The following is a 71,857-nucleotide window of genomic DNA, read 5'->3' as shown; positions in this document are numbered from 1 at the left end:
AAGAGGAACGGGGGGCTACGTCCAATTTTTAGATTTCGCGGGCTGTTCCGCTATCTAAAATAAATAAATACAGCTTCAAAATGTTGACTGTCAAAGTAATTGCTTTCAAATCCTACCAAGCGATTGATTTGGGACACTTACTTTATATAGAAATACTTTATATAGAAATATTGCCACAACACAGGAGGTTCCTAAGGTCGCTTTCGGGGGCGAAGCTTACCAGTATCGGGTCCTTCCATTTGGTCTAGCTCTCTCACCCGCACATATATGAAATGCATGGATGTAGTTCTGGCGCTTACGACTCCAGGGCATCCGTATTTGAATTACATAGACAACTGGCTGGCCCAGTCTCAGTAGCTATCGCTTTCACGTCAGCATGTCATCCTAGCTCATCTTTGTTTCTTAGGATTGAGACCCAATGCCACGAGAAGCGTGCTCTTTCCTGTTCAGAGGAACATATTGGGTGTCTTATGGGATTCAATCGTAAGTTGTGGCTAAGAACCAGGAGATTTCACTCTAGGGCCAATCCCCAATAAAGGTTACGAGCCAGGTGCTTCGTACCCTTCCTATGTGGTTCAGACCCCGGTTTCTGACTTTGGGTCCCACTCTAAGTTTGTCTTGTCGTCGCAGATGCTAACGACAGACGCTTCCCTCATGGGCTGGGGTGCGGTCTTAGATGACCGTCCAGCCCAAGCCCTGGAGAGGCCATCTTCTCGTGCGGCACATCAATTGCTTCGAAATGATGGCTCTATTTCTGGCCCTAAAGCACTTTCTCCAGCAGTTGAGAGGCTACCATGTCCTAGTGCGGGTGGACAACACTATGGCAGTCTCATATATTAATCGCCAGGGCGGACTGTGCTCGCGCCGCTAAATAGCTAGCGCACCAAGTTTCTGTCTCTCAGGGCGATTTACATTCCAGGGCATATGAATGTGGGAGCAGTTGTTCTGTCCAGTCAATCTCTGACACACGAGGACTGGAAACCCCACCCCAAAATAGTCAGTCAATCTGGGAGAGATTTCAGGTAGAAGAGGTGAACCTCTTTGCCTCGCAAGATCAGCAAATGTCCCCTTTACTACTCTCTGACGCTTCCAGCTACCCCAGGTCTGGATGCCGTGGCTCGTACATGGCCCTGTTTACGCCTTTATGCGCTTTTCCTGATGGCTCTGCTTCCGGGAGTCTTGGCGAGAGTCCATCAACAGTGTTTGCGCCTCTTATTGATAGCGCCCTATGGCCGACCAGAATGTGGTTCTCTGATCTAGTATCCCTCTTCAACGGCTCACCATGGGTGATTCCAATGAGGTGGGATCTTCTGTCTCAGGCGCAGGGGACGATATTTCATCCCCGGCCCGAGTTTTGGAACCTTCACGTTTAGTCCCTGAATGGGACCAACTAAGTCAAGCTGGTCTTTTAGCCAGCGTAATTAAGACTATTCTAAGTGCTAGGGCTCCCTCCCCTAGAAGAGCTTATGCCCTCAAATGGAATGTATTTGAAAGTTGGTGCATGACGAAGCAGGTAGACCCAGTCCACTGCCGAAATGTTTCAGTGCTGGAGTCTCTGCAGGAAAAGTTGTCCTCGGGCTTGTGCCCTAGTACCCTCAGGACGTACATAACTGCTATTTCAGCCTGCCACGTCCTGATTGGTGGGGTTACTGTGACACGGTCCCTTTTGTGGGTTTTATCTATCGTGCTCGAAGAGCCAATTGACACCCTTTTTTTGAACCACTAGAGTCAGTGCCTCAGGTTTCTGACCTTTAAGATGGTTTTTCCAAGGGCTGTTACCTCTCTGAGAGGATTGGAGATCTGTCAGTCTCCCCATCCTGCCTAGACTTTGCCCCTGGGCTAGTCAGGGCCATTTTGCATCCTCACTGAACTATCTTCCGAAAGTTCCATTCTCAACATGCACCCTATTGTTTTTAAAGCCTTCTGTCCTCCGCCTTTTACAGCTTCGGAGCAGGAGAGACTTACTGTGTCCAGTAGGTGCTCTTCAGATTTACGTCTACCGCATCAGCCAGTGGCATAAGTCAGAGCAGCTTTTACATGTTTTGGGGCCGCAACCAGGGGGGCGGCCGCAACTACACTGGATGAGAGATGCTATTACCCTCTCCTATGTGGCGCGTGGGCCTCTATGTCCACTTCGCCTCTAGGAACATGGGCTCATTTAACCAGGGGGATCGCCTCATCTACTATACTAGCAGGAGGTATTCCCCTGCAGCAAGTGTGTGACGCGGCGGCGCAGTCCTTTCCGCACACCTTTGTTAGATTTTATATTTTGGATGTTCATGCCACTCCGGGCTCACAGGTCCTTGAGTCAGCTTCCCAGATATAGTTCTGAGACCTTCTCGGCCTTGTGCGCACATGCTACACAACCTTGGGGTCCAGACACTTGCAGTGCGGCGGCGTTGGTATTCTCATTCCCATAGCGTTTTTACGCAGCATCGAGTGTAGCCTTTGAAAGGGAACGTCTCGGGTTACTTTGCTGTAACCCTGTTCCCTGAAAAGGCGGGAACGAGATGCTGCGTCTCAATGCTGCACTGCTTACGTGACCGGACGTCCGTTCAGACAAATCAATCTGAGGAATGTTTTCCGGTTCACTCCTATTTATAACCTGCAGGTGCATCTCATCAGTTGACGTCACCCGACCAAGGTTATATAAGCCAAAATTTGGCGTGTTTGATACACACATGCTTCACAACCGGCAACATGACAAGATGTTTCCCATAGTGTTTTCACGCAGCATCGAGTGTAGCCTTTGAAAGGGAACTAAGGTATGACTTACCGCCAGTCAGATGGTTTGTAATATCCTGGAGATGTTGTCTGAAAGGACCGATGCTCCAGCTCTGCTAGGGTGCAGGCCATCTGTGTGGTAGAGCCTAGGACGCTCCCAAAAAACATTCCAGTTATCAACAAAGGGTAATCTCTGTTGTTGACACCAAAATTGTAACCATTCATTAAAGGCAAATAATCTACTGAACCTCTCGATTCCTCGCTGAAATGTGCGAAGTGGTCCAGATACGACAATCTTTGTCATGGGTGATGTGCTGCGGACCTTCTCAACCAGGCTCCTGAAGTCCTTCTTTAGGATCTCCGTCTGCCTCAGCCTGGTGTCGTTCGTACCAGCATAAAAAACCACAGCTTGAATGTTCTTCTTCAGGGCCGCAGGCACCTGTGCAGCAACATGCACCAGGTAAACAGCAAGTGTACACCTTACCTTTAGCCGTGGTAGCACGCACGTGCCGGACGATAGAGTCTCCGATGACCAGCGGGTCGTGTGCCGTATAGCGGAGAGGAGCAAAGCGGTTTCGGGTCGAGATCTTGAAGACGGGTAGTGGCGGAGGAGGAGAGGTCCTTGCCCGGGAGTTGACGCGCGTCTTCTGCTGCTGCAGTATCCAGGCCTCTTGGTATCCCGGCGCCGGGGTGCAGGAAACCTGGGCGTGCTGCGTCCTCGGTGTGTTGGACCTGGGCAGAGAAACACGCGGGGTAGAAGTTGTAGGAGAATTATCATGCCGAAAATTTACCTGGGACAGGTGAGCGTCAGTCCGCAACGATTCCAGCATGGCTTTCCGCTGCTGTAGCCGGGCCAGCTTCACCTGTAGGTTGCGGATAAGCTTCTCCATGGCCTCCAGCTCCGAGACACAACCGACATGGTGTATAGAAACGGAGATAACCGGTGTGAAAGAGCGTAAACAAACTTGTGGTAGCCGGGCTCTAATAAATAGAAGCAATAATTAATGACCACTGTTACGGATGATCCCACAGATCTGGACCCCTTGACACCCAGACACCTGCTGTTGATGAAAAGACAGCCAAACCTGCCTCCTGGACTTTTTAAAAAAATAGGACATTTATGCACGTCACAAGTGGAAGCAAATTCAGTACCTTGCTGACTTATTCTGGAAGCGATGGGTGCGTGAATATTTGCCCTTGCTTCAGGAGCGTCAAAAATGGTTTCAAGTGAGAAAAAACCTTGGAGACGTAGTTCTAATAATTGATGAGTTTTCTCCAAGATATTCATGGGTCGTCGGACGAATCACGAAAGTGTTTCCTGATAAAAAAGGACTTGTGAGATGTGTGCTGTTTAAAACTAAGACCAATACACTGGAAAGACCCATTGACAAGTTGTGCCTCATATGTGAAATTGACTGTTAATTATGTCATAATTATTTATGACTTTTTCTTTGGTACGCAAAGATATGAACACTCTACATTGATTAATGTGAATGGTAAAACTACATGGCTCTATCGTTAAAAAAAAGTAATTGTCAGTCTCCCTGCCTGTCAATTAGGGGCTGGAAATGTAAGAGCCATATTTCATTCTTAGGATTCTGTTGTTGTGTTTATTTAAAGTTTATTAGTTAAGCATTCATTAATGTTAATCGTAAGTTCTTCTGTGACGTCATTCCATAATTGCATAGTTGCATGTCTATTACGCATTGGAAGTTGTTAGGATATGGAAATTGTGGAGAACACAAGCTTTTGACCGTAATTAAGAAAACCGTAATCAAAAATATGTAATAAAATACAGCAAATTAGTTGTTGCAACCATAGTGGATTCATGCAAGAAAACTGTAAGAAGTGTTGAACGTTTGATGTTAAAAAATAAACGAAGAAACAAAGAATTCATGGACGTCTGAATCATGAGTTATTCAGTTCAATAAAAAAGATACATGTCAGAACTTACGGAATAACATGCCCGTACAGTGGTAATTAGTTCAGACTTCAATGGACATGTCGGGGAAGGGAACAGAGGTGATGAAAATGTGATGGGCAGGTTTGGGCTTAAGACAGGAATGTAGAAGGACAGATGGTGGTGGACTTTGCAAAGAGGATGGAAATGGCAGTAGTAAATACTTTCTTCCAGAAAAGGTAGGAACATAGGGTGACATACAGATCTGGCCATTAAAAACACACATTTTGAGAAAAGGCTGTGAAAATGCCCTTCATTACCTGTAGGGGGCAGTCGTGTTTCAGTCTGAAGTATTGTGTGTCTACTGAAGCCGAAAATGTGTTCTTTCTCTTAGGCGCATATTGACATCGAGCAACGGAGCTCATAAACCTGTCGACTGATGTACATAAACTGTAAATACTGATGTATTTATTCCTTCTCTCCTTCTATGATGATACTTAACTTTCTCCATTCAATATTATTATTATTATTAGTAGTAGTAGTAGTAGTGGTACTAGTAGTGCTTCGAATTTATTATTATTGTTATTATTCTTATTATTATTGTAACGCACCCACACATGTGCAAAAAGCCTAAAACAATATTGTTTTAATGTGTTTATGTGCTTTAAATATACACTGAACAATAAACACTGCCTTTTGCAAAGTGAAAATGAGTTGCACGTGCGGCTTTTTGATCAAAAGGCGGATAAATATGTGCACATATATGAGCAGATTTATCGATGAAGTAGTAGTAGACTCAAAAAATTCTGGGTTTCTGTAAACACATCGTTGGGTTGTTTATGCTGGGTCAAAATTCTGTGTTATTTTGGGTACTTTGATTACACTGTTGGGTTGCTTTTGCTATGAATACTAAAAGTGCTGCATAATTAAACTCAAAAAATTGTGTTTATGCAGTAAACCCATGGGTCAACATGATTCTTTAAGACACGAATTATATAAGTGCCATTTTTAATCATATCCAACATTTTAATGGTTAGTAATTTGGGCATGAGCGTTCTGTAATGTAACTCGGACGTTCTGTAATATTCCACTGTCATTCATATTGTTGTTGTTTTAGAGCTCTTTACTAAAGCATTCTCTAGTTAGTAAGTGAGTAAGTAAGCCTTATATAGCTTTAAATAATACTACAGCGTAGCCTAGCATGAGTTTATATATAATGAAAATATTATGTATAAGGAAATCTAATTTATATATTTGTGTTATTATAAGTGTTATTATAAAAAATTATTATTAGAATTAAATTCTTAACATTTTAATGGTTAGTGATTGTTGCAGACATTTACACTATTTTTGTGGAAGAGCTTAGTTTTTACAAGCTACTTTCCACTGATCAACAGTTGACGCACCGCCGTAACCAGCAGATCAAAGGAGCAGTTATCGACTTTGACACGTAGGCACACCGCGCGCAAAAATTGCGGCATCTCGCGGGAAAACACACGCATTCTTAATGGCCACATCTGTATAAGAGTGGAGGCAGAAGCTCCTTAGAAACTCAGGTGGACTACATCTTGTGTCAATGTTGTAATATGAAAGAGATCAGTGACTGCAAAGTGTTGGTAGGGGAGAGTGTAGCCAGACAACGCAGAATGGTGGTGTAAAATAACCCTGGTGGTGAGGAAGGTGAAGAGAACAAAGGCAGAGCAGAGGACAAAGTGGTGAAAGCTGAGAAAGGAAGAATGTTGTGTAGTCTTTATGGAGGAGTTGAGACAAGCTATGGGTGGTCAGGAGGTGCTTTCAGCTGACTGGACAACTACAGCCAATGTGATCAGGGAGACAGGTAGGAGGGTACTTTTGTGAAGCTGCTTTAAAACAATGACCATTGTTAAAAGCGCTATATAAATAAAATTGAATTGAATTGAATTGATTACTTGGTGTATCAACAGGTAAGGGAAAAGTGGACAAGGAGACTTGGTGGTGGAACGAGAAAGTCCAGGAGTGTATACAGGGAAAGAGGTAGCTAAGAAGAAGTGGGACTAAAGAGAGTAGACAGGATTACAGGGAGATACAGCGTAAGGTGAAGGTAGAGGTGGCAAAGGGCAAATAAAAAGCATATGAGGACTTGTTTGCTAGATTGGATAGTACGGAGGGAGAGGTGGATCTGTACAGGTTGGTGAGGCGGGAGATAGAGATGGGAAGGATGTGCAGCAGGTTAGAGTGATTAAAGATAGAGATGGAAATGTACTGACAGATGCCAGGAGGGTAACAGGAAGATGGAAGGAGTACTTTGAAAAGTTGATGAATAAGGAAAATGAAAGAGAATAAAGAGTAGAAGACGTGACTGTTGTGGAGCAGGAAGTAGCAAATATTAGTTAGTCCTGATGACATACCTGTGAAGGTATGGAAGTGCTTGGGAGAGGTGGCAGTAGAGTTTCTGACTAGTTTGTTTAACAAGATCATGGAGAGTGAGAGGATTCCAGAGGAATGGAGGAGAAGTTTATTGGTGCAGATTTTTACGAACAAGGGAGAGGCAATTACAGAGACATAAAGCTAATGAGCCATACGATGAAGCTGTGGGAAAGAGTAGTGGAAGCTTGATTAAGGGCAGAGGTGAGCATTTCTGAGCAGCAATATGGTTTCATGCCTAGAAAGAGTACATCAGATGTAGTATTTGCTTTAAGGATGCTAATTGAGAAGTACAGAGAAGATAATAAATAGTTGATTTTGTTTGCTTTGGTGATGGACAGGTTTACAGATGAGGGTAGACAGGAGTCTCCATGGACATGTTTGCAGATGACATTGTGCTTTGTAGCAAGAGCAGGGAACAGGTCGAGGAAAATTTGGCGAGGTGTAGGTACTGTACGCTCTGTAAAGCAGTGGAATGAAGGTTAGCTGCAGCAAGACGGAATACATGTGTGTGAATGAGAGAAACCCAAGAGGAACAGTGAGGCTTCAGGGAGCAGAGGTAAAGAAGGTGCAGGACTTAGGGTTAATGGTCCAGAGCAATGGAGAGTGTGGAAAGGAGGGGAAGAGGTAGGTACAGGCAGGTTGTAATGGGTGGAGAAAAGTGTCAGGTGTGTTGTGCGATAAAAGAGTATCAGCGAGAATGAAAGGAAAGGTGTACAGGACAGTGGTGAGACCAGCAATGCTCTACGGCTTAGAGACAGTGCCACTGAAGAAAAGACAGGAGGCAGAGTTGAAGATAGCAGAGCTGAAGATGTTAAGGTTCTCCTTGGGAGTAACAAGGATGGATAGGATCAAGAATGAGTTCATCAGAGGTACAACCAAACGTTACATGTTTTGGAGACAAACTCAGAGAGGCTAAATTGAGGTTGTTTGGACATGTTCAGAGGAGAGATAGTGAATATATATTGGTAGAAGATGCTGGGGTTGGAACTGCCAGGCAGGAGGTCTAGAGGAAGACCAAAGAGGAGATTTATGGATGCAGTGAGAGAGGACATGAAGTTAGTTAGTGTAAAAGAAGAGGATGCAGAGGATAGGGTTAGATGGAGGCAGATGATTCGCTGTGGCGACCCCTGAGAGGGAGCAGCCGAAAGACAAAAAAGATTTTTAAGTGACTCTAAAAAAGTGACTATATTTTTATATTTACTTCAGCAGTATGTTTATGTTGTGTAAAATGTTTTCTACATATTTAATCCACATGAAATGATGACAAACATGGGGTTTATTTAGGTGCTTGCTGTTTAATAATGTAAGTAGATAATCAATGTGATTACATTAAAATATGTAATTTTCAGTACATACAAGATATTTATCACAATGTGCCATTACTACATCAAAGGTGATAACAATAACTATGTAAAAGAACTTTGCTAGATTTTTCCCAGTAAAAAAATACAAACTTGTACATTAAAACATATACAGATTGTGTGGCATCAATGCTTTAATTCTCGCTGATCCATAAGTACTGCAACAGGTTAACCCACTTTGTTAGAACCTGGCAAGACACAAGAACACATTTTAACAAAGATTTAGTGACTCACTATCAGTCAATGACTCAGGTCGTGAGAATATTTTGATTATATTTTTATATATCATGAGTAAATAATGTCTTACATGACAAATCCAGGTGTATTTTGTATGATGATGGTAGAAATCCAGGATTGGTACTGGGACACCAGGGTGTACACACCAGGTTTGTAGGGCAGAGCACAGTCTATACCCCAGCTGGTGATACCGGTCTGAATCCAGGCTACACCTTGCTTAATCACCAAGGGACCTCCAGAATCGCCCTTCACAATTAAAAAAATCATTTGTTTTATTTTTGTTAATAATACAACTAAGTTGTGTTATTTAGAAACTTATTCATATTTATCTGTGTTACCTGGCAGGTGTCCGTGCCTCCTTTTTGTAAATAACCAGCACAGACCATGTTTGGGGTAATGGATCCAAATCCCAGTAGCAAATTACAAACATTTGTGTCCACAGTGGGCACCATAGCCTCCTGCAGCACACCAGGAGATGACAGTTGCACTACACACACAAAACACACATAAATACTAACATTTTTAAAAGGTGTTTATTAAAACACCATTTATACCCTCATTTCAGACAGATCTCAAACATGCAGCTGCAAGGATAGTTACATAATAGACCACAGATATGTATTTACAATTATATATACATATATGATAGATATGATTCATAGAATGAAATGAAAAGCAATCATACACAGCCATTCACAAGCCTTTATCTCTGCCTAGTGCCTAGCTTTGTGAGTCAGAAGATAAAGGAATGCTTGGCAGTATGTCCTAAAATAGCTGTAATTACTTTACACTAATTGCTGTCTTTTGACAGCATCTTTACTTCTCCTGGAACATGTATATGATGATGCAAATACAGTAAAACACCTCTGTGGTAGAAATTTGCCTAATAAATATGAGTATATTCAGTTGTGTGATCCACAGACACCCCTGTGTGTGTGTGTGTGTGTGTGTGTGTGTGTGTGTGTGTGTGTGTGTGTGTGTGTGTGTGTATTTTACCTCCACTTGCAGTGTTTCCCCAGCCTGTTATCCAGCAGTTGGTGCCAGCTGAAAATGTGCTGCCTTGCCCGGCCAGACACACTGGAGTGATGTAGCTGTTGAAGGGTACTGAGGAGTTCAGAAGGAGAAGCGCAATGTCGTTGTTAAGGGTTGCACTGTTGTAGTCAGGGTGAATGACCACTTTTGTAACACCTCTTACAATTTGATTGGGATTAGAGCCGGACAGAGTCTGTTTCCCCAAATGCACAGTCAGGCCAGACATGGAAATGCTGAAAGGATAAAGAACAAAAGACACATGTTTATACTGTATATATATTATTTTTTCCCCTCTGGAAAGCTTTCAAACAAACTGACCTGTTAACACAATGTGCTGCTGTCAGAATATACTTGTCGTTTATGAGGGATCCACCACAGAAATGACCGCCGTAAGCGGGACTCTGTAAACTAACTTGCCATGGCCAGGCCCCAACTGTGGCATTCTGTCCACCCACAATACGGCTGTTAAAAGGTGCCTGACCACAAACTGAGGAAAAAGAAAGATAAAAATCAAAGATTTAAACGCCATTGTTAACTATCATCTCAATCTAGCTGAGCGGAACAAAGAAAATTTTGTGCCTGGTAGTAATTAAGTTTGAGAGAAGTACCTACCATTGAGCTGTGAAAAGGAACCTGAAATGAGAAAAAGAACATGTTTAACAAAATACAATATTCAGACTTTACACCGAAGATATGCAATTATTGATCAGTGTGCAATATTCTAAAATGAAATACAACAATATGTAACAATAAGTAAAAGGACAAACTGGATCAAGTGTTATTTTATATACTGCTGAATACTCAAATACCTTACCTTCCAAGTACAAGACCAGAACCACAATCACACACTGAAATTTCAGCATATTTGCTTTCAGGCCTGTCTTTACCGTATCTGTGAAAGTAAACAGGTGTAGTTGTCCTCTCCCAACGCTTTCTCTCTCTCTTATATCTACCCAGCACTGGTGCAACTACCAATGGTATTAGTCAAACCTGTTGCGTGACTGGAATGCTCTCGGGAAATAACCATATTACTGAACCAATTATATAATCCTGTCAAATTACATTCCAGGTCAAAAAGAAAAAAAAAGCATGAAATGCATTTTATTTTTCCAATAGTAAAGTAGTAATCAAAAGCTTGGTATGGAAAAAAACTATTTGGTCCTCAGTGAATAGCCTATCTCTGTGGTCCTAATGCCCAAAGCAGATAGTCTAGTTCAGGATGTACGTACTTCTGTAGAACTAAACAAAATTAGAACACAAACAAGTTCAGGTTTCGCTCTTCCATCACGGTTGTGTGATCAGCAAACTTGCTGATATGATTGGAACTGTGTGTCATTACACAGTTATGAGTCAGCAGTGTGAACAGCAGGGGACTGAGCACACACCCCTGCGGGCACCAGTGCTCATTGTGGTGGTGCTGGAGGTGCAGTTCCCGATCCACACTGACTGGGGCCTTTTGGTCAAAAAGTCCAGGCGACAGTTACAGAGGGAGGTGTACAGGCCCAACAGGCCATCATGTTCACGTGTGTGTTCCTCTCCCAGTTGGCTCACACACATAAGCAAATCGGAGATGAGTAAATATATCAAGTGATCCTTCCCTCAGATTTCAAACTTAAAATTTACGTTAAATGTTTCAAGATTTTAAGGCTTTTGAAATGTAGTTTAAAAATACTAGCAGTGTTGTAGTACTACACCGTACTACACCCAACATTACAGTAAGAGATTTCCTGTTAGAATGCAGGAAGTTAATTATTTTGAATATCGTAGCATTGTTTCCTGAATGATTTCTTTTGTGATGGAAGTGGAATTATAACTATAATGACATATCATATCTAGACTGTACATTCTATAATTGTTTCAATGGAACAAAGGTGAGTCCTGGGTACAGCATTCCATTCCAGTGAAGCTGTCAATTATAATAGTGATGGAAATTCCAACTCTTTTTAGAGAGTCAGTTCTTTTGGTTCATCTCAATAAAAAGAGCTGTCTCTCTTTTTCAGTGGCTCTTTACATTTTTTAGTTGCTTAAATTAGTTTATCATTAAAATAATGTAAAATGTAAATGTAAAATTATTTGTAAAATTAATTATGAATATTAAAAAAAACATACATTGTATACAATTTTTATAATTTGAATGACTTAGTATACTTAACATGAAGCAGAATGCTCTAAAAAGTAAGTTACAAAGTGCAAAAACAAAGCCATTTTTAGTTGGATCTTTGGTTTTGTACAAAAAGGTCCAAACTCTGATTGTATGTATTTTATTTATAAACTTTATAAACTATTTACAATGAAATGCATTCACATTTTACTGTGTTTCCTGCTATAACTCATTTTGGATCTTTACCAGTGTCTCGTCTGTGTCTCGTCTGTACTGTCATCACCCTCCCTCTTGTTTCTCGATCTCTGTGTTTGTAACCCCGCCCCTCCTCTCCCTCTCACTGCATACACACAAACACCACCACCACAAATCATGACATGCCAATCGTGTGTGGCTTGAAGAGAAAAAACAAAAGCAGCTCACAGGCAGGAGCTGGCTCTGGTGGTTTTCTTCAAAGAGCCATCTCTGGCATATTTTCTTTTTGATTGACACATCACTAGATTATAAAACTAAATTGTGTGATTTCCCCTCTGCTTTAGGCACCTTGCAGAGTGTTGGCCACATGGGTTTAGAATGCTGATATAAATCATATCAGTGTACTGTATGCAAATACCGATGCAAAAGTGTGCGGCCAGCTGTAAAGTTCTCAGGAACTTGACAAACACTAAAGACGTACATTCAATCTCAGGTATTGCGTTTCTACTAAATAATATGTTAATCTTTCTTAGGCGCCTATTGACAGCAAGGGACAGAGCTCAAAAGCGCGTCAAGCTCCAACTGTAAATACAATATGTATTTATTCTTAATTTTACTCTCTCTTCTTCTTTTGTATCCATAATGATTCTTCTTTGAGTTCAGTTTCTCCATTTATTATTACTATTGTTTTATTATTATTATTATTATTATTATTATTATCATCAGTAGTAATAGTATTACCTTTGCTTTTGCTATGGGCTACATGAGTAAACTCAATGTAAGTATGTTAATGTCACTGTAAATACGGACAATGTCAGGGTTAACCCCTAGAGGGCGCCTTGTGCCCTAAGACTCTTTTGTGTTTTTTTTTGTTTTAAACTTTGTTTCCCAGAATGCCTTTCAGTCAGTTGTTGAGGACACTCACCTGAACCGAGGTGACTGACTAAGTCAAGTCAAGTAGGCTTTAATGTCATTTCAACCATATACAGTTAGTACACAGTGAAACGAAACAAAACTAACTAGCTAACTACGAAGCCGAATTACTTGGCTAGCTGAGACAAGACAGATTGAAATGACAACATAAATTAACGACATACATTAACAAAAAACTAATTAGCTACCTTAGAGACCCAATTATCTGGCTATCTTGGGACTGTCTATGTTTTTATACAGAAGAGACAACATAAAGGGCACGTGCAAATGTGCAAACAAGATCGACAAAGTGACGATGCAACAAACATGATATTACAATAATCTGTGGTAATGACGTGATAAATTAATGTAGTGGGAGGAAAAACAGTAAACATTTCATTAGTAGAAGCAAGGATTGAAGTAGTTCATGCAAAATTATAAAATAATAAATATTGTGTGAAAGAGCATTTACAGGTCGGTGTGTAAAATGGTTTGGTAGTGTAGTCAGTGTCTTTGTACAGTACATGTGTTGATGAATCAGTGAAGTCTCAATGTTTTGAGGTAGTTGAGTTAATCTGAGCACGGTGGTGTAGTGGTTAGCACTGTTTCCTTGCACCTTCAGGGGGTCAGGGTTCGATTCCACGGCAGGCTTGATTCCCATCTCTACGTGCATGGAGTTTGCATGTTCTCCCTGTGCTTGGTGGGTTTTATCCGGGTACTCTGGTTTCCTCCCGCAGTCCAAAGATATGCAGGTTATGCTAATTGGTGTCCCCAAATTGTTCGTAGTGTGTGATGTGTGTGTGCCCTGCGATGGATTGGCACCTGTCCAAGGTGTACAGTACGTAGTCTAGGGGGATGTCTATAATGAGATGTGCTCTCTGTTATAGCCGAAATAATAAATTGCAATTCAAAGTAATTTGTGCAATTACACCAGGTGGCGCAAAGGGATATTTTAATTCGATACAGTTTTCAGCTTAAGGTCATAAAAAAGTCATATGTTGCATCAAATAAATAATAGTAATGTTAATTTTCACCTTCGAGTATTTTATACAAAAAACATGAAAAATCAGAACCAGAGCTATTGAGATTTACTGACCAGTAATGAACTTTAAAAATTGGTTCAATGTTGATTAGACAGACGATCAAGTTCATTAGCTAACAATTTTATTTGTACAAAGTACAAATTGTATCGGTTTATTGTTATTATTTTTATTTTTAAAATGTTACATTTAAAGACATTAAACTTTAAATGTAAAAATAACTGGAAAACAGACTTTCAGGATAGAACATTAGAATAACTCAAAAAATACACTGTAAAAATGCTGGCTTGTTTCTGTAAACACCTGGATGGATTATTTTCACCCAACAACTGGTTTATTCTTCATTCTCTGGTTTCTGGAATTGTTTAGGCATCAATGCATGTGTGTACAACTCAAAACCTCAATAAGTTATTAAAGATAGCGTCTATTTAAAAAAATTTCCCCAACAATTTCAAACATTTGAGCTCCAGGCAATGCCCATGTACATCCCTAATGTCGCCTTGAGTTGACATGAGTCCTCATCTGTTGAATTTTTGAGGACAACAGTTTTTTCAGCCCACATTTAATCAATAATATATAAAAATTTAGATTGTTTTTGTTCTAAAATTTATTTTAAAGTAAATTAAATAATAATAATAATTTAAATAGTAAAATAAATAGTTTAATGGTTTAAATAGTTAAAATAAATAGTTTTACTAACATCCTTATTTCTGTTGGTATACAATGTACTCACAATTCGACATTTTTAACTCCGAATCCAAGTTGTTTTAGTTGTGCTTTTAACAATTGACATTCTCACAAAGCAGCTTTACACAATCAAAATAATTATTTAAGTTTGTATGAAATGTAAATTTGTATAAATCAAAATGATAAGATTGCCCCAGGTGAGCAAGCCGAGAATGGCAGTGACAGTGGCAGGGAAAAACTCCCTGAGATGGCAGTAGGAACCAGACTCAACAGGGAACCCATCCTCATTTGGGTGATAACAGATAACAGGGATTGATCTGCAGTCATACTGTGTGTTATTCAATTTCATTCACGATTTTGTCATTAAAAAAGTTTTATGAAGTTAAATAAAATTGTTAGTTTCTAAGAGCTTTTTTTAAACATAGATTAGGGTGCCCTGCTTCCATGCTGTCTGATTAAGTTCTGTGGGGTCAGATGGTGATTCAATCAAAGTTAATAACTCTGGAAGATTACTGATAAATTCCTGTGTGGTAATTGATGTAAAGATACGTTTAATGCAGTAGAGCAATGCATTAAATTTGTGTCCATGTTTTCATACGATAGTCAGATTATCATTGTAAATAACTGCGACCCCTCCACCTCTACCAGTTAGCCAAGCCTGGTTTATGTAGTCTTTCAAAATTTTTGTTTGCTTGGGAAACAGACAGTCTCAATATGGTGAACCCTAAGTGATGTCTCAGGACAGAGGATGTGCAGCTAGCAGACGGTTGAATTAGCTTGTTTGTCTGCTCTCTGGCCTGGGCTCTGGGTAGTCACTTATTATCTAGGCCTGTTCTAAGACTATGAGCTATACTATAAGAAATGAGAGCAGCACCCTTCTGAGTGGAATAATTATCCCACCCTAACTGGCCATCTTTGCCTTCAAAGCTACTCCAGTTGTCTATGAAGCCCACATTAGTCGGTTTAGCGACCATAACCTAGGGTTCAGCGACCATAATTTGCTGTAGGCTATGTCATCATGTCGCATTGGGCTGGGTCCAAAGCATACTACTTTATCGGACATCACCTTTGACAATTAAAACACCTTTGTAAAGTTTTTGCTAACCTGTAAAGGCGTATATCATTAGCATGTATCATTAACTTAGAGAACCTATGCTGTCCTAAAGCCCTAAAATTACCCACTATGTCTTGTGCCCTGGCTCCCAGAATACACCTGAAGTCTGTCGCTGATGGCCATAAAGTCCTGGCTAATTTGACGTGACTCAGTATAGAGTCTCCTATATCCAGAGCTCTTTCAGGTTCTCAGAAGGTGCATCACTTAGGAGAGCAAACTTGCTGGGCATGTGAAGTGCAGAGAAGGTGTACTCCAATGGCCTAGTCTTAGCCTAAGCTTTGGCTGAACAAGTATGCCGCCTAGTTGTCACCCACTCCCCCACTGTGAGGGCTCTAATGCTAGAGTTGGGGGCTTGCTATCTCTGCCTGCGGAGCAATTTTCCGCTTTGCGAATAATCCTACTCACGCTTTTGACCATCTCTAAAGTCTGGATGTGCTCGTCTAACGCTAATATATTTTCCTTCAGAGAGCTAACTAATACACACCTATCACAAATAAAGTTATCACTAAGGATGGAGGAAAATTGTCTAAACATCCTGCTCTCCACACACTGAATGAGCTGAATATTCGCCATGATAACGTACCTGAGTCAGAGTTCTGTTGTTTAGAGATGGATTCCGCTTGTTGTCCTTAGACAAAGCACAAAAATTAGGCAAAAAAGGCCAATAGTATTAAAACATAAAAATCAGTTTCTATTATTATTATTATTATTATTATTATGAACGGAATTTAGTATAATTAAACGCTGATACAGTGTGTTTAAAAATATTCATCACAGTGCAGTGTTGTGACCAGAATTTTTGCTCAGTAACAAATGATAAACGTTTTACGTCTTAATCAATAAAATAACCATCACCATGATCTATTTTACTAACATTTAATTAAGGCACATAAATTGTTTCAATGTGCCTAGTACAAATAAAGGATTGTAAAAGGATCGCCGTCTGACTTCACACCTTTACGGAAAGAAAATATATTTCTTTATATATTATTAACTGTCAATATATTGAATGATTTAGTGTTCTGATCTAATTATATTTACAATATACGGAATAATATATTGTATTAATTTATTACAATATATAGAAAAAATACATAAGGCATTGCCGCTTTTAATATATTGAGGAATATGTTTAAATATATATCATAATGTATGTAATTTTATATTTAACAATATACTTTATAATATATTAAATTTGATTAAATATATCTACTTCTTTATAATATCATTATGCAATATGCTTATGGCTCATTTGCTTATGCATAAATTTCTTCAGAGAGACATGAGAATCATTATAGTTTTATTGAACATATAAAAAATTCTCAATTAACAGCATACAGTGATGAGCCACAACAAACACCACCTGAAACTAGTCAATGTCCATACTGACCTCTGTCCACGACAACATTAAAACCAGCAGGTTAACAATATTAAAAATGTTACAGTTTACTATTACCAGTCATTTGTAAATCGAGGCCATGCATAAAAATAAATACAGAAATGCAATAAACCTTAAACGATTACTATTTAATATGTTTCGATAATTTATGATAGTAACTATGTTTTAATAATAATAAAAGTGACTTTTAAATGTAATTATATTTTTAAATATAAACATAAAAAGATCTACAAATCATATAATTTGATCAGATTTATAATGTTTTTAATATTCCAAACCTACAGTATGACACCATTTATCTGCAAGGTGCCTAAAGCAAAGGGAAATGCACATAATTTGGTTTATATTCCATAACATCACTGAATTGGAATGCCCAACCCAGGTCTCACCTTTGTGTTACTGAAACAATTATAGCATTTATGGTCAATATACTTAATATGTAATTATAGTCATAACTCCACTCACATAACAAAAGAACACAACCAGGAATCAATGCTAAGATTTTAAAATACTTCCTGAGTTATATAAAAAAAAAAAACTTTTGCACATAATGTTGTGTTTGGTATAGTTTAGTACTCCAACCCTGCTGGTTTTTAGAAATGTAATTTTAAAAACAAACCTTGAAACATCTGCTCAGTGTTACATTTAAAATAGGGGAGGATCACTTGATGTGTCCATCCAGCTTCAACCTTGATGTGTCCACTTCAATCTCACCTTCTCTGTATTGATTTTGTTTGATTATACACCAGAACCAAACAAATGGGGGTTTTGTACTGTACTGTTCTATAACACTGTAAAATAAGTTTTAAATGGAAGAATTTTAAGACTTTTTATGAAAATGAGACCTTTGTTTTTATCTGTGTGTAAGCTCCCACCAATACCCCAGAGAAAATGGTTTTCTTGAATAGCCCCACAAATGAATCCCGAACCGGACCATCTGCTTTTGGGCACGAGGATAACAGAGCTGGGCCATTCACTGAGGGAGAATAAATAAAGGGGGGGGGTAAAGGCATTTTCCTTAGTTGCATCTTACAACGAAAGTCATCGTCCATAGAGAGCTTCTAAGATATCACAGAAATCTCATTGTTAAAAGGTATCAGTCAAAAGAAGGCTACAAAAAATTTTACAGAATTTAATTTAATGATCAGGGAGGCTGCCAAGAGGCCTACAGCAACAATAAATGAACTGCGGGAATTTCTGGTAAGTACTGGCTTTATATGACCTTATGGACTTATTGTCTGGCCACTTTTTGGCCAGAATTCCAAAAGGTATATTTGGCGCTAAACCGAGACTGCACATCCTCAGAAGATCACCATACCCACAGTGAGGTATTGTAGTTGCAGCATGATGCGTTTAGGTCTGTTTTTCTTTAACTGAAACTTGAGCCTTGGTCAAAATAGAGAGAATTATGAATAGTTACAAATACCAGCCAATGTTGGTACTAAACCTTCAGGCTTCTGCTAGAAAGCTGAAGATGAAGAGGAACTTCATCTTCTAGTATGACAATGACCCAAAGCATGCATCCAAATAAACAAAAAATGTTGGCCTAAGCAGAAAAAGATTTAAGTTTTGGAATGGCCCAGCCAGAGCCCAGACCTGAATCTGATTAAAATCTGAATCTGTGGAGTGATCTGAAGAGAGTGGTGCACAGGAGATGCCATTGCAAACGGACAGATTTGGAGAGTTTTTGCAAAAAAGAGTTGGCAAAAATTGGCAAAGTCATTGCCATGCTTTTAGACTACCCTACCAAATAAAGACTGATTACTATAATAAATAATTAACAAAATATTCGTTTAAGTGTTTGCATTTTTTAAAATGAATATAAAGCAAAGTGAGGTAATATATATATATATATATATATATATAACCTCACTAATATATATATACTGTATATTAACCCTAACCTAACCCTGCATCCACAGATGTTATTTTCTCTGAGAAATAGGGGATAAGCTAAAATGAAAAATGTATCCCATTTTCTAGAAGCGTTGTATACAAAGCATTCCTTATCTTTCTCATTTAAATGATGCAATGATATAAGACCATTAGTTGTGAATGGCTTCAGATAAGCTGATGTTGACATGTAAATGTTTCATGAATAATTTGCATGTTTGGAATTTGGGAATTTAGCTAATGAACATAGTCAAAAACAATTTGTTATAAGTTTATAACATCTAATAGATAATAAACAGATATGGTTAGGGCACACACTGTATGGTGTTGTCACTTTTTTTCTTGGAAAGTTCAGTAAGAGGTCTATCTCTTGCCACTGTCCCTAGAATTGGACCTGGAATAGTTCTGAAACATGACATCATCATACTAAGACCAGCAGTTCATAGTATGTTCAGACTATGAATGGACATAGATGCACACTAGAAGTGAATGTTTTCTCCAATAGTCTGTGCAGCTTGGTGTCAATTCTGTAATGATGTTTTCTTTTTCACAACAATAGTTTGGCAAAAAGTCCATATAAATCCATCCAATGCCGTGCAGCTCACTTAGAGATATTCACCATTCAGATGTTTCACACTCCTGTCATTCTCAGCATGACAGGTACTGCCAGCCTCTACAAAAGGTTTACTTTATCCATGATTTAAATATGATATTCCCAGAGGAAACCCATACAGGTATATTGGGACAAATCACACCTTGACCGTGATAGAGAATTACACTGTGAATCTGCAAGACCTGGCACAGGACACATATGACCTGGTTACTGCCTTAGTGATTTTCCAGTAATTTGTGATCTTTTAAACCTGGAATGTCATTTGACAGGATATATAATTGGTTCAGTAATAAGGTTATTTCCTAAAAGCATTCAAGTCACATAACAGGTTAGACCAACACCTTGAGTATTGTAGTTGCAGCAGTACTGGGTAGATATAAGGGAGACAAAGCTGAGAGGGGACAAACACCTGTTGACTACTACAGACAAAGACTGACTGAAAGCAAAAATGCTGAGATTTCAGTGTGTGTTTTTTGTTCTTGTCTTGTACTTGAAAGGTAAGGAAATTGCATTAAACAGTATAAGTGTATTTTTTTAGTATGTTATATTTAAAATAACACCTGGTGTAGTAGATTCTATGTTACATCTTGTATTTTATTATAATATATTGCACTCTGCTCAATAACAGCATATCTCTTGTGTCTGCATATTGTATTTTGTGACCTATGTTTTTTTTTTCTCTAATTTCAGGTTCCTTTTCTCAACTCAATGGTAGGTACTTCTCTCAAACTTAATCACTACAAGGCATTGAACTTCCCTTATTTCTACTCAGTAAGATTAAGATGATGGTTAACAATAAAGTATTAAATTTTTATCTCTCTTCTTTCAGTTTGTGGTCAGGCACCTTTTAACAGCCGTATTGTGGGTGGACAGAATGCCACAGCTGGGGCCTGGCCATGGCAGGTTAGTTTACAGAGCCCCGCTTACGGCGGTCATTTCTGTGGTGGATCCCTCATCAACGACAAGTATATTCTGACAGCAGCACATTGTGTTAACAGGTCAGTTAAATTTCATACCTACTTCTGGGCAACTTCACAACTTATACAAAATATACATATTAAAACATATATAAATATAAAATATTTTTTCCACCCCTTTAGCATTTCCATGTCTGGCCTGACTGTGTATTTGGGGAAACAGACACTGTCCGGCTCTAATCCCAATCAAATTGTAAGAGATGTGACAAAGGTGGTCATTCACCCTCAATTCAACAGTGCAACCCTTAACAACGACATTGCGCTTCTCCTTCTGAACTCCTCAGTACCCTTCAACAGCTACATCACTCCAGTGTGTCTGGCCGGGCAAGGCAGCACATTTTCAGCTGGCATCAACTGCTGGATCACAGGCTGGGGAAACACTGCAAGTGGAGGTAAAATACACACACACACACACACACACACACACACACACACACACACACACACACACACAGGTCTCTGTGTATCATGGAATTAACTATACCAACCATAATATATTTAGGCAAAAATATCAGGCAAATTTCAACCAAAGAGGTGTTTTATTTGCAACATCATATACATGTTTCAGGAAAAGTGGAGGTGCTCAAGGTTTGGTTTCTAATCACAGAAACAAAAGACAGCAATTAGTGTGAGGTAACTACAGCTATTTTAAAACAGCTGCCAGGCATCACTTTATCTGTTCACACACAAAGCTCTTCACTAGGCAAGACTGAAAGCTTATGTATGATTGCTCTGCAGGAACCTTTACTGTGGGTATAAACAGAGTTCTAATTTATGGTTATTTTAAAAGATGCTTGTATTTCTTTGTGTTGTAGTGCAACTGCCAGCTCCGGGTGTGCTTCAGGAGGCCATGGTGCCCATTGTCGACAAAAGTCTGTGTGATTTTCAACTGGGACCTGGATCTATTACCCCATACATGATCTGTGCTGGTAATCTACAAGGAGGCAAGGATACCTGCCAGGTACACACAGATAAAATATGAATAAATGTCTAAATAATACAATCTACTGTAGATGCATTATAAACAACTATAATGATATTTGTTTCATTGTAAAGGGCGATTCTGGAGGTCCCTTGGTGGCTAAGCTGGGTGCAGCCTGGATTCAGGCTGGTATCACCAGTTGGGGTGAGGGCTGTGCCAGCAAACCTGGTGTGTACACCCTGGTGTCCCAGTACCAGTCTTGGATATCTAGCATCATCACACAAAATCTACCTGGCTTTGTCAAGTAAGACATTATTTTCTCATGATTCATAAATAAAAATACAATCAAAATATTCTGAAGACAGAAATCATTAATTTACAGTAAAACACTAAATCTTGGTTACAATTCTTTTGCATCTTTCCAGGTACTAAAACAGGGGTGTGACGTGTGGCAGCACTGATGGATCAAGAGGAATTACATTCTTTTATTTAATTAATATTATTGATGTTACATGATCTGTATATGTTTTAATATACATGTCTGTATTTATGTTTCTTATTGAGACGAATCGAATTATTTTTACATAGCTATTGTAATTTATCTCTCTCACTCACTCATCTTCTATTCCGCTTTATCCTGTATTCAGGGTTGCGGCGACCTGAAGCCTACCTGGGGTCCAGGAGGCTTAGGGCACAAGGCAGGGTATCCTGAACAGGGTGCCAGTCCTTTACAGGGCATTATAATTTATGTTTAATATAATAATGGCTTTTTGTGATAAATAACTTGTATGTACCAAAGGTTACATATTTTAATGTAATAAATTTAATTAACTGCTTACATTTAAGCAGCAATAGCAAAATACAGCTCTTGTTTGGCAAGTCATCATTTTATGTGGATTAAATGTAGAAAACATTTTTAGATTATTACTTAATTTCATTAAAATAGTTTTTCAATTATTCTGTCTCATAAATTTTATTTATTGTTAAGTTTAAAATAAGAAGATTTATTGTTTGCTGTGTCTGCCACACCTCGATACACTTACAGTGGTGTTCAAAATAATAGCAGTGTGTTGAAAATGTGAGTAAAGCTCCATATCCATATAATAACTTTTAATTTAAATTACATAAATGCATTGAACACCCTGCACATTCTATTCTGAATCACAACATGAAGAAAAATGTGCTACATGGATTATTAGTTTAATGTTAGTGAAGAAAAACAAATATTAGTCTGTTAAAATAAATAGCAGTGTGGAGTTCGTACTTTGATTCAAAAGTTGATTAGAGATGGGAAAACATACAAAGAAGTGCAGAAAATGATAGGCTCCTCTGCTAAAATAATACCAAATCATTTTTAAGCTTTAAAATGGAGACCAAAACCAGAAAGACGTGGAGGAAAATGGAAAACTACCATTTAAATGGATTGAAGAATAACAAAATTGACTCAGAGAACATCTAAAGTTAACTGTTAGTACTACAAGAACAGCTATGTAAAGCCAAGCTATCAGCAAGAAGCCCCTGCAAAGTCCCATTGTTGAAAAAAAGACGTGTGCTGAAGAGGTTACAGTTTGCCAAAGAACACATTGACTGGCCTAAAGAGAAATGGTGCAATATTTTGTGGACTGATGTAAGCAAGATTGTTCTTTTTGGGTCTAGGCCCCGCAGACAGTTTATCAGGCCCCCACACGCTGAATTTAACTGTGAAGACAGTGAAGCATGGAGGCACAAGCATCATGATATGGGAAGGCTTCTCGTACTATGGTGTTGAGCCTATTTATCATATTTCTGGGATCATGGATCAATTTGAGTCCATCAGAATACTTAAACAAGGAGAGGAAATGCCCCTAAAATGGGTGTTTCAACAAGACAATGACCCCAGACACACCAGTAAGCAAGCAGCATCTTGGTTCCAGACCAACAAGATTGACGTTATGGAGTGACCAGCCCAATCCCCAGACCCTAATCCAATAGAAAACTTGTGGGCTGACATTAAAAATGCTGCTTCTGAGGCAAAACCAAGAAATGCAGAGGAATTGTGGCGTGTAGTACAATTGTCACAGATGTGAAGCAGTTCTCAGAAAGCAGGTTATACAACTAAATATTAGTTCAGAGATGCACAAGAAAGATTAAACTTCTAGCATTTTTGTTTAAACAGTAAATTCATCACTTTATAAAGATGAGTGATGACACTGCTATTTTTTTTAACAGGCTAATATTTGTTTTTCTTCACTTACAATAAACTAATAATCCATTTAGCACATTTTTCTTCATGTTGTAATTCAGAATAGACCGTGCAGGGAGTCCAATGCATTTATGTGATTTAAAATTAAAAGTTATTATATGGATATGCAGCTTTACCCACTTTTTTCAACACACTGATATTATTTGAAACACCACTGTACCAGTCAGGGCATTAAACTGAGAGAGACAATCATGCACAAACACACACACACACACACACACACTAATGTAATCACTCCTCTCTGACAGAATCTCTGGTTACTGGAATTTTCTTCTTTTTAAGGGACTTTAACAGGAACCTTTCTAATGCCACTTGCTTTTCCCTTCTTTTAAGGATTTGGCAAAAATCATTGCATTGTCGTTAAACAGATTTATCTCTTACACTGCTACAGGCTTTTTAACCTTTTTTCTTCACAGAGGTTGTTGTTGCAGTAGAGTTACTAAAGAACAGCCACTACACTTGGACACAAAATGTAAAAAAAATGGTTTATGCGGGCACACACACAATGTTATAGTAAACAGTGCACAAGCACATGGACGTTGACTATATGAATTATACTAAAGAATACTTTAGTGATAGAGAGATACTAAGAGAGATAGAGAGATACTAAGACCTAGCATGGGAGGTGATTACCCACAATACCACAGCGCGCGAGAGAGAAGAACCATTAGCTCAGTTGTGATCATGTGATGCTTGGCTGACAAAAAGTATACAGTCTAATGCAAAAGTTTAGGCACCCCTTAATAAATAACAGATTTTGGTAATTTTTTAATTGAAAAGACGTTAACACAGTCTCTCTTGGAAAGCGAAAAAATGCACAGTATTGTCATAAATCATAAACTTTTTATGTCATAAATTAAAAAAAGGTATAAAATAAAAACATTATTGTGGCACTGTGCAAAAGTTTGGGCACTCGACATACTGATGGGGCATTTAAAAACATTGACTGCCGCGCTATTCTGTAAGTGCGCGCCTTGCAATTTTCATCCAAGTGTTGTACTTCACAGAATTCCCACCAGGTGGCACATGGAAGAACTCTGCCAGAGCACATTATATGTATAATCATTCAAAGTCGGCAATGTATAGTATAGTCTATATGCACATGTAACTTAGTGATTGTGTGAAAACAGCTACAATAGATACTGAACAAATAGACACAGTTCTTATATATTTGTTTATTTGTTTAGAACTTTACACCAAGTTTCTTCTTTGGGTTCTGCCAAAGTCGCGTGCATTTTCGGAAGCGGAGCCACGCAGGTTTAACGTGACAGACTGATGTGAAATAAATCAAATATCTATATATAATAATATTGTTGTTGTTGTTGTAACAGTGTTTTCAAAAATACACACTACATTAAAGTAAAACGCAAACAGCGTTTAATCTCATCTCTGGAGGAAACAGTTGTGTGAGGACAGGTGAATGCAGCGAAACTTTACTCAAAATGGAAACCCGATTGCCCCCTCATGATGACTGTATTTATAGTAAAGAACTGAACAGATGTAAATCTATCAATTTATCCATAAACACACGCCTTGATCTCAGTTTCTCACTCTGTGCTGCTGCTGTCTGCTGAGCTGATTATATTGAATGAATTCTAAATATATTAAATGAAAAGTCTAAATATATTGATTGAAACATGACGTCATCGAAACACAGAGCCATCTTTAGGAAGAAGTCCGTGAGGAACTTGGTTCCTGCGATTCTGAGAAATGAAGGGATGGTCAACATGTTAGTGAGAGCGTGTACGGTCCAAAGTCCATTTCCTGCTCATTTCCCCGTCCGAGTATTTACACTAGTGTTGTATAAAGTGATGTTTGGTAGTGAGAGTGAAGAAAGTTACACTCACTAATTCGTATTCAAACCAAAAACAAAGGCAATCAAGCCAAAGAAGTTAAGAGTCCAGTTGATGTGCAAACAACAGAATTAGGCATAAGGCGAACTCGTAGCCGAAAACATTCACAGAGGGCAAATTAATTAGAGCAAGCCACAAAGAAACTGATCGTAACAGCCTACTTCACAACGAAACGCTAGGCTTAAATACAACGCAATCAATTGAAAAACCAATCGCAGCTGTGACACATTAGGGAGAAAAAAGTAATAACAGCTCGTGGTGGATTTAAACATATTCGAATGTGGAAATCTGATATTGAGTGAGGCTTACTGCACCACTTTGGGCCGTACACGCAAAAAAGTGTTGACCATCTCTTCATTTCTCAGAATCGCAGAAACCAAGTTTCTCGCTGACTCTTCTTCTTCTTCTTTAGGTTTAATGGCGGGTGGCAAACCAACTTATGGTGCATTTCCGCCACCTACTGAGTTGGAGTGTGAAACCTCAGCGAGCGGAAGGAAAATTGCTTACATATTTTATATATATATATATATATATATATATATATATATATATATATATATATATATAAATTATTAAACCTGTATCCCTCAAAAACTTTAACAAAAAATCATACACCTTTGATAGTTTCATTCTGAAATATATCTTTGACTGAGATGACATTAATTTCCAGATCTCTTAGTTTATCAACAAGCTGATTTTTTTTCATTCTATATGCTTCACAGTGTAATAATACATGCTCAACCGTTTCTGTTCTTCCACAATGACTTTAAATTCAAATTTTATTTGTCACGTACACGGTCATACACAGTACAATATGCAGTGAAATGCTTTTCCGACTACCAGTGACCTTAAAATAAAAACTTAAACATAAGAATAAATATAAATAAAAGGTAATACGGTAGAAAATAAAGTTAACTGGTAAAATATACTGTACAAGTAAAAATGAAGACATATTGCAGTAGAAGAAATATTGCAGGAAAATGAAATTAACTAGTAAAAGTAAAAATATACTGTGCTACCTAAGATAAAATATGAATAAAAATATACTGTACAAATAAGAACAAAAAAATATATAATAGAGAAATATGAAAGAAGAAAATAGAAATTTGTCTATAAGTAATGTAAAAAATGGCTGAGGTGCAAATATGCATAAAGTGACTGTCTTCTTAAAGTGTCTTATTATTAAAGTGATTTGTGCAGTGGTCCATAATGAAAGTATAAGTATATAGTGCAAAAATTGTGCATGAATGTGTCCATAGTGTCTGTAGGAGCCAATTTCTTATATGTCAGTAATTTGTATTATGTTGCTCATAATGTTATTTCTGTTTAGTAAAAGCAATATTGATATTTTTATGTATGCTTTAATAACACTATTATTTCTGATGTGTACTTTGGCGCTGTCTCTTTAACGACCACGTCATGCTGATACATTAGGTTGAATTGACACGGCCGGAGAAGTAAAGAGAAACAGTTTTCTTACCGTCTTTCTGTCTTTAAGGAAAACTTGTGTTTAAGCGTTTAAAGGAAATACAAGTTAAAGGGTTAATAACTGTATATCAAAGGACATAAGGACCATCTGGATTTTGTTTGTAATTGTTTTGTAATTTTATTAAACTCACACTTGGTTACGGATCTTGTGACGAGTAAGAAGATTTTCTTGCCGGCCGCTGTATTACAAGAGGAATATAGGATTGTGCAATAACAGTGTCCATGAATGTATGAATGCAAAAATTGTGCATGAATGTGTCCATAGTGTCCATGAATGCCCACTGTTGGATGTAAAAGAGATGATATTAGTGCTGTATTGTGTTGTGGTTGTTGAGAGACCTTATGGCCTGCGGAAAGAAGCTCCTCCTCAATCTCTCTGTATTGGTCTTCAGGAAGCGGAATCGCTTCCCAGACCGCAACAGAGAAAACAGTCCATTGTTGGGATGGCTGAGGTCCTTTACCATCTTCCTGGCCTTAGTCCAGCACCGTTTGCTGTAGATCGAGTGCAGGTCAGGGAGCTCGGTGCGGATGATTCGTTCAGCTGAACGCACCACCCTCTGTAGAGCTCGTCTGTCCTGCATGGTGCTGTTCCCGAACCAGGTTGTGATGTTTCCCGTCAGGACGCTCTCTATGGTGCAGGAGTAGAAGTTCCTTAGCACCTTGGAGGGCAGTCTAAAGTCTCTCAAGCGTCTGAGGTAGTAGAGACGCTGCCGGGCCTTTTTCACCACGGTGTTGATGTGACAGGACCATGACAGGTCCTGCGTGATGTGAACACCGAGGTATCGAAAGTTGTCCACTCTTTTAAAGCACTTTAGAACAACACACACCAACACTACATTAGAGCGGGAGGAGCGAAGCGGGGGTCTTCCTTTTCTCCACACCCCCGTTCTCTATCCGCGGTCCAGGGCCGGGGGCTGAGAGGAGAAGCTGGCCGTTCGGTCGGGGTCTGGGCTGGTGGTCCTTTCCGCTGCTGCGGGGACCGGGGGGGTCTTTTTGTCCCCACGGCGGAGGGAAGTGGGTATATGGGGAGTGTGAGTGTGTATATTGTCTATTTTTGTGTGTCTACATGTGTGAGTGTGTGAATATTTGTTTGTATGTATGAGGGTGGGAATATATGTTTGTGTATGTGTGTGTCTGGCTGTCTACGTTTAGGTGTCAGGTCAGGTCCTAGACTCCACCTCTCTCAACATCCCAGGCCCCCCCTGCTCTGCCACCACACACAGCTGTGGGGTGCCCCCGGCCGCTGGTGGGTTGTTGGTTTCTCGCTCCGGGGCGGGGCGCTCGGGTGAGCGCTGGCTCACTCGCGGCGGTCGCTGGGCGGGATCTGGCTCTCCTGGCTTGGCGAGGCACCGGCTTGTGGATGGGCGGGTGGCCCTGGGATCTCTGAACCCAGGAACCGGACTGCCTCGGAGTGGATGACCACCGGCGGAGCCTGCGGTCCTGTCACCACGGCACCCTGGGGCGTCTGCACTGGGGCTGCTAGATGACCCCCCTCTGGGCTCTCCGCTGCCCCTTTCGGGGTGGAGGGGCTGTCCCTGCGGTGGTTCTCCTGAGACTCCTGTGCTCTGGGGGGCCTCTGGATGTCTGGGACCCGTGTCTCCGCCGTATCTGCTCCATGCCTCGCGGGATGGGACTGTGGTCCCCCACACACACTATTAAACATTTACATGGAGGAGCCCTATGAAAACAAGCGCGCTCACACACACACAGGTGTGCACACAAACGTTCACACTGGTGTACAAACAGGTGCTCACACACACACTGTCTTTGCTGTTGCTTCAAAACAAAATGTTTATTTCAAAATATTTTATTATGTGCGCGGCTCAACAGGTTTTGGGATTTGTGGTTTGCCGCGAGTCGTGCAGGTGTTGGTTGTGGCTGCGGTTTTTCTGCTGTTGTTTTTTCTCTTTTTCTTCGGCAGGTGCGGAAGCGAATTTTGACTATATTCTCTCCCCCCTCTCACCCCCCCCTTTCTTTTTTTTTTTTTACTCTCTCTTCTCTTTTTTTGGTTCCCGGTCTTGTCTGTTATAATATGGGAAACAAACTAAATAAATAAATAAATAAATAAATATATAAAAAAAAAAATGGCTGTAAATGATGATAGAACAGCTACACATACTCTCTGCTATGTGTTATCTGTGATACTGACAGGCCGGGAAAAAAAAAAAAAAAAAAAAAGAAAGTTGTCCACTCTCGCTACTGGGCTGCTGTTTATGACTGGGGTCTGGTAGTTCCTCTCCTGCTTTGTACAAAAGTCCACAATCAGCTCCTTTGTCTTGCTGACGTTCAGGAGGAGATTGTTCCTCTGGCACCATTTCTCCAGATTTCCTATCTCCTCTAGGTAGGCCGACTCATCGTTGTTGGCGATCAGGCCCACCACGACAGTGTCGTCAGCAAACTTGATGATGGCGGTGGAGTTGGTAGTCGCCACGCAGTCGTGGGTGTACAAAGAGTACAGCAGGGGGCTCAGAACACAACCCTGGGGTGCTCCAGTGCTGAGAGTGAGGAAGGCTGAGACATGACCGCCCATCCTTACTGCCTGTGGTCTGCCAGTTAACAAGTTGGAGATCCACTGGAACATAGATGAGCTGAGTCCCAGGTGCTCCAGCTTGGTGGTGAGTGTGGAGGGAATTATGGTATTAAATGCAGAACTGTAGTCGATGAAGAGCATTTTCACATAATTCCCTTTCCTAGCGTCCAGATGAGTGAGTGATGTGTGGAGAAGGTGAGAGATGGCATCATCAGTAGAACGGTTGGGGCGGTATGCAAACTGTAGTGGGTCGAGTGGGTCTGGTAGTGAAGAAATGATGAAGTCTCTGACCAGGCGTTCAAAGCACTTCATCACTACTGAGGTGAGGGCTACAGGGGGATAGTCATTAAGAGAAGCAGGTTGAGGTTTCTTTGGGACAGGAACAATAATGGACTCTTTGAAGCATGTGGGGATCACCGACTGAGATAAAGAGATGTTGAATATCAGTGGAGAGAGTGGACAGCTTCAGATACCTCGGTGTTCACATCACGCAGGACCTGGCATGGTCCTGTCACATCAACACCGTGGTAAAAAAGGCCCGGCAGCGTCTCTACCACCTCAGACGCTTGAGAGACTTTAGACTGCCCTCCAAGGTGCTCAGGAATTTCTACTCCTGCACCATAGAGAGCATCCTGACGGGAAATATCACGACCTGGTTCGGGAACAGCACCATGCAGGACAGACGAGCTCTACAGAGGGTGGTGCGATCAGCTGAGCGCATCATCCGCATCGAGCTCTCTGACCTGCACTCGATCTACAGCAAGCGGTGCTTGACCAAGGCCAGGAAGATCGTGAAGGACCTCAGCCACCCCAATAACGGACTGTTTACTCTGTTGCGGTCTGGGAAGCAATTCCGCTCCCTGAAGGCCAACACAGAGAGACTGAGGAGGAGCTTCTTCCCGCAGGCGATAAGGTCTCTCAACCACAACCACACCACTATGCAGAACTAACACAATCTTTTCATAATTGATCAAATCTATCAATCTTTTTACATCCATGAACACTATGGACAATTACACGCACACCTTTCTTCATATCTACACTACATGTTGTACGTTTACATCCTGGACCATTGCACAAAGACACTTTAATAACTTTGCACACCTACCTTCACAACTACACTACATGTTTACACTACATGTTTACGTCTACACTACATGTTTACGTCTACATCCTGGACCAGTGCACAAAGACACTTTAATAACCTCTGCACAAAGACACTTTGGTTCTATGCATATTTGCACACCCAGTACAGTATATTTCAATTTGCACAGTATATTTCTATTTTTATGTACATCATACTTCTATTTTTATTTTAGTTCTATTTTTCCTAGCACATTTCTATTTTTATTTTTAGTTCTATTTTTCCTAGTTTAATTTAATTTTTCTATTTAATTTCTATCGTATTTCTTTTATTCATATTTATTTCTTATTTGTAAACTTTAATTCTCTTTTAGGGTCAATGGCAGTCATACTGTATAAGCATTTCACTACATTTCGTACTGTGTATGTTTGTGTATGTGACAAATAAAATTTGAATTTGAATTTGATGGTTTTTATTATTTAGGGGAAAAAATTCCAAAACTACATGGCCCTGTGTGAAAAAGTAATTGCCCCCTGAACCTTATAACTGATTGGGCCACCCTTAGCAGCAATAACTGCAATCAAGCGTTTGCAATAACTTGCAACGAGTCTTTTACAGCACTCTGGAGGAATTTTGGCCCACTCATCTTTGCAGAATTGTTGTAATTCAGCTTTATTTGTGGGTTTTCTAGCATGAACCACCTTTTTAAGGTCATGCCACAACATCTCAATAGGATTCAGGTCAGAACTTTGACTAGGCCACTCCAAAGTCTTTATTTTGTTTTTCTTCAGCCATTCAGAGGTGGATTTGCTGGTTTGTTTTGGGTCATTGTCCTGCTGCAGCACCCAAGATCGCTTCAGCTTGAGTTGACGAACAGATGTCCGGACATTCTCCTTCAGGATTTTTTGGTAGACAGTAGAATTCATGGTTCCATCTATCACAGCAAGCCTTCCAGGTCCTGAAGCAGCAAAACAACCCCAGACCATCACACTAACACCACCATATTTTACTGTTGGTATGATGTTCTTTTTCTGAAATGCTGTGTTACTTTTACGCCAGATGTAACGGGACACGCACCTTCCAAAAAGTTGAACTTTTGTCTCGTCGGTCCACAAGGTATTTTCACAAGTCTTGGCAATCATTGAGATGTTTTTTAGCAAAATTGAGACAAGCCTTAATGTTTTTTTTGCTTAAAAGTGGTTTGCGCCTTGGAAATCTGCCATGCAGGCCGTTTTTGCCCAGTCTCTTTCTTATGGTGAACACTGAACTTAATTGAGGCAAGTGAGGCCTGCAGTTCCTTAGATGTTGTCCTGGGGTCTTTTGTGGCCTCTTGGATGAGTTGTCTCTGCGCTCTTGGGGTAATTTTGGTCGGCCGGCCACTCCTGGGAAGGTTCACCACTGTTCCATGTTTTTGCCATTTGTGGATAATGGCTCTCACTGTGGTTCACTGGAGTTCCAAAGCTTTAGAAATGGCTTTATAACCTTTACCAGACTGATAGATCTCAATTACTTTTGTTGGATCTTGGCATGATGTCTAGCTTTTGGGGTGCTTTTGGTCTACTTCTCTGTGTCAGGTAGCTCCTATTTAAGTGATTTCTTGATTGAAACAGGTGTGGCAGTAATCAGGCCTGGGGGTGACTACAGAAATTGAACTCAGGTGTGATAAACCACAGTTAAGTTGTTTTTTAACAAGGGGGGCAATCACTTTTTCACACAGGGCCATGCAGATTTTGAGTTTTTTTTTCTCCCTTAATAACGTAAACCTTCATTTAAAAACTGCATTTTGTGTTCAATTATGTTATCTTTGACTAATAGTTAACGTTTTTTGATGAGCAGAAACATTTAAGTGTGACAAACATGCAAAAGAATAAGAAATCAGGAAGGGGGCAAATAGTTTTTCACACCACTGTATTTTCATAGGCATGTACTGTACTGCTGGAAAGGGCATTTTGCACGGATAGGGACAAAACATTCATCTACTGTTACCTCTGGCCCTGGGTTGAACATCAGTGGAAGGAGCTGCACCCAACGTTCCCAGACATCCCTGATGGGAGCAAGCTTGTGAGATTTTTCTCTAGTTTCTCTGTTGTCAAATCTAAGGACTCTTGATATCATTCGGAATAACCGAAGTGACAGTGTTGCCCGGAAAATATTTCTGCCTGATGACGCATCCCAGAGAATATCAGTGGCCTCATTGCTGGATTTGTAAACCAGCAAGATAAAGAACACCAATATAAGCATCCAAGTATTCCTCATTAATGTCTTATCCACATGAATCTTTTTTCCTTCAAGGTTTGTCATAGCAATCATGACTTTCTTTAGTGACAATGGCATAAACAGATCAAAACATGTCCTGATGTCACTTACTTTTGTCACAGCAAACCTTTTGATTTCAGGGGTCATTTTGATGACATTTGCAGCAGCTGCCCTGCCATGTAAGTCAGGAGGTACTGAGCTCCAACAGATGTTACCACTTTTGAATTTGAAGATTTTAGCAGGAGTGAGTGCAGCTTCAGCATCGGTGACCTCCTCATCAGACGTGTCTGTGCCTTCTGGTAGATACTCTACAATGTTGTCCTCCTCGGAAACCTGCTCATCTCTATTACTATGCTGTTCTGTGTCCTCTGCCTCATTTTCAGAAAAGATATGATCCAGAGCTTGGCTTACTGTAAATCTTCTTCTCATTTTTGACTGCTGCAAACAGGAGATGTGACTCTGCAAGTCACCAACACTAAACTAAATTTGTCTTATGCAAGCCTGTCTAAACATGTCTTTGTTTGTTTGTTTTGTTTGTTCAGGTAAGGAGACACACAGGCAAAGAAAGAAGCCCCTCAAAGTGTCTTCATGATTTTTGTTTTGACCCTGACTATTGTTTTATAACCTTAAATTATAACTGACCCTACCAACACAAAGGTAATAATTTTCACCAAAGCATTTTATAATTTGGTAAAAGAATTGTTTGTTTTATTTTAATTAAATACAGATTCCTGACAAAGTCAAAAAGCCTTGATGCAATAAACAAAATTAGGTAGGAGTTTTATGCATTTAAAAAAGTAAAACGTGTCGGTGCTGACCCTAATACAAGAGCAAGGTTAAATTATGTTGTTTTTTTTAATGTTATTTATGTGAAACATTCTTTCGTTTCAATGTGTACTAAACTGTTAAAAAATCTGTAAAGTAATGGCTGCCAGTCATTTGATCTTTTTTATGATTTTTTTTTTATGTGTACATTCATAAATCACCCTAGTTAGCAACACAATGCACAAATATTACTATTTTTATTGGAATCTGAAAGCTTCTGAAGTGTTGCTGACATTTTCACGTTTAGGAAATCTGAATCTGTCTGTGTGTCCAGACATTTGTACAAGATTCTAATTAGTGTAATAGTGTCAAAACAAGTGGTTGGATGTTTAAAGCATTTTTGTAAAATTATAATTTTAATCACCAAACGGATTGTATTTTTGAATTATTCCAATAGGGTCAAGGTCACAGCAAAATCAAATATTCAAAATTAAAAGGCTTCTTTTTTAGTTTAAAGAATAATTTAAGGGTTTTTACTAATTTTACTAAGAGGCACACAAACTTTACTGCAATGAAGACTACCTAGATCAGAACTGGGAACATCCACATCAAAGATAATTAAAAAGAAAGAAAGATTATTGAATACAGGTGTCATCTTGAGGAGTAATAATGTGCATTATGCACAGTGACATAGCCCTGTGATGCTCAGTCCACTAAGAAAGTCTTACGTTTATTGCAATTGAAAGCTTTAGTAATGCATAATACAAATAGTTTACAAACAGTCCACAACTGAAATAAAGACTCAACAACTGGAATACTCATGTATGTTTGTATTTTATTGATGTTAAACAAACTTATATAATTATTACAACACTGACCAAGAATATCAGATCAATATACTGTAGGTATATCCTCATTACATACAGTTTATATATGTCAGACAAAAAATGGTATGATGTATCTTTGATATATTTCAATATATAACATTATATTCATCTTTCTCCCCCCTCCCCTCTGTGATGATAAAATATGTATAAAAAAATATGCTGCTGTTAAACTGAAATTCTTTAATTCCCTAAATCATAATTACTGCTATCAGTTTCAGTCCCTCTGTATTAATACCTGGAAAATACAGAAGAACACATTTTGACCAAGATTTGGTGGATTACTGTGGAAGCCAGATAGTGAATCATGATCCAAAATAATTTTATTTTTTTATGATTAAATATACGTCACAAATCCAGGAAGACTGTTTTTGATTTTTTTAGATATCCAGTTCTGGTACTGGGACACCAGCGTGTACACACCAGGTGAGTTGTTTTGAGCACAGTCCTTACGCCAGCTAGAGATGCCAGCCTGAATCCAGGCTGCACCCAGCTTAGTCACCAACGGACCACCAGAATCACCCTTTACCACAGATAGAAAAATGGTCCTTTTAGTGCTTTACAGATAATAGGAAAAATGATCACACAATATTAATGTAGTTTGTATTATTTAGACATTTGTTGATGCTTCATTATGCTGAGGGCACTGTACCTGGCAGATCCTTGGGCCTCCATTTAGATAACCAGCACAGATCATGTTTGTGGTAAGAGTTTCAGGACTCAACAGATAACCACAAATTGCTTTATTTAGAGTGGGAACCATTGCCTCCTGCAGGTCGGATGAAGGCCCTACACAAAAACAATCAAATAAACATCAACTATTTTGAAAAGGTACCTGCATTTGTGTTACAGTTAATGCTAATGTGACCCACTTTTGATTCTAAAAAGACCAATTGTATCAGTTTGATTGTGAGTTTGGGATGAAATACTATCCTTGAAAGGGGAGAGTTTACTAAAGCAGTGTAGAATACTGGTATCATTTCACTACATCCACATCTGAGACTGGCAGATGTGGATGTATCAGAAAAGTGGTAATGTTCAGCTTCATCCAGAATCGTTCAGAATTATTAGATTATTCATCTCCAGTAACACTTTATTTTGGTCAGAGTTACTGTATGTAACCCAATGTTCCATCTCAAGTGTATGGTTAGTAAATGCGCCCGTTACTTACATCCAGGGTCAGTTTTGAGTAGCCAGACTATTTACAGATGGTACTCAAACAGAATAACAGGTTTACAGACATGTCTCAAGCGACAACAGCATTAGAGGCATGCATTTCCTCGCTTTACTGCTAATTGGCACTATAACTTTAGACTATAGACTTGGTTCATTCTCTCAAGTATTAATGAGCCGCAGCTCAGCGGCTCATTAATACTTGTAGTAGCAGTTGAATTCAAGTGAAACATTATGATTAGACAAATTCATAATCACAGTACTAAAATTACAGTACAAATTTAGAATTTAAATTAAATATAGGCGTTTTTTATTTTCAGCAAATTTAAGCAAACAAAATGTTGGATGGATTTTATCATGTGTACTGTAACACTCGCGTAGTCAGAACACAGACTGGAAAAGGGGGTGTGACATTTATTGTCAGATTACTTTGCGAAAACTATATGATAAAACTATATAAGCTACATAAGTCTTTATAAGACTCATTTATTTAAGTGCACTTACAATGATGACAAAACGTTATGATTTTGTAAAATAATGAAAGCAAACACGGGAGCTATTCTGGATTGGTTTCAGTGAACTTGAGTGTGTAAAAAATTTGCAGAAACTCTATACTGTATACTTGCCTCACAGACGTAAAAAAAATATATACTTATAGAAAGCAAAATGTCTGACTTTACATACAAAGTAAACTAACGGACTAACTAACTTTGTTTTTTTTATGTAATTTGTATAAAACGTGAATATAGGCGCTTCCACTGCTGTGGAGATGACGGGATTGACATTATTACAATTAGTTATTAAAGTGGTCAGAGTCAGTCTCTTTTAGTTTCCCCAAAGCATTCATAATCATTAGTCTACTTTCAATTCAATTTTATTTGTATAGCGCGTTTAGCAATTTTCATTTCTTCTGCCGGTGCGCTCTGGAAAACTTTAGAAAAGCATTTTTATTTAGATTCTGCATCAATTTTTAGGCATGCCAGCTGCCACTGTTTTTTTTATGGCTTTTTATCAGTGACAAACCTGTAAAATTCCATCTAAAACAGGTACATCTGTATGAATAAATTGTTTAAATGTACGTATGTACAACCCTAGGTTGGAGATCGTCTCGGGTTACTTTGCTGTAACCCTGTTCCCTGAAAAGGCGGGAACGAGATGCTGCGTGAAAACGCTATGGGAAACATCTTGTCATGTTGCCGGTTGTGAAGCATGTGTGTATCAAACACGCCAAATTTTGGCTTATATAACCTCGGTCGGGTGACGTCATCTGATGAGACGCACCTGCAGGTTATAAATAGGAGTGAACCGGAAACATTCCTCAGATTGATTTGTCTGAACGGACGTCCGGTCACGTAGGCAGTGCGGCATTGGGACGCAGCATCTCGTTCCCGCCTTTTCAGGGAACAGGGTTACAGCAAAGTAACCCGAGACGTTCCCTTTCAAAGGCTACACTCGGAAAGGTCTCAGAACTATATCTGGGAAGCTAACTCGAGGACCCCGGAGCCCGGAGTGGCATGATCATCCAGATTATAAAATCTAACAAATGTGTGCGGAAAGGACAACCCTCCGTGTCACACACTTGCTGCAGGGGAATACTTCTTGCTAGTGCAATAGATGAGGCGATCCCCCTGGTTGAATGAACCCTGATTCCTAGAGGCGAAGTGAGCCCACGCGCCTCATAGGAGAGGGCAATAGCATCTCTCACGGAGCTTGCGGCTTCAAAACATGTAAAAGCTGCTCTGACTTACGCCACTGGCTAATGCGGTGGATGTAAATCTGAAGAGCACGTACTGGACACAGTAAGTGATGTCTCTCCTGCTCCGAAACTGTAAAGGCGGAGGACAGAAGGCTTCAAAACAATAGGATGCATGTTGGCAAATGTGTGCGGAGAGGACCAACCCTCCGTGTCACATACTTGCTGCAAGGGAATACCTCTTGCTAATGCAATTGATGAGGCGATTCCCCTGGTTGAATGAGCCCTGATTCCTAGAGGCGAAGTGAGCCCACGCGCCTCATAGGAGAGGGCAATAGCTGTCCGCTCCTCTTAGAGAGGTAACACCATTTAGAAAAACCATCTTAAGGGTCAGAAACCTGAGGCGCTGACTCTAGTGGTTCAACAAGGGGCACAAGCCAGAGGACCAAATTTTTTTATTTTTTTTTTCTGCAGAAACTCCAGCACTGAAACAATTCGGCAGTGGACTGGGTCTACCTGCTTCGTCATGCACCAACTTTTCAAATACATTCTATTTGAGGGGAGGCAGTCCTAGTACTTAGAATAGTCTTAATTACGCTGGCTGGAAGACCAGCTTGACTTAGAGTCGGAGAGTAGTAAAGGGGACATTTGCTGATCTTGCGAGTCAAAGAGGTCCACCTATGCTACATGAAATTTTCCCAGAATGTAAATCGCCCTGAGGGACAGGAATCTGGTGCGCTAGCTATTTAGCGGCGCGAGCACAGTCAGCCCTGGCGATTAATATATGAGACTGCCATAGTGTTGTCCACCCGCACTAGGACATGGTAGTCTCAACTGCTGGAGGAAGTGCTTTAGGGCCTGAAATAGAGCCATGATTTTGAGGCAATTGATGTGCCGCGCAAAAAGATGGCCTCTCCAGCTCCCTTGGGCTGGATGGTCATTTAAGACCGCACCCCAGCCCACGAGGGAAGCGTCTGTCGTTAGCATCTGTGACGACAAGACAAACTTAGAGTGGGACCCAGAGTCAGAAACCGGGGTCTGAACCACATAGGAAGGGTACGAAGCACCTGCCCGAAGCACGAAGCACGAAGCCCTTATTGGGGATTGGCCCTAGAGTAAAATCCCCTGGTTCTTAGCCACAACTGAAATGCTCTCATGTGCAGAAGGTCCAAAGGTGTCACCGTGGATACAGCTGCCATGAGAGCTAAGATCTCTGAAAGTAATGGTCACTTTCTGGTCTAGCTTGATTTCCTTGACGGTGTTGAGAATGGATTCGACACGAGCGAGAGACAGCTGTGCCCGCTTACGCCCAAATTCCATGTGACACCCAAAAATGTTGTCCTCTAAACAGGAAAGAGCATGCTTTCATGGCATTGGATCTCAATCCTAGGAAACAAAGATTAGCTAGAACGACATGCTGATGTCGAAGCGCTAGCTTCTGAGACTGGGCCAGCCAGTCATGTAATTCAATACGGATGCTTTGGAGTCGTAAGAGCCAGAACTACATCCATGTATTTTGTGTATGTGCGGGTGAAAAAGCTAGACCAAATGGAAGGACCCGATACTGGTAAGCTTCGCCCCCGAAAGCGAACCTCAGGAACCTCCTGTGTTGTGGCAATATTTCCATTGATTTATTTTTAGATAGCGGTAAGGCCCGCAAAATCTAAAAAATTGGACTCAGCCCCCCGTTCCTCTTGCACTTTCCTGTTTCGTGGAGGTGGAGACCCCGCCATTGAAACGCGGAGGGTGATGTGAGAACTGAATCCTGTAGTTTCTCTGTACAGTGCTTATTGCCCAAGGAGATATACTTGGCAGTAGCTTCCATGCTGCCAGTTTCTCAGAAAGGGGCAAAGCTCAGCGGCTTGGTTAAACGGGGGGGATGTTAGATGTTCGGCATCCTGAAACACGGCAGGAAAAACCCGAAGAACTAACAATTTTATTGGAGACTGGAGTTGCCCGAAACACCAGCGGTGGCGGAGCAAGAACACCAACCTCCTGGGGGTGCCAGGGAGAACACTTCATTCTTTAAAGGAATTCTGCGTGCCTCTCCCCATTGGGGGGGGGGCACCCCCCACGATCCTGTTGAACCTCAGGGCTTCTTTGTGAAGACAATATGCCAGTCTGACCTCTTTTGAGGCGGATCTCTTCTTGTGTGTTTCATGCCTCGCAACAGTCAGACCCGGTCGAGACTGGGTGGCTGACAGTCCCGACTCTTGAGCAAGGCGGGGAAGGAATTTCCCGAAGGCTTGTTATATAACTCCGCCTCATGAACCTAGTGGCGATCGAGTTAACGACATCGCCAAGTAGGCCGGGAGGCGAGATGGGGCATCGAGGAGGAATACACGATCCTTTTCCTTAATGCCCCTGAGATTCAACCACAAGTGCCTCTCCGCGGAGACCATAGCAGCCATAAAACGGCCTATAGCACGAGCCGTCTGCTTTGTTGCACGAAGAGACAAGTCTGTGGCCCGGCGTAAATCCAGTACGCCTTACCTTGCAGAGCCCCGCCAGTACTCAAGTCTTTCAGCAGGTCAGCCTGGTAGGCGTGCAAAACCGCCCTGGTGTGCAATGGAGCACCAACCTGACCTGCTGCCTGAAAAGCTTTTCCCTCCAGGGAAGATAAAAGTCTACACAGCTTGAAAGGAAGTAATAGCTTTTCAGGAAGGATGATGTCCCAGAAGAGAGATAGCCTGGAAGCGTCTCTTCTATCTGGGTGTCATCATATAACTCCGCGTTTCTACCTCAATTATATTTAAATAAATAAATAAGTTGATGGCAGGAAAACACGGGATGAATACAGCTTACTCCATGAAAGGGTTAACTTATATGGAGATTGCTAAGAAAAAGGGGGGAGAGCGTCGTTGAGGCTCCGCCCCCGGCCACCCGACAGAACCTGCCGTCTATTTTTTTTTTTTTTTTAAGTGCTTAGAGCTATTATCATCTCCGCGAAAGCAAGAGAGGATGTTTATCCTTGCCCATTCACAAGAAGCGCGGCGCGCGCTTGCGAGCGGACAGAGGGATTTCCCGATCCGATGAGAACGCGAAAGAAAGGAGTTTTAAATCCGTTTCTCACTGCTCTGCCGGATGCACGTGTTTAAGCCCCAGGAATGCGCGGCGGCTCGGAATGCAAGGCGCGCGCGTAGCACTTAATCGAAGCAGTAAGTGTAGAGATCGCCCTCCGATCTGGATTATACACACGGAGGGACATCTCGTTTAAAACTCTACCATATCGGTGAGTTAAACACTTTCTTATTTTGCTGGTTTAAACACACACGCAAACACAACAAGGTCAGTGAAGACAAAAGATCTGAGGAATGTTTCCGGTTCACTCCTATTTATAACCTGCAGGTGCGTCTCATCAGATGACGTCACCCGACCGAGGTTATATAAGCCAAAATTTGGCGTGTTTGATACACACATGCTTCACAACCGGCAACATGACAAGATGTTTCCCATAGCGTTTTCACGCAGCATCGAGTGTAGCCTTTGAAAGGGAACTCGTCGCATGGATGCCCCGTGTGTCTCTTTGGGATGCGTCTCGTGTCTGGGGATGATTCTCTTTACCTAGAAGATGGTTCTGGCCCCGACTGGTGTTGGCAACTGTTTCTCTAAGACCTTGACTGTTCAATAGTTCATGACTGGAACTTTATACAAGTCTACCTGAGTTTTCAATAACTAACTGGACTCCATATTAACATCAATTAACATCAACTGTTATGCTGAACTGCCTGCCAACTAACACACAGTATGAATGCAGATCAATTCCTGCTCTCTGTTTCACCCAGATGAGGATGGGTTCCTTGTTGAGTCTGGTTCCTCTCAAGGTTTCTTCCCACTACCATCTCTGGGAGTTTTTCCTTGCCACTGTCACCCTCGGCTTGCTCACCAGGGACTACTGACCATTTTGATTCATACACATTCAATTTTGATCCATACAAACTAAAATAATTCTTTTGATTGTGTAAAACTGCTTTGGGACAATGCCAATTGTTAAAAACGCTATACAAATAAAATTGAATTGAATTGAATGTATCATGAACTATTGATCATGGACTTATGTAAACAACTCTATTCAAATGTAAGTAAATGTTAATTGAGGCATTGTTTGGGTGGAGTGACAAAAAATCTATTATGTTGTTTGTCTGGAGTACTGTTGTTAATTTTGCATTCGGTCTGCTTTGTGGGAGTTGTCTTCATGATCTGTGTGTGTGATTGAGACGGGACTGATTGCGCCGGCATGATGGTTTGTTGTTTTAGTCCACCACCAAGTGACACCACCTCTAGCCTCTAGTTCAAATAAAAGGTCTTTCCTGAGTGTTATAATTTAATTGTAACATAATGGGCGCGCAGATTAATAAAACTGAGCATGAGGATTAATAAACTGAGATCTTAGCTCCACTCCACTTCCTATGGAAACGGCGTACTCAGAGAAAGGCGCGCACAAAGGTTGTATGTGGACCACTGGATTCTAAAATGTACATTGTTACTGTTTTTTAATCCCTGGATTGGAAGAGACTAAGATTTTTCTTATCATGACATGCGTTGTATTGTTTTTAATCACTCTATACACAACCCATGATTTTTTATGCTATTTTATAGCATTTAATTTTCATATTTCATAAAAATGTTTTTTAATATAAAATTTTTATATTTTATTAAAAATACCATAAAAATTGATTGTGTATAAAGTGATTAAAAAAACAATACAACGCATGTAAGGATAAGGACAATCTCCGTTTCTTAAAAACAGTAACAATGTCAATTTTAGAATCTAGAATCCAGAAGATTAAAAAAAAAAATTAAAAAAAGGCCTGAAGCACTGCAGTACAGTACAATGAAATTCCAGAAGAAATTCCTATGAAACAGTTACACAAATGTAAGACAATTTTAAGTTTTTGATTTATTCTAATGTTCTATTCTGCAAGTATATTTTTCCAGTTATGTCTATATTTAAACTTTGATGTCTTTAAAAGTAATTTTTTTTTTTAAATAAAAACAATAAACAGATACAGAGATAGACAGTATAACAGTTCATTCTTTGTACAAATAAAATTGTCAGCTGGTGAACTTCCGTCTATCAAAACAGCATTTAACCATGTTTAATTTTAATGTTTTTATGTAAAATTTTTTCATGTTTGTTGTATGAAGTACTCAGCTGTGGAAATTACCATCACTGTAGTATGTCTTCGATATAACATATCTTTAAGACTATTTTAATGACTGTGGCAACTGAAAATGTCACTTTGCGCCTGGCGGTCATTTCACCAATGAAAATTTGACTGATTTTTTTTTGGCCACTGACGTTTTGCTGTGGCCAGAAGCATGGCGGTAATACCCATTCTGGTTGACTACCTACTGTAATAACATTATGTTGGACTGTGCCAGCAAAATAAAGGACCAAGAAAAAACCTATATGAGAACCAGGAGAACTGGACAATGTCTGCACCTACAACACTTAATCATACACACTAAACCTGTTAGTTAACTTACCCTGCAAGACTGGATTTAAATACCTCTGTTGTAGATCATTATGAAGAGGAGACTAAACCGACAGATCCTGTTCTAATGTAGAGGTATTCCTGCACTAGACATGTTGTAGCGCAGCCACATAAAGGGCCTTTTATAGGGGGGGAAAAGATGGCTAAAGCTTAGAGGTAAAGCAGCTGTGCCCCGTTAAGGTGTCCTTTAGGGTTGTTTTACCCCAGGCAATAGGAGGTGGTCCCGAAAAGAGGCTCTCGCGAGAATTCGCTAACAGGTAGCAAGAGGTCGGCAGTGACGCAGAAGGTCACCTGGTCCGCCTTTAAAGCGCTGCCGCGAAGAAGCGAGGAGGAGAGAGATGAGGAGTAAACAGCGCTGTATTTTGTTAAGAGAGACAGTGGAGACTGTGACACTTTGGATTACCGTTTTTTGGATTAATCATTGTCGGACATTTCTACTACCCTCTTACTCCGTTGTCGTGCTCCCGGAACATTTCATTACTGCCGGTGAGACCGATTCATCACTCTCAACACACACCCGCTTTCAATAATCCGGACTTTGGACATTTATCTCATTCACTCGCACACACATACACACACACGCGTATTTATATTTGTATATATTTTGTAAATATTGGTTTTTGGTGCACCTTTGTTTGTTTGGTTTTTCACTTAATACATTTTGGGTTTTGGCTTGGAACTGTTGTGTCGCGTCTTTCCTTGTTTGGCTACGTTGCACAACACTGGAAGTTTGATTCTAGAACCCGTATTAGTGTAACTAGCTTAAAGATAAAACCTGAGCGTTACATATTGGTGGCCCTTACGGGGAATCTGTTTTGTGTATTTTCTGGTGTTGTGTGGCGTTGCAGGGCAAGATGGACGCCACCAAAGCTGCATATAACAATAATAATAAGGCTAATGCTAGTGGTGTGAGAGTAGACTCTGTGGTTACTAGTCATATCTCGGATGATGATGTAGATGTTGCCCTAGATGCTTTTGTGACTCGTCGTAACCCTACTGCAGAAATAACGTCGTTGATTAGTTCGTTGTACATATCGGATAAACATGAGGATGATGATGATGATGATATTGTGGTTCATGGGTCTGATATGGATGTTGTGCACACAATGCAAACTAAGCTAAATCAATGTAAGGTGGATGTAGTGGCTCTTTCAGAGAAAGTGGGCACACTAGAGCAGGATTTGAGAGACTCTATTAACAGCACAATTAACAGGGAAACCAGTTTTCGGCAGGCAGTTGACGCAGGCCTAGCAGAGCTAGAGCGCTACTGCCAAGAGGCCATAGAGAAACTGGAGAGGGCCGTGACTGACTGTTTTTTGCGGCGCGACGTTGTATGGGACAGGCAGATGAAGAAGCTGCGTCTCACGAGCACGCCCACCATACACAGGTTACAGGCCTACACCCCTGCTTCATCACACTCTCCTGCTCTCCATACACCCAGTACGCCCATCACTACAGTTACAGAAAGGGTACAACATCAAAGAGATCACATAACCTATGACGTCCCTCCTGGAGTTCCAGCCCCTTCATCTACCCAGCTTTCCTCCTCAGTTTCACCAACTACGTCCTCCTTTTATGCTCGACCACCCATCCGCCTGGAGTTTCCCTCTTTCGGCGACGCCTCAGAGACAGCAGATGTTCTTAACTTCATTGAGCAATGTGAGAACTATCTGGAGATCCGGCCACTACCCAGCCCCGAGCTGATAGGAACCCTCAGCACAGTGCTACGGGGACCGGCTCTGAGCTGGTGGAAGGCAGAAAAAGGCAAAGTCAAGGATTGGGAGTCTTTCAAACAGGCATTCCTGGGCGCGTTCTTACCCGATGACTACTTGACCGAAGTGGAAGACAAGTTAAGGTCTCTGGTACAACAGCCGGACCAACGCCTAAGGGACTTCGCCTATGACTACCGGGCCGTCTGTCTGAAGTGGAAGCCTGATATCTCGGAGCCAGAGCTGGTGAGCAGGGTGCTGAACAACATCAATCCCAGAGTAGCTGGCTGTCTCCGAGGCACAGTGAACACCGTGGAACAGCTGGTGAAGGTGGGGTCGATGGTAGAAAAGGACTGCATGGGAGCTAAAGATTACTGGAAAAAGGTGGAGAGTCAGCACAGCAAGGAGAAGAACAAGAAGCAAGCTACAGAGCGACCTCCATCGAAACATCTCGCTGGACTTTCCATTGCACAGCCCCGAGCAGAACCTTCACTTCTACTGGTTCCCATTTCGGTGCAAGGGAAGGAGGTGAAGGCAGTGATCGACACTGGGAGCACGTACACGCTAATGCAGGAGAGGCTATGGCGCCAGCTGGGTGATCAGGAGGCTAGAGACGATGCTTACTCTCCCCAGAAGTTTGTCATGGCAGACGGGAAGATCCACTAGGCCAAGACTCAAAGAACATTAAGCTACCACTGGCATGCTGCAGGATGTAAGCTGAAAACCTACATCATGAGTGACTCTCACCTGGCTTTCCCTCTGATAGCAGGGCTGGACTTCTTAAGAGCCACGGGAGCCATCTAGGAGATCGCTCAGGGAAGGTACGGCTGGAGGACAGCAGAGGGCCTCACTCAACATCTGTTCCTGCCTCTCCCAGTCAATTTCGACCCTTTGGACAAAGCAGCCGACTACCTCGCTCATACATCACCCGCCTCACTGTTATACTGTGCCTTGCCTCTAAAGACTGCTCTCCCACAATCAACCTCAGAGTGTCCCACCGACCGAATCAGGGATTTGACCAAGCTAGTGACCGCCCACCTGGAAGACGGGACACTAGCTCAACTGGGCACGGAAGAACCCCTGAAGGAGACGGAGAACCCTCGAATCACCTTCGAACGACACCAGGGGGTATTGTACTGCAGGGTTGCAGGAAAGCAACGAGGAAAACGCCAACTTGTGGTACCCCAACCTTTACGTTCTTGCGGCACTTCCATGACCATCCAAGGGGAGGCCACCGGGGGGGCTGAACACACTGTTGAGGCTCCTAGACGTCGCCTGGTGGCCCAGCATGCGCAAGGATGTCTGGCGGTATATCAGAACATGTGAGGTATGTCGGAGGCGGAAGATCGACGTCAAAGGAACTAGTGGTAGGAGGAGCAACACGACACCCATTCAGCATAACTTTTGCTTTCAAAACTTGGCAGAGGAGGGGAAGACACTTATGGACCGCGGAAAGCCAAAGGAGCCAGTTTCGACACTACCCAGGGGAAAGAAGCGCACTTTCGCCCGGGCAAACTGGTTTGGCCAAAGCCGCCCCCTCACTCCTCGGCCCAGCAACTTTGAGTCCGCTAAGCTAGCGCCCAAGTGGGAGGGACCAGCGGAACTTAAAAATAAAAAGGGCAAAATAAAGCACACCGCGTTTTGGGGTAACCCACAAAAACCCAAGGTGGGTAATGTGGCGAATTTAAAGCGCCAGTACGGACGCTCTCCTGCGACGCCGGAAGCTGGGGGGGGGGTTTATGTAGCGCAGCCACATAAAGGGCCTTTTATAGGGGGGGAAAAGATGGCTAAAGCTTAGAGGTAAAGCAGCTGTGCCCCGTTAAGGTGTCCTTTAGGGTTGTTTTACCCCAGGCAATAGGAGGTGGTCCCGAAAAGAGGCTCTCGCGAGAATTCGCTAACAGGTAGCGAGAGGTCGGCAGTGACGCAGAAGGTCACCTGGTCCGCCTTTAAAGCGCTGCCGCGAAGAAGCGAGGGGGAGAGAGATGAGGAGTAAACAGCGCTGTATTTTGTTAAGAGAGAGAGTGGAGACTGTGACACTTTGGATTACCGTTTTTTGGATTAATCGTTGTCGGACATTTCTACTACCCTCTTACTCCGTTGTCGTGCTCCCGGAACATTTCATTACTGCCGGTGAGACCGATTCATCACTCTCAACACACACCCGCTTTCAATAATCCGGACTTTGGACATTTATCTCATTCACTCGCACACACATACAGACACACACACGCGTATTTATATTTGTATATATTTTGTAAATATTGGTTTTTGGTGCACCTTTGTTTGTTTGGTTTTTCACTTAATACATTTTGGGTTTTGGCTTGGAACTGTTGTGTCGCGTCTTTCCTTGTTTGGCTACGTTGCGCAACACCGGAAGTTTGATTCTAGAACCCGTATTAGTGTAACTAGCTTAAAGATAAAACCTGAGCGTTACAATGTTAGATTATGATTTAATGGTCAGCTTAGTGGGATCCGGGGGTGGGGTTTTAATTAGTGGGATCTCAGTGGGATAGGGGTTGGAATTAATTATTCTTAATTTAAACCCCTAAATAATACAGTGGTTCTTAACAGTATCCTGTACTCCCAGCTCACCCAATTTAAGTGGTTAATTTCCAGCATTTTCTGAATGGAAGTCGGTGTGGTAGAGTGGGGGAAAAACACTAGAATGTGTCTTGGACCTCAAGAACTAGAAATAACAACCGCTTCTCTAAACAGACCACACCAATTCTTGTTGACTCGTGCACAAAGCAATGGATGTATGTTTACATTTTACCTGTAGAGTTAATGTTTCCCCAGCCTGTGACCCAGCTAATTGTGTTTTCAGGAAGCATGCTGCCTCGTCCAGCCAGACACACTGGTGTGATGTAATTTGAGAAAGTTACAGAAGCGTGCAGACGCAGGAGAGCAATGTCATTGTCTTTGGTTGTGCTGTTGTACTTGGGGTGCAGGATCACCTGTTCTACACGCCTAATAACCTGGTGGGAATTGATGCCAGAAAAAGTCACTTTCCCCAAATATGCAGTCACATTAGGATTTATTCTCCTGAAAGAAAGTAAGAAATGTTTTTGAGTTAGCTATCTTGCTAAGTACCATTACAGTACTGTGTGTGTGACGATTACCTTTTTAACCTGTCGAAACAGTGTGCTGCTGTTAGAACCCACTTTTTGTTGATGAGTGATCCTCCACAAAAATGGCCACCGTGTTTACCAGACCTCTGTAAAGTAACCTGCCATGGCCAGTCACCTTCTGAAACGTTCTGCCCACCCAGAATAAAACTGTTTGAAGGCGCACGACCACATACTGAAGACAAAAGAGAAGGTCTGTTACATTTTTTTTCCTTTTCAATGACTGAGTAGAACAGAACAAAATTAATTGTGATTTATGATTAAGATCATCACCTACCATTGAGTTGGCAAAGAGAACCTGTAAAAATATCATATAGAATATACATGAAGAAATGCTGATTTAAATAAAAAGCATACATACATCATATAAGGTGCTGTCAGTCAGATACCTATTACAAATGCTCATTCTTATTAGCAGGACACAAACAAAAATAAATATAACATTTATTAACAAAGAGTAAAATGGATATGTCTTACCTTTTAAATATAAGACCAGGGCGAATACCACACACTGAAATCGAATCATATTTGCTTTCAGCCCTCTTTCTTTGTCAGTACAAGTCAGCAAGTGCTCTGATTCTTTTCTGACACACTGGTAAATCAACCCAGCCTGCTTATGGTGCTATTACTCACACCTACTCAATCACCCTACTGGAACGCCCTGTTTAATCATGGAAATAACCTACTTCCAGTTTAAGTGCATACCATGCAATTATCTTCATCACAAGAATTCTCTTTGCTGAGCAAAACAAAACAAGCAGGAAACATATACAGTATGTAATAAGGAATGAAAAAAAATCTTCCAGAAAACTGTAGTACATTACTGTACATTATGTCACTAGAGCTTTTATATCCTTAATTCGTGTGATGCATGAAAAAAAATTTCCATAAGAAGAAATATTGAGAGGAACTTAAAATACACATGAAGGAGAAGCCTAAGCTTGCTGGTGGAAAAATTACTTACAGCTGTATGGACATTCAATTAAATTTTATTTGTCACATACACAGTCATACACAGTACGATATGCAGTGAAATCCTTATACGACCGCCAGTGACCTTAAAAAAAGAATTTAAACTTATAATAAGAAATAAATATGAATGAAAGAAATAAAAGAAATACTATAAAAAATTTAATTTAACTAGGACAAAAATAGAAATTAAAATAGAAATATACTGTACATAGAAATTGAAATAGAAATATACTGTACGTAGAACTTTTTTTTATTGAAATTTGGTAAAGAAAGATGGTTATGCAAATGTGCATAAAAAGTGATATATGAAGGTGCCTTGTTAAAGTGTCTTTGTGCAATGGTTCAGAATGTAAACATAAACATGTAAGTGTAGATGTGAGTGTACAGTAGGTGTGTGTTGATGTGTCCATAGTGTCCATGGATGTTAAAAGATTGTACCAGATCTGCATGGTGATGTGGTTGATGTGGTTGAGAGACCTTATCGCCTGGCGCCTGTGGGAAGAAGCTCCTCCTCAGTCTCTCTGTGTTGGTCTTCAGGAAGCGGAAACGCTTTTCCGACCTTAACAGAGAGAACAGTCCATTGTTGGGATGGCTGAGGTCCTTCCCTCCTTGGTGTAGATTGAGTGCAGGTCAGGGAGCTCGGTGCGGATGATGCGCTCAGCTGATTGCACCACCCGCTGTAGAGCTTGTCTGTCCTGCATGGTGCTGTTCCAGTGCTGAGAGTAAGTGAGGCTGAGACATGCCCGCCCATCCTTACTGCCTGTGGTCTGCCAGTTAGGAAGTTGGAGATCCACTGACACATAGATGAGCTGAGTCCAAGGTGTTCCAGCTTGGTGGTGAGTGTGGAGGGAATTATGGTATTAAATGCAGAGCTGTAGTCGATGAAGAGCATTTTAACATAATTCCCTTTCCTAGTGTCCAGGTGAGTGAGTGATGTGTGTAGGAGATGGAAGATTGCATCGTCTCATTGGTCACTTTATTAATTAAACCTGTTCAACTGCTCATTAACACAATATATTTAATCAGATAATCATGTAGCAGTAACTCAATGCATTAAGACATGTAGACATTGTCAAGATGATCTGCTGAAATTTAAACCAAGCATCTGAGTGAGAAGCAAAAGAGATTTAAGTGACTTCGAACATAACATGGTTCTTAGTGCCAGACAGGCTGGTCTGAGTATTTCCAAAACTGATGATCTACCTGGTATTGTCACAAACAACCATCTATAAAGTTTATAGAGAGTTTATTTAAAAAAATGCCTTGTTTATGCCAGAGGTTGGGGGAGAATGGCCAGACTTAATAACATTTCATTAAATAACAGATGACTGTTTGCAGATGACATTGTGCTCTGTAACGAGAGCAGGGAACAGGTGGAGGAATATTTGGAGAGGTGGAGGTATGCTCTGGAAAGCAGAGGAATGAAGGTTAGCTGCAGCAAGATGGAATACATGTGTGTAAATGAGAGGGACCCAGGAGGATCGGTAAGGCTACAGGGAGCAGAGGTAAAGTAGGTGCAGGATTTTAAGTACTTAGGGTCAACGGTCCAGAGCAACGGAGAGTGTTCAAAGGAGGTGAAGAGGCGGGTACAGGCAGTTTGGAATGGGTGGAGAAAAGTGTCAGGTGTGTTGTGCGATAAAAGAGTATCAGCGAGAATGAAAGGAAAGGTGTACAGGACAGTGGTGAGACCAGCAATGCTCTACGGCTTAGAGACAGTGGCGCTGAAGAAAAGACAGGAGGCAGAGTTGGAGGTAGCAGAGCTGAAGATGTTGAGGTTCTCTTTGGGAGTGACAAGGATGGATAGGATCAAGAATGAGTTCATCAGAGGGACGACCCACGTTAGATGTTTTGGAGACAAAGTCAGAGAGGCCAGATTGAGGTGGTTTGGACATGTTCAGAGGAGAGATTGTGAATATATTGGTAGAAGGATGCTAAGAATGGAACTGCCAGGCAGGAGGTCTAGAGGAAGACCAAAGAGGAGATTTATGGATGCAGTAAGAGAGGACATGAAGTTAGTTGGTGTGAGAGAAGAGGATGCAGAAGATAGGGTTAGATGGAGGCAAATGATTCGCTGTGGCCACCCCTGAAAGGGAACGGCCGAAAGACAAAGAAGAAGAACATCTTGTTACAACCAAGGTATGCTGAAGAGCATCTCTGAACACCAACATGTCGCACTTTGAAGCAGATAGGCTACAGCAGCAGAAGACCACACCAGCAGTAATGCCTGTCAGCTACAGTAAGAACATAAAACGGAGCCTACAATTTACATTATGAGTCTCATTTTCTTTGTCGAAATTTGGCATAAACAGCATGAAAGCATAGATACATCCTGCCTTGTATCAACAGTTCAGGGTGGTGGTGGCGTAGTGGTGTGAGGAGATTCTCTCGGCACACATTGGGCCCCAAATATGAACTGAGCGTGGTATAAATGCCACAGCCTACAAGAATGCTCATGTCAACCCTTTGTCAATTAGAATAAAACTAATCAATCATGCTAATCTTAGAGCAGTTAGCATTTTTCTCCATTGATCAAAGTGAATGTAATAAAAATAGGTTTATAGGTTTCCAATAAAACAGGATCATGATAAGAATCACAGCCCAAAAATATGCTGATATTATTTGAATATTTTGCACTGAGTGGAGTTGGACAGGTAGTCCTGTTTGTGTAGTCCTGCTGATAAAAATTCTTAAAATTATTACAATCCTTTCCAGATCAACAATAACATCATAGTTATTTACCTGACTAATATGTTCATTCAAATACACCTAAAGGTAAGACAGGATATAATTCTCATGTAGGAAATTATCTGCTTGAAATTCAGGTCATCAGCCCTTACACATTAAACACAGGATAGAAAAGGAAAAAGGGTTTTAAAAAATCAGAAAAAATTCTGGTCTTTGGTTGGCTGGAATAGTTGCAGAGCTGTAACGCTGCTGTACTGTAGTTCGTGCAAGTGGAGCTTTATAATAGTGAGCGCACAGAAGAAAGTTTAAACACACAAATTTTTGTGAACGTGCAAAAGTGATTTTCAGCGCGCAAAAAACAGGTTTGAGGGGGCGTGCGCAGGAGAGAGGGAGAGAGATTCAGCTCGCACAAGAGAGAAGTGCACTAAATATAAGCAGAAATAAGGACATATGAATAAGTACATTTAAATTTACTCAAATATATACTAAAACTGCCATATATTAAAATTTGTATTCTAATGTATACTCTCTGTACATTTCTACAGAGATTATTTTTAAATCGAGCATATTTTTTTTTAAATATACCAAAAATAAATTAAAAAACAAAGTTTAAATGAGTGTGCTTTGGAAATTAGACCAACTTTTTACTTAAAGTATATTTTCATATAATATATATTTTTGGAAAGTGTACTATAATACAACTATGTTGAAGTAAGTTTAAAGTTTAATTCCGAAATTTGTTAAAAGCATGACGTTAGTTTCCTTTATATATATTAACTGATGGTACAATATTTTGTTAGTATATTTGCAATGTACTATCAAAGATTTTAATAAATTTGTATTAAACTAAAGTGTTTTTTTTTCACCGTACATATCTTCTAAATGTTGGAAATACCATTTATAGCTCTGACTAGCTTTAACAGCTTTACAATTTGCTAAAGTTATTCCTAGAATAGTTTTTTATAACATTTAACTTTTTTTTCTCATTGAAATGCGTGATTGATTGTAGCTGATATTTAACATTTTTCTTTAATTATTTTATACTCTTAATGATGATGAATGAACTTTATGGACTTCGGTTATGTTTGTTTCATTTATGCTCTTGTTTAACAATAGATTACAGCTTTAGCCGTGTTTTTTCCCCCAATAAATAGTTCATATTGACTACAGTCCTGATGGTAATTTGTTGGGGCATTAGTTATGGCTAATTGGTGTATTTTTGTACCATACGCTCTCTAGTGGCTGTTACAGATAATGCCACATTCCCAAAAAGTGGAATAAACTGAGAATATTTATGTCAGTATACTGTATATTACTCATTTCCTAAAAAAATTATCACAACTAAATACAAAATGCAATATTTTACTCCAAAGCGAAGCTACACAGGAAATCTAAACACATGTATAACCAAAGAAACTCACTATTATTATTATTATTATTAATAATTTTTTTTATTTAGACAAACCAACAGTTTGATAATGATAAAAACAGCAGTCAACTTTGTAAACAGCATCCTGACCTAATAAAGAAAAGGAAGTTTTTCAAACTTCATACTGTTTATAGTCCCTGAGGACTAAGTGATGAGGTACACTACTGTACTCTCCCTGACATTATCCTGATTTTTTCTGAATGGAAGTGGGTGTGGTAGAGTGAGGGGGAAAAAGACTAGAATGTGTCTTGAATGTCAAGAACTAGAGTTGACAACCGCAAAGCAATGGATGTATGTTTACATTTTACCTGTAGAGTTAATGTTTCCCCAGCCTGTGACCCAGCTGATTGTGTTCCCTTTCAAAGGCTACACTCGATGCTGTGTGAAAACGCTATGGAAAACATCTTGTCATGTTGCCGGTTGTGAAGCATGTGTGTATCAAACACGCCAAATTTTGGCTTATATAACCTCGGTCGGGTGACGTCATCTGATGAGACGCACCTGCAGGTTATAAATAGGAGTAAACCGGAAACATTCCTCAGATCTTTTGTCTTCACTGACCTTGTTGTGTATGCGTGTGTGTTTAAACCAGCAAAATAAGAAAGTGTTTAACTCACCGATATGGCAGAGTTTTAATTGAGATATCCCTCATTGTCTGATAAATACATATCGGAGGGCGATCTCTACACTTTACTGCTTCGAATAAAGTGCTTGCCCGCGTGTAACCCAGGTTAGAAATTAGTGTATTTAAAACAAAAATAAATAAATAAATAAATAAATAAATAATATTAAATAATATTAAATAAAAAGATGTATATTAAAGTAATTGTACAAAAATAATAATTAGCAAAAACAACAGGAAAGCTAAATTTAAATGGGTATTTAAATTTGTTAATGTGCTGTGAACTTTTAAACTATTAGGAGAACTATGGGTTTTGTGAAATACGCACTGTAATGATGTCATTAGTGTGACGGATAGGTGCAGGGAGAGAGAACATGCGCTTTTCAACGAGCGAGTGTCAGCACTGATTCAAAGACAGCATGAATATTGATGTTATTGAAGTGGATGAAGTGCGATTGTAAACTCTGCAAGCTCTGACACGGTTGATTTAAAGAGTGTTGAAATTCTCCGGACTTGGTCAGGTTTTTTTCCTTGAGCCTAAGTTGAGATGTTATCCTGAGATGGCGAGCCATACAGTTAGAAAATCTTGAAAAGCATAATCAGAAGAGAATCCTGCAATTCAGCAAGTGTTGGAAGTTCATCCAGTATTACAGGTGGAATTTATCCATTATTTTCCCGTGGTGTTTTTCCACGAAACTACCTCATGCTGATCGTTGTCCTGTTTGGCATTTTGCACAACTGAACATTAGCACTACAAGAATTTGCACTACACAAAGACTCTTGTGTTAATTGAATTTGTCATTTAGAGTAAGACATTTCTGTTTTGTTTGTTTTTCGATGTTTACATTTATCCTATGGACCCAAATTCTTGTTGCATATTACAATTGTTAGAGTGTTTTATTTATTATGGTTAATTGATTATTTCTCAGATCAGATTGACTTTACTGTAAAATTGTTTTAATTTGTGGGTCACAGATTTAATTCAAATGAGACGAATAACCAAAGTAAAGCTCCAAAAAGAGTTATTATAAGACTTAAAACAGGAAAATAATATAAATTAATTAAAAGTAAACAGATATAGGAAAGGTAATAATTCTAAAACTAGAGAAAGTTAACTATTAACGGAATAAATAGATATAGTGCAATAAAAATATATAAATTAACTATCTACAAGGAGCTTAAACTTAGTTTTAAAGGGAAAGCATTCTTTTATATTATCTGTGCTGTTTGCTATTTAATTTTATGTTTTCATTTTAATTTCCTGGTTTACCACTTTAAAGTAAACAAGCAATTTTAAGTCATTCTCTTGGTCTGTCTGTTTTATTACTGTTGTTAACCAACACTCGTAAATATATTTTGTGCCCTCCTGTAGCGATCCTAGAATCTTGACTGGTCTATTAGTATATCTGTAAGGGCCATATTTCATTCTTGTGATTTGTTGTTATGTTTATCTTATTTCAGTTTATTAGTTAAGCATTAAGCATTAAGTATCATAAATATAATTTGTATTGTGACATCACTTCATGGGTTGTTCTGTGACATCATCCCACAGTTATGCAGTTCCATGTCTATCACGCACGTTAGTTGTAAGTTGTTGTTAAGACACGGAAGGATACAGAAAGGTGTGGAGCACACAAGCTTTTGACCGTGAGACAGTAAGCTAAAAGGAATACAGTAAAATAAGTTGTTGTAACTGTAATCCATCGAAGCTACAGAACACAGCAAGCGACTTGTCGTGACTACAGTGGATTTATGCAAGAAACTGTAACAACCGTTGTTTTTTGATGTTGAAAATAAACAAGAGACAAAGAAATCAACGAAACGTCTGATGTCGTCAGTGACACTGTGTAACTAAAGACACGCGTCAGAACTTGTGAATAACATGCACCTACAATATCCTTTCACATAGAGCCGTATAGAAAAAATCTAGTAACCACGGTGCACTCCTAGTGGCGTGGGTTACACGCGCCCCGCATTCCTTGAGAAGCACCAGGCCGCGGCGCATTTCTGGGACTTAAAACGCATGTATCCAGCAGAGCTGTGAGAGATGGATTTAAAACTCCTATCTCTCACTTCCTCGTTGGATCGGGAAATCATTAGAATCATTAGGTTCTGTCGGGTGGTCAGGGGGCGGAGCCTCAACAATGCTCTCTCCCTTTTTCTTAGCAATCTCCATATAAGTTAACCCTTTCATGGAGTAAGTTGTATCTATCCTGTGTTTTCCTGCCATCTACTTTATTTATTTGTTTAAATATAGTTGAGGTGGAAGCGCAGGGTTATATGATGACACCCAGATAGAAGAGACGCTTCCAGGCTATCTCTCTCCTGGGACATCATCCTCCCTAAAAAGCTAATACTTCCTTTCAAGCTGTGTAGACTTTTATCTTCCCTGGAGGGAAAAGCTTTTCAGGCAGCAGGTCTGGTTGGTGCTCCATTGCACACCATGACGGTTTTGCAGGTCTACCAGGCTGACCTGCTGAGAGCCTTGAGTACTGGCGGGGCTCTTCAAGATAGGGCGTTCTGGAATTACACCGGGCCACAGACTTATGGCTGAATCTCAGCAGCATCAAGCATAGGATCGCGCATTCCTCCTTGATGCCCCTATTTCACCTTCCGGCCTGTTTGGCGATGTCGTTAACTCGTTCGCCACTAGGTTCATGAGGCGAAGTTATATGAACTAGCCTTCGGAAATTCCTTCCCCGCTGTGCTCAAGAGTCGGGACTGTCGGCCACCCAGCCTCGACGGGGTCTGACGCTTGCAAGGCGTGAAACACACAAGGAGAGTGTTTTTGAGCCGGACACCCCCTCATAAAGATTGGGGTGCGTCGCGCCGCGCTTCGCAATCCGCCTCAAAAGAGCTCAGACTGGCATATTGTCTTCTTCACAAAGAAGCCCTGAAATTCATGTGCCCAGGACCATGGGGGTGGCCCTCAATGGGGAGAGGCATGCAGAATTCCTTGTGAGAATGAAGTGTTCTCCCTGGCACCCCGAACATCTAACATCGCCCCCCTCCCTGTTTAACCAAGCCGCCGAGACTTTTGCCCCTTTCAGAGAAACTGGCAGCGTGGAAACTACTGCCAAGCATATCTCCTTGGGTACTAAGCACTGTAGAGAGAAACTACGGGATGCGGTTCACACATCACCCTCCGTGTTTCAACGGCGTGGTCTCCACTTCCGCGAAACCAGAAAGTGTGCATCTGCTGACAGAAGTTGCTGGGGAATGGGGCCATGGAACATGTTCCCCAACCAGACAGTGAGTCAGGCTACTACAGTCGGTATTTCTTGGTTCCCAAGAGGAACGGGGGGCTACGTCCAATTTTTAGATTTCGCGGGCTGTTCCGTAGGGCTGCCCCCAAATAGTCGACTAAACGTTAGTCGATATGAAGAGGGCTTGGTCGAATACATTTTCATTAGTCGGTTAGTCGCAAAAAAAAAAAAAAAATCACGTGAAATTATGCAATCAGGGGCTGCGCAGTCAGTATATGACATCAAAGCAACTAAACATCAACGCGATCTCGTGCCTCGCGGTATACCAAAGCGCACTTGTGGGAGAGGTTTCTGGCTGATGCTAATAATTATGTCAGGAAAAAAGTCCAAAGTGTGGGATCATTTTGAAAAGTCGAAGGACGACCCTAAAGGCTGTTTGCAAACTCTGCAGGCAAACATTTGCCTATCACTCGTCAACATCGAATATGTCTTACCATTTAAAACATGTAAGTAGTAACGTTAACCACCTCACATGGCCCCTCGTTTTAACAATAAGGATATAAACACATTTGCGCTGTTAAGTTAAATCATATTCATGGTTTTTGACATGCATTTGTCTCTAGGCTCATCCACAATATAGCAGCGATGATGTGGCGTCGTGCGCTTCGACTTCACAGTCAACAATAATGCAGAAGAGATTAGTTTTGAGACCCCCTCTAAGTGAGAAAAGAAAGCGAGAAATTACAGAGAAAATCGTCGATTTCATTGCGCTTGATATGAGACCAATCAACGTTGTCCGTGGTGACGGGTTCAAAGAAATGTTTGAATTCCTCGAACAAGGCTACACCATTCCCAAACGCGACACAATAATGCATGGCTTAACAAGCAAGTTCAACACGACTAAAGAAATTCAAAATACAAAGTTGTACAGCAGTCAGCTTTACAACAGACACATGGACCTCTATCCAGAGTGAGGGTTACATGACCGTTACTGCACACTTCATGTCTGAAGAGTGGCAACTACATTCTTTTGTGTTGGAAACAAAAGTGCTGGAGAAGAGCCACACAGCTACCAACATAAAAGAGCGACTCAGTGACGTGATGGAAGAATTTAAAATACCTGGAGAAAAGAGGGTAGCAGTCGTACATGACAATGCCGCTAATATGGTGTTGTGCACAGAACTGATTTCTAATGATCCATCCTGGGGTAATGCGTAGGGCGTCCGTTGTGCGGGGCACACGTTACAGTTATGCATAAACGCAGCTCTTAAAACTGACCCCATATGTCGATGCATCGCTGCTGCTAGACGCCTTGTGGGCCATTTCAAGAAAAGTACCAAGGCTACAACAGCTCTGACTCATAAACAGAAGCAGCAGAATGTGGCAGAACACAAACTTATCCAAGATGTCTCCACAAGATGGAACTCCACGTACTTCATGCTGGAGAGACTCTTGGAACAGAGATGGCCGGTTACAGCTGTGCTGTCAGACCCTGAAATTACCAAACGGTCTGAACGAGGTCTAGATCTCACAACTGCACATTGGCTGACAGCGGAGAACACTGTCGCAGTGCTAAAGCCTATGATCACTCTCACTGAGCTGCTTTCTCAGGACTTAAACGCATCCCTATCTGCCACACTGCCCATGTTAATAAACATGAAGAGACGCCATTTGGTGCTGCGCAACGAAGACAGTCCCACCACAAAAGCACTAAAGACAGAACTTGCAAAAAAAATTTACACAAGATGGCAACTGACGGAAAATATCGCGACCAGCATTTATATACAAGCTGCTGTCTTAGACCCACGTTTTAAAAGCTTGTCATTCTTTGACCAACACGAACGAGAAGATGCGTACTCCACAGTGTCGGATCTGGCAGAAAGTTTATCTACAGAAGCTGCGCCAGAAAGTGATCATGCCAGCATTAGCCCTGCAGAGGAGGGTGAGCCCGAACCGAAAAAGGAAAAGCAGGCCGAGATATTCATGCTGATGGCCATTGATGAGGAGGAGCATGCAGAAGAGAAGGATGAAGTAAAAATGTACTTGGCAGATAAATCAAAGGTTGATTTGGGACCATTGGCATGGTGGCAAAAAAATGAACATCGATATCCAAAGCTCGCTAAACCAGCTAAACGCCTCCACTGTATCCCTTCCACATCCACTCCATCAGAGCGCATCTTTTCAAAGGCCGGCTTCATTGTGAACAAGTCGAGAAGCTCCCTTCTCCCCAACAGTGTGGACAAGCTGGTGTTCCTCTCACATAATATGAAAAAAATAAAATCTAATTAAAAGCTTAGGTAAGAATGCTTAATTTCCTTTTTGTAGTGTTTCTGTTTGCTATCCGTTAGGCTAATTAAAAAAAAAACGGGTATTTTTATAACGGGTAGGCTATACAAATAAATAAATACATATTTTTTTATTTATTCGTTTTTATATAATGCCAAAGTTGTTTTTTATTCTGTTAAAAAAGTTAGTCTGATGTTTGCAGTTTGTTGTTTCAGGTCAAGACTCATCCGTCATCTTAATGGCAGTTTGCGGCTTTGCTCTGATATTTTTGATTTGTATTAGTGTTCTTTAAATTATTTGTTCCACATTTTGTCTTAAATATAGTTGTTCTAAACAATTTAATAAAATACGTAGGCTGTTAATTTGTTTGCCGCCTTCTTTTTTATTCTAAGTTTTGGCGTTGTGCGATGTGCCATGTGCATTTATTAAATTGTTCGTTTTTGTTGATTTTCCTTTTGAACAATATAAAAATTATATCAATTTTCCACTGTATTTTTTTTTTTTTTTTTAAACAGCGTTTTTGCTACAGTATTTTTTTGTTTGTTTGTTTTTTTGGCTTGTTTTGTACTAGGCCTAAGTTACTAATAAGTTTATTTGATTTATTTTAAAGAACGAATTTTTGTTTATTTTACTCAAAACTGTTTTTTTTTTGTTTGTTTGACATGTAACTGTTAATTCAATTCAATTCAATTCAATTTTATTTGTATAGCGCTTTTAGCAATTTTCATTGCCGCAAAGCAGCTTTACATAGTCAAAAGAATTATTTAGGTTTGTATGAAATGTGAATTTGTATGAATCAAAATGGTCAGTTTGTCCCTGGTGAGCAAGCCGAGGGCGACAGTGGCAAGGAAAAACTCCCTGAGATGGTAATAGGAAGAAACCTTGAGAGGAACCAGACTCAACAGGGAACCCATCCTCATTTGGGTGAAACAGAAAGCAGTAAATGATCTGCATTTATACAGTGTGTAGGGTGGGAGGCAGTTCAGCTATAATAGCTGATGTTAATTGATGTTAATATGGAGTCCAGGTAGTTATTGAAGACCCAGGTAGACTTGTAAGAAGTTCCAGTCATGAACTATCGAACTGTCAAGTCCCCAGAGAAACAGTTGCCAACACCAGTCAAGGCCAGAACCATTTTCTAGGTAGAGAGAATCATTCCCAGACACCAGACGCATCCCAGAGAGACACACGGGGCATCCATGTGACGAGATCTTCAGCCAGAAGCGGGGCACCAGGATGGGTCAGACAGGTCTGGAGGGCAGAGGGAGTCTGGATCACTGGCAGCTCAGGAACGACATGTGTAGCTCGACAGAAAGAGAGAGAAAGAGTGAAAGGGGGGGACAGGAGGAGAGAGGAAAAAGAAAGAGGGGGGAAAGAGAAGAAGAGGAGAAATGGCAGTTAGGTTACTGTTACAGTTTGTATTTTTGATAATAAATTATTAAAATGCACAGGCAGTCTGATTGCTGTTTTTATGTTATAATTAGCCTATAACATTCCGGCCACTGATTTTTGTGTCCATAAGCGTTGTATACTTTAAACGCTTTACTACTCTTCGCTTAATTTCATTTTGAACGTGGTAATGTCATGCTTTAGCATTTTCTGTCATATGGAAGTGTTAAACTTCAACTTGGACTGTACCTTTCCTTATATATATGCAAGCTATTATATTAATATCATAAATGAACGATTATTAGACTAATCGCTAAAATGCAGGAGTGTTAGTCGACTAGGAATATCTTTAGTCGGGGGCAGCCCTACTGTTCCGCTATCTAAAATAAATAAATACAGCTTCAAAATGTTGACTGTCAAAGTGATTGCTTTCAAATCCTACCAAGCGATTGATTTGGGACACTTACTTTATATAGAAATACTTTATATAGAAATATTGCCACAACACAGGAGGTTCCTAAGGTCGCTTTTGGGGGCGAAGCTTACCAGTATCGGGTCCTTCCATTTGGTCTAGACTGGCTGGCTGGCCCAGTCTCAGTAGCTAGCGCTTTGACGTCAGCATGTCATCCTAGCTCATCTTTGTTTCTTAGGATTGAGACCCAACGCCACGAAGAGCGTGCTCTTTCCTGTTCAGAGGACAACATATTGGGTGTCACATGGGATTCGATCGTAAGCGGGCACAGCTGTCTCCCGCTCGTGTCAAATCCATTCTCAACACCCTTAAGGAAATCAAGCTACACCAGAAAGTAATCATCGCTTTCATAGATCTTAGCTCTTATGGCAGCTGTATCCACGGTGACACCTTTGGGCCTTCTGCACATGAGAGCATTGCAGTTGTGGCTAAGAACCAGGGGATTTCACTCTAGGGCCAATCCCCAATAAAGGTTACGTGCCAGGTGCTTCGTGCTATGGTTGCCAGGTGCTATGTGGTTCAGACCCCGGTTTCTGACTTTGGGTCCCACTCTAAGTTCGTCTTGTCGTCGCAGATGCTAACGACAGACGCTTCCCTCATGGGCTGGGGTGCGGTCTTAGATGACCGTCCAGCCCAAGGGAGCTGGAGAGGCCATCTTCTCGTGCGGCACATCAATTGCCTCGAAATGATGGCTCTATTTCTGGCCCTAAAGCACTTTTTCCAGCAGTTGAGAGGCTACCATGTCCTAGTGCGGGTGGACAACACTATGGCAGTCTCATATATTAATCGCCAGGGCTGACTGTGCTTGCGCCGCTAAATAGCTAGCGCACCTGGTTTCTGTCTCTCAGGGCGATTTACATTTCAGGGCATATGAATGTGGGAGCAGTTGTTCTGTCCAGTCAATCTCTGACACACGGGGAATGGAAACCCCACCCCAAAATAGTCAGTCAATCTGGGAGAGATTTCAGGTAGAAGAGGTGAACCTCTTTGCCTCGCAAGATCAGCAAATGTCCCCTTTACTACTCTCTGACTCTTCCAGCTACCCCGGGTCTGGACGCTGTGGCCCGTACATGGCCCTGGTTACGCCTTTATGTGCTTTTCCTGATAGCACTGCTCCCGGGAGTCTTGGCAAGGGTCCATCAACATTGTTTGCGCCTCTTATTGATAGCGCCCTATGGCCGACCAGAGTGTGGTTCTCTGATCTAGTATCCCTCTTCAACGGCTCACCATGGGTGATTCCAATGAGGTGAGATCTTCTGTCCCAGGCGCAGGGGACGATATTTCATCCCCGGCCCGAGTTTTGTAACCTTCACGTTTAGTCCCTGAACGGGACCAACTAAGTCAAGCTGGTCTTTCAGCCAGCGTAATTAAGACTATTCTAAGTGCTAGGGCTCCCTCCCCTAGAAGAGCTTATGCCCTCAAATGGAATGTATTTGAAAGTTGGTGCATGACGAAGCAGGTAGACCCAGTCCACTGCCGAAATGTTTCAGTGCTGGAGTCTTTGCAGGAAAAGTTGTCCTCGGGCTTGTGCCCTTGTACCCTCAGGACGTACATAACTGCTATTTCAGCCTGCCACGTCCTGATTGGTGGGGTTACTGTGACACGGTCCCTTTTGTGGGTTTTATCTATCGTGCTCGAAGAGCCAATTGACACCCTTTTTTTGAACCACTAGAGCCTCAGGTTTCTGACCTTTAAGATGGTTTTCTAAGGGCTGTTACCTCTCTGAGAGGATTGGAGATCTGTCAGTCTCCCCATCCTGCCTAGACTTTGCCCCTGGGCTAGTCAGGGCCATTTTGCATCCTCACTGAACTATCTTCCGAAAGTTCCATTCTCAACATGCACCCTATTGTTTTTGAAGCCTTTTGTCCTCCGCCTTTTACAGCTTCGGAGCAGGAGAGACTTACTGTGTCCAGTAGGTGCTCTTCAGATTTACGTCCACCGCATCAGCCAGTGGCATAAGTCAAAGCAGCTTTTACATGTTTTGGGGCCGCAACCAGGGGCGCGGCCGCCACTACACTGGGTGAGAGATGCTATTGCCCTCTCCTATGAGGCGCGTGGGCTCACTTCGCCTCTAGGAACCAGGGCTCATTTACCCAGGGGGATCACCTTATCTACTGCAATAGCAGGAGGTATTCCCCTGCAGCAAGTGTGTGACGTGGTGGCGTGGTCCTTTCCGCACACATTTGTTAGATTTTTAAATTTGGATGTTCATGCCACTCCGGGCTCACAGGTCCTCGAGTCAGCTTCCCAGATATAGTTCTGAGACCTTCTCGGCCTTGTGCGCACACGCTTGTGCGCACACGCTACACGGTCCAGACACTTGGACACAGACGTTGGTATTCTCGTTCCCATAGCGTTTTCACGCAGCATCGAGTGTAGCCTTTGAAAGGGAATGTCTCGGGTTACTTTGCTGTACCCTGTTCCCTGAAAAGGCGGGAACGAGATGCTGCGTCCCATTGCCGCACTGCCTACGTGACCGGACGTCCGTTCAGACAAATCAATCTGAGGAATGTTTCCGGTTCACTCCTATTTATAACTGCAGGTGTGTCTCATCAGATTATGTCACCCGACCGAGGTTATATAAGCCAAAATTTGGCGTGTTTGATACACATATGCTTTACAACCGGCAACATGACAAGATGTTTCCCATAGCGTTTTCACGCAGCATCGAGTGTAGCCTTTGAAAGTCAGATGGTTTGTAATGTCCTGGAGATGTTGTCTGAAAGGACCGCTGCTCCAGCTCTGCTAGGGTGCAGGCCATCTGTGTGGTAGAGCCTAGGACGCTCCCAGAAAACATTCCAGTTATCAACAAAGGGTAATCTCTGTTGTTGACACCCAAATTGTAACCATTCATGAAAGGCAAATAATCTACTGAACCTCTCGATTCCTCGCTGAAATGTGGGAAGTGGTCCAGATACGACGATCTTTGTCATGGGTGATGTGCTGCGGACCTTCTCAACCAGGCTCCTGAAGTCCTTCTTTAGAATTTCCGTCTGCCTCAGCTTGGTGTCGTTCGTACCAGCATGAAGAACCAACAGCTTGAATGTTCTTCTTCAGGGCTGCAGGCACCTGTGCAGCAACATCAAGAACACGTGCACCAGGTAAACAGCAAGTGTACGCCTTACCTTTAGCCGTAGTAGCACGCACATGCCGGACGATGGAGTCTCCGATGACCAGCGCGTCGTGTGCCGTCTCGCGGAGAGGAGCAAAGCGGTTTCGGGTCGAGATCTCGAAGACAGGTGGTGGCGGAGGAGGAGAGGTCCTTGCCTGGGGCTTGGCGCGCGTCTTCCACTGCTGCAGTATCCAGGCCTTGTGGTACCCCGGCGCCGAGGTGAAGGAAACCTGGGCAAGCTGCGTCCTCGGTGCGTTGGACCTGGGCAGAGAAACACGTGGGGTAGAAGTTGAAGGAGAATTCTCACGCTCAAAATTTACCTGGGACAGGTGAGCGTCAGTCCGCAACGATTCCAGCATGGCTTTCCGCTGCTGTAGCCGGGCCAGCTTCACCTGTAGGTTGCGGATCAGCTTCTCCATGGCCTCCAGCTCCAAGTCCACCGAGTGCAGCTCCAATGTCTTCTCACCTGCACACAGAGACACAACCGACATGGTGTATAGAAACGGAGATAACCGGTGTGAAAGAGCGTAAACAAACTTGTGGCTCTAATGAATGGAAGCAATAATGAATGACCACTGTTACGGATGATCTCACAGATCTGGACCCCTTGACACCCAACCACCTGCTGTTGATGAAAAGACAGCCAAACCTGCCTCCTGGACTTTTTTAAAAAATAGGACATTTATGCACGTCACAAGTGGAAGCAAATTTAGTACCTTGCTGACTTATTCTGGAAGCTATGGGTGCATGAATATTTGCCCTTGCTTCAGGAGCGTCAAAAATGCTTTCAAGTGAGAAAAAACCTTTCAATTGGAGACGTAGTTCTAATAATTGATGAGTTTTCTCCAAGATATTCATGGGTCGTCGGACGAATCACGCAAGTGTTTCTTGATAAAAAAGGACTTGTGAGACGTGTGCTGGTCAAAACTAAGACCAATACACTGGAAAGACCCATTGACAAGTTGCGCCTCATATGTGAAATTGACTGTTAATTATGTCATAATTATTTATGACTTTTTTTTTGGTACGCAAAGATATGAACACTCTACATTGATTAATGTGAATGGTAAAACTACATGGCTCTATCATTAAAAAAAAGTAATTGTCAGTCTCCTTGCCTGTCAATTAGGGGCTGGAAATGTAAGAGCCATATTTCATTCTTAGGATTCTGTTGTTGTGTTTATTTAAAGTTTATTAGTTAAGCATTCATTAATGTTAATCATAAGTTGTTCTGTGACGGCATTCCATAATTGCATAGTTGCATGTCTATTACGCATGGAAGTTGTTAGGATATGGAAATTGTAAAGAACACAAGCTTTTGACAGTAATCAAGAAAACCGTAATCAAAAAAACGTAATAAGATACAGCAAATTAGTTGTTGCAACCATAGTGGATTCATGCAAGAAAACTGTAAGAAGTGTTGAACGTTTGATGTTAAAAAATAAACGAAGAAACAAAGAATTCATGGACATCTGAATCATGAGTTATTCAGTTCAATAAAAAAGATACATGTCAGAACTTACGGAATAACATGCCCGTACAGTGGTAACTAGTGCTGACTTCAATGGACATGTTGGGGAAGGGAACAGAGGTGATGCAAATGTGATGGGCAGGTTTGGGCTTAAGACAGGAATGTAGAAGGACAGATGGTGGTGGACTTTGCAAAGAGGATGGAAATGGCAGTAGTAAATACTTTCTTCCAGAAAAGGCAAGAACATAGGGTACCATACAGATCTGGCCATTAAAAACACACATTTTAAGAAAAGGCTGTGAAAATGCCCTTCATTACCTGTAGGGGGCAGTCGTGTTTCAGTCTGAAGTATTGTGTGTCTACTGAAGCCGAAAATGTTTTCTCTCTTTTAGGCGCATATTGACATCGAGCAACGGAGCTCATAAACGTGTCGACTGATGTACATAAACTGTAAATACTGATGTATTTATTCCTTCTCTCCTTCTATGATGATACTTCGTTAACTGCGCTTTCTCCATTCAGTATTATCTGTAGTGTACTAGTAGTGGTACTAGTAGTGCTCTGAATTTATTATTATTGTTATTATTCTTATTATTATTGTGACGCACCCACGCATGTGCAAAAAGCCTAAAAAAATATTGTTTTATTCAAATTCAAATTCAAATTTTATTTGTCACATACACAGTCATACACAGTACGAAATGTAGTGAAATGCTTATTGTGAAATGTAGTGAAATGTAGTAAAATGCTTATTGTGTTTATGTGCTTTGAATATACACTAAACAATAAACACTGCCTTTTGCAAAGTGAAAATGAGTTGCATGTGCGGCTTTTTGATCAAAAGGCGGATAAATATGTGCACAGATATGAGCAGATTTATTGATAAAGCTACAGACATGAAATAAAACAAACACAAAAATATGCGCTACTCGCAGAATACAACGCGACAGCACGCAGAATCCCCGGGCTTTGACTGCACTTTGTCAATTCATTAGTACTGTAGTAGTAGACTAAAAAAATGCTGGGTTTCTGTAAACACATCGTTGGGTTGTTTATGCTGGGTCAAAATTCTGTGTTATTTCGGGTACTTTGATTACACTGTTGGGTTGCTTTTGCTATGAATACTAAAAGTGCTGCATGATTAAACTCAAAAAATGGTGTTTATGCAGTAAACCCATGGGTCAACATGATTCTTTAAGACACGAATTATATAAGTGCCATTTTTAACATATCCAACATTTTAATGGTTAGTAATTTGGGCATGAGCGTCAACTCGGACGTTCTGTAATATTCCACTGTCATTCATATTGTTGTTGTTTTAGAGCTCTTTACTAAAGCATTCTCTAGTTAGTAAGTGAGTAAGTAAGCTTTAAATAGCTTTAAATAATACTACAGCATAGTAAAAGTACCCTGGCATGAGTTTATATATAATGAAAATATTATGTATAAAGAAAATCTAATTTATATATTTGTGTTATTATAAAAAAGAATTATTAGAATTAAATTCTTAACATTTTAATGGTTAGTGATTGTTGCAGCATTAACACTATTTTTGTGGAAGAGCTTAGTTTTTACAAGCTACTTTCCACTGATCAACAGTTGACGCACCGCCGTAACCAGCAGATCAAAGGAGCAGTTATCGACTTTGACACGTAGGCACGCCGCGCGCAAAAATTGCGGCATCTCGCGGGAAAACACACGCATTCTTAATGGCCACATCTGTATAAGAGTGGAGGCAGAAGCACTTAGGTGGACTACATCTTGTGTCGATGTTGTAATATGGAAGAGATCAGTGACTGCAAAGTGTTGGTAGGGGAGAGTGTAGCCAGACAACGCAGAATGGTGGTGTAAAATAACCCTGGTGGTGAGGAAGGTGAAGAGAACAAAGGCAGAGCAGAGGACAAAGTGGTGAAAGCTGAGAAAGGAAGAATGTTGTGTAGTCTTTAGGGAGGAGTTGAGACAAGCTATGGGTGGTCAGGAGGTGCTTTCAGTTGACTGGACAACTACAGCCAATGTGATCAGGGAGACAGGTAGGAGGGTACTTTTGTGAAGCTGCTTTGAGACAATGACCATTGTTAAAAGCGCTATATAAATAAAATTGAATTGAATTGAATACTTGGTGTATCAACAGGTAAGGGAAAAGAGGACAAGGAGACTTGGTGGTGAAACGAGAAAGTCCAGGAGTGTATACAGGGAAAGAGACTAGCTAAGAAGAAGTGGAACTAAAGAGAGTAGACAGGATTACAGGGAGATACAGCGTAAGGTGAAGGTAGAGGTGGCAAAGGGCAAATAAAAAGCATATGAGGACTTGTATGCTAGATTGGATAGTAAGGAGAGAGAGGTGGATCTGTACAGGTTGGCGAGGCGGGAGATAGAGATGGGAGGGATGTGCAGCAGGTTAGAGTGATTAAAGATGGAAATGTACTGACAGATGCCAGGAGGGTAACAGGAAGATGGAAGGAGTACTTTGAAATGTTGATGAATAAGGAAAATGATAGAGAATAAAGAGTAGAAGACGTGACTGTTGTGGAGCAGGAAGTAGCAAATATTAGTTAGTCCTGATGACATACCTGTGAAGGTATGGAAGTGCTTGGGAGAGGTGGCAGTAGAGTTTCTGACTAGTTTGTTTAACAAGATCATGGAGAGTGAGAGGATTCCAGAGGAATGGAGGAGAAGTTTATTGGTGCAGATTTTTAAGAACAAGGGAGAGGCAATTACAGAGGGATAAAGCTAATGAGCCATACGATGAAGCTGTGGGAAAGAGTAGTGGAAGCTTGATTAAGGGCAGAGGTGAGCATTTCTGAGCAGCAATATGGTTTCATGCCTAGAAAGAGTACATCAGATGTAGTATTTGCTTTAAGGATGCTAATTGAGAAGTACAGAGAAGGTAATAAATAGTTGTTTTTGTTTGCTTTGGTGATGGACAGGTTTACAGATGAGGGTAGACAGGAGTCTCCATGGACATGTTTGCAGATGACATTGTGCTTTGTAGCGAGAGCAGGGAACAGGTCGAGGAAAATTTGGAGAGGTGGAGGTACTGTACGCTCTGTAAAGCAGTGGAATGAAGGTTAGCTGCAGCAAGACGGAATACATGTGTGTGAATGAGAGAAACCCAAGAGGAACAGTGAGGCTTCAGAGAGCGGAGGTAAAGAAGGTGCAGGACTTAGGGTTAATGGTCCAGAGCAATGGAGAGTGTGGAAAGGAGGGGAAGAGGTGGGTACAGGCAGGTTGTAATGGGTGGAGAAATGTGTCAGGTGTGTTGTGCGATAAAAGAGTATCAGCGAGAATGAAAGGAAAGGTGTACAGGACAGTGGTGAGACCAGCAATGCTCTACGGCTTAGAGGCAGGAGGCAGAGTTGAAGATAGCAGAACTGAAGATGTTAAGGTTCTCCTTGGGAGTAACAAGGATGGATAGGATCAAGAATGAGTTCATCAGAGGTACAACCCAACGTTACATGTTTTGGAGACAAAGTCAGAGAGGCTAAATTGAGGTGGTTTGGACATGTTCAGAGGAGAGATGGTGAATATATCGGTAGAAGATGCTGAGGTTGGAACTGCCAGGCAGGAGGTCTAGAGGAAGACCAAAGAGGAGATTTATGGATGCAGTGAGAGAGGACATGAAGTAAGTTAGTGTGAAAGAAGAGGATGCAGAGGATAGGGTTAGATGGAGGCAGATGATTCGCTGTGGCGACCCCTGAGAGGGAGCAGCCGAAAGACAAAGAAGCTTTTTAAGTGACTATGAAAAAGTGACTATATTTTTATATTTACTCCAGCAGAATGTTTATTTTGTGTAAAATGTTTTGTACATATTTAATCCACATGAAATGATGACAAACATGGGGTTTATTTAGGTGCTTGCTGTTTAATAATGTAAGTAGATAATCAATGTGATTACATTAAAATATGTAATCTTCAGTACATACAAGATATTTATCACAATGTGCCATTACTACATTAAAGGTGATAACAATAACTATGTAAAAGAACTTTGCTAGATTTTTCCCAGTAAAAAAATACAAACTTGTACATTAAAACATATACAGATTGTGTGGCATCAATGCTTTAATTCTCGCTGATCCATAAGTACTGCAACAGGTTAACCCACTTTGTTAGAACCTGGCAAGACACAAGAACACATTTTAACAAAGATTTAGTGACTCACTATCAGTCAATGACTCAGGTCGTGAGAATATTTTGATTATATTTTTATATATCATGAGTAAATAATCTCTTACATGACAAATCCAGGTGTATTTTGTATGATGATGGTAGAAATCCAGGATTGGTACTGGGACACCAGGGTGTACACACCAGGTTTGTAGGGCAGAGCACAGTCTATACCCCAGCTGGTGATACCGGTCTGAATCCAGGCTGCACCTTGCTTAATCACCAAGGGACCTCCAGAATCGCCCTTTACAATAAAAAAAATAAATTATTATTTGTTTTATGTTTGTTAATAATACAACTAAGTTGTATTATTTAGAAACTTATTTATATTTATCTGTGTTACCTGGCAGGTGTCCGTGCCTCCTTTTTGTAAATAACCAGCACAGACCATGTTTGGGGTAATGGATCCAAATCCCAGTAGCAAATTACAAACATTTGTGTCCACAGTGGGCACCATAGCCTCCTGCAGCACACCAGGAGATGACAGTTGCACTACACACACAAAACACAGATAAATACTAACATATTTTTAAAAGGTATTTATTAAAACACCATTTATACCCTCATTTCAGACAGATCTCAAACATGCAGTTGCAAGGATAGTTACATAATAGACCACAGATATGTATTTACAATTATATATACATATATGATAGATATGATTCATAGAATGAAATGAAAAGCAATCATACACAGCCATTCACAAGCCTTTATCTCTGCCTAGTGCCTAGCTTTGTGAGTCAGAAGATAAAGGAATGCTTGGCAGTATGTCCTAAAATAGCTGTAATTACTTTACACTAATTGCTGTCTTTTGACAGCATCTTTACTTCTCCTGGAACATGTATATGATGCTGCAAATACAGTAAAACACCTCTGTGGTAAAAATTTGCCTAATAAATATGAGTATATTCAGTGTGATCTTCAGACACCCCTGTGTGTGTGTGTGTGTGTGTGTGTGTGTGTGTGTGTGTGTGTGTGTGTGTGTGTGTGTGTATTTTACCTCCACTTGCAGTGTTCCCCCAGCCTGTTATCCAGCAGTTGGTGCCAGCTGAAAATGTGCTGCCTTGCCCGGCCAGACACACTGGAGTGATGTAGCTGTTGAAGGGTACCGAGGAGTTCAGAAGGAGAAGCGCAATGTCGTTGTTAAGGGTTGCACTGTTGTAGTCAGGGTGAATGACCACTTTTGTAACACCTCTTACAATTTGATTGGGATTAGAGCCGGACAGTGTCTGTTTCCCCAAATGCACAGTCAGGCCAGACATGGAAATGCTGAAAGGATAAAGAACAAAAGACACATGTTTATACTGTATATATATTATTTTTTCCCCTCTGGAAAGCTTTCAAACAAACTGACCTGTTAACACAATGTGCTGCTGTCAGAATATACTTGTCGTTGATGAGGGATCCACCACAGAAATGACCACCGTAAGCGGGGCTCTGTAAACTAACTTGCCATGGCCAGGCCCCAACTGTGGCATTCTGTCCACCCACAATACGGCTGTTAAAAGGTGCCTGACCACAAACTGAGGAAAAAGAAAGATAAAAATTTAATGCCATTGTCAACTATCATCTCAATCTAGCTGAGCGGAACAAAGACAATTTTGTGCCTGGTAGTAATTAAGTTTGAGAGAAGTACCTACCATTGAGCTGTGAAAAGGAACCTGAAATAAGAAAAAGAACATGTTTAACAAAATACAATATTCAGACTTTACACCGGAGATATGCAATTATTGATCAGTGTGCAATATCATAAAATAAAATACAACAATATGTAACAATAAGTAAAAGGACAAACTGGATCAAGTGTTATTTTATATACTGCTGAATACTCAAATACCTTACCTTCCAAGTACAAGACCAGAACCACAATCACACACTGAAATTTCAGCATATTTGCTTTCAGGCCTGTCTTTACCGTATCTGTGAAAGTAAACAGGTGTAGTTGTCCTCTCCCAACACTCTCTCTCTCTCTTATATCTACCCAGCACTGGTGCAACTACCAATGGTATTAGTCAAACCTGTTGCGTGACTGGAATGCTCTCGGGAAATAACCATATTACTTAACCAATTATATAATCCTGTCAAATTACATTCCAGGTCAAAAAGAAAACAAGCATGCAATATATATATATATATATATATATATATATATATATATATATAATTTTATTTTATTTTATTTTATTTTTTTAATAGTAAAGTAGTAATCAAAAGCTTGGTATGGAAAAAAATA

General features: G+C 40.9%; 4 protein-coding genes across 4 annotated transcripts; 1 reads left to right on the top strand and 3 right to left on the bottom strand.

Annotated features, from left to right (window-relative positions):
* Positions 1–8,329: 8,329 nt before the first annotated feature.
* Positions 8,330–10,571, bottom strand: LOC128526825 (chymotrypsin-like protease CTRL-1). Its single transcript, XM_053498993.1, has 7 exons — positions 10,475–10,571; positions 10,273–10,293; positions 9,979–10,147; positions 9,625–9,893; positions 8,967–9,115; positions 8,699–8,874; positions 8,330–8,579 (listed from the first exon to the last, which is right to left on the bottom strand). The coding sequence occupies exons 1-7, from the start codon at positions 10,521–10,523 to the stop codon at positions 8,573–8,575; spliced, it is 840 nt and encodes a 279-aa protein (XP_053354968.1). The 5' UTR covers positions 10,524–10,571; the 3' UTR covers positions 8,330–8,572.
* A 9,485-nt stretch (positions 10,572–20,056) lies between these two features.
* LOC128526972 (serine protease 27-like) lies at positions 20,057–21,821 on the top strand. The gene is made up of 6 exons (XM_053499209.1): positions 20,057–20,111; positions 20,305–20,325; positions 20,444–20,612; positions 20,715–20,983; positions 21,407–21,552; positions 21,648–21,821. The coding sequence occupies exons 1-6, from the start codon at positions 20,063–20,065 to the stop codon at positions 21,819–21,821; spliced, it is 828 nt and encodes a 275-aa protein (XP_053355184.1). The 5' UTR covers positions 20,057–20,062.
* A 12,748-nt stretch (positions 21,822–34,569) lies between these two features.
* LOC128526968 (serine protease 27-like) lies at positions 34,570–48,382 on the bottom strand. Its single transcript, XM_053499205.1, has 6 exons — positions 48,291–48,382; positions 48,091–48,111; positions 47,808–47,988; positions 47,462–47,730; positions 35,268–35,404; positions 34,570–35,138 (listed from the first exon to the last, which is right to left on the bottom strand). The coding sequence occupies exons 1-6, from the start codon at positions 48,337–48,339 to the stop codon at positions 34,953–34,955; spliced, it is 843 nt and encodes a 280-aa protein (XP_053355180.1). The 5' UTR covers positions 48,340–48,382; the 3' UTR covers positions 34,570–34,952.
* A 21,044-nt stretch (positions 48,383–69,426) lies between these two features.
* Positions 69,427–71,563, bottom strand: LOC128526969 (chymotrypsin-like protease CTRL-1). The gene is made up of 7 exons (XM_053499206.1): positions 71,467–71,563; positions 71,265–71,285; positions 70,979–71,147; positions 70,625–70,893; positions 69,968–70,116; positions 69,693–69,868; positions 69,427–69,573 (listed from the first exon to the last, which is right to left on the bottom strand). Exons 1-7 carry the CDS (start codon positions 71,513–71,515, stop codon positions 69,567–69,569), a joined length of 840 nt encoding a protein of 279 aa, XP_053355181.1. The 5' UTR covers positions 71,516–71,563; the 3' UTR covers positions 69,427–69,566.
* Between the last annotated feature and the right edge of the window lie 294 nt (positions 71,564–71,857).

Source organism: Clarias gariepinus, chromosome 6 (genome assembly GCF_024256425.1).
Source record: "Clarias gariepinus isolate MV-2021 ecotype Netherlands chromosome 6, CGAR_prim_01v2, whole genome shotgun sequence".
Taxonomy (NCBI): Eukaryota; Metazoa; Chordata; class Actinopteri; order Siluriformes; family Clariidae; genus Clarias; species Clarias gariepinus.
The sequence above is the reverse complement of the archived record's forward strand: the minus strand, read 5'-3'. Positions and strand labels throughout refer to the sequence as shown.

Bases quoted from the DNA above. Each gene is read 5' to 3' on its own strand.
- LOC128526825 (XM_053498993.1), bottom strand. From the start codon at position 10,523: ATGCTGAAATTTCAGTGTGTGATTGTGGTTCTGGTCTTGTACTTGGAA. The intron at 9,894-9,978 runs GTCAGTTTGTTT...TTATCCTTTCAG, and splicing joins GCAGCACATTGTGTTAACAG to CATTTCCATGTCTGGCCTGA. The intron at 8,875-8,966 runs GTAACACAGATA...TTAATTGTGAAG, and splicing joins GAGGCACGGACACCTGCCAG to GGCGATTCTGGAGGTCCCTT.
- LOC128526972 (XM_053499209.1), top strand. From the start codon at position 20,063: ATGCTGAGATTTCAGTGTGTGTTTTTTGTTCTTGTCTTGTACTTGAAA. The intron at 20,613-20,714 runs GTCAGTTAAATT...CCACCCCTTTAG, and splicing joins GCAGCACATTGTGTTAACAG to CATTTCCATGTCTGGCCTGA. The intron at 21,553-21,647 runs GTACACACAGAT...TTCATTGTAAAG, and splicing joins GAGGCAAGGATACCTGCCAG to GGCGATTCTGGAGGTCCCTT.
- LOC128526968 (XM_053499205.1), bottom strand. From the start codon at position 48,339: ATGATTCGATTTCAGTGTGTGGTATTCGCCCTGGTCTTATATTTAAAA. The intron at 48,112-48,290 runs GTAAGACATATC...ATATTTTTACAG, and splicing joins CCTGGTCTTATATTTAAAAG to GTTCTCTTTGCCAACTCAAT. The intron at 35,139-35,267 runs GTACAGTGCCCT...TCTGTGGTAAAG, and splicing joins GAGGCCCAAGGATCTGCCAG to GGTGATTCTGGTGGTCCGTT.
- LOC128526969 (XM_053499206.1), bottom strand. From the start codon at position 71,515: ATGCTGAAATTTCAGTGTGTGATTGTGGTTCTGGTCTTGTACTTGGAA. The intron at 71,148-71,264 runs GTAGGTACTTCT...CTTTTTCCTCAG, and splicing joins TTCCTTTTCACAGCTCAATG to TTTGTGGTCAGGCACCTTTT. The intron at 70,894-70,978 runs GTCAGTTTGTTT...TTATCCTTTCAG, and splicing joins GCAGCACATTGTGTTAACAG to CATTTCCATGTCTGGCCTGA.